The sequence below is a fragment of the Melozone crissalis genome, unplaced genomic scaffold (assembly GCF_028551555.1).
Source record: "Melozone crissalis strain CALT ecotype California unplaced genomic scaffold, PUWL_Pcris_2 ptg000046l_1, whole genome shotgun sequence".
Lineage (NCBI taxonomy): Eukaryota > Metazoa > Chordata > Aves > Passeriformes > Passerellidae > Melozone > Melozone crissalis.
The window spans coordinates 2,023,735-2,094,496 of record NW_026535824.1 but is presented as its reverse complement, the minus strand read 5'-3'; the positions used below and the strand labels follow the sequence as shown (position 1 = coordinate 2,094,496).

Sequence of the window (70,762 nt, the reverse complement as noted above, 5' to 3'; positions counted from 1 at the left end):
TGGCCATCCACATTCCTGGTGATCTGCATTGGGAAGGCAGCTGGACATTCTTTTGTTTTGCCCCTAATTTTCTTTGGATTCATCTTCATCCCTTTAAAACAGAGAAAATTGGGGTAAAACTCAATAAATTCATCAACGGCATCTAAAGCCTCACTTTTTACTTGTGTTTCAGAGCAATCTGGGATTCAGGGAGATAATTGGGAGAATTTGGGGGTATTTGATGTACCTGTTTCCCTTTCTTGGCACTGAAAGAGACCAGAGGGTTCAATCTGTCACCTCAATGCCACTGAAAACTACTCAATCCCACCCCAAAATTCCTGGATTCCACAGCTCTTTGGTGTGGAATGGGGTTGGAAGGGGATTGAGCAAAGTGGCCTTCAAATCAGGAGGCTTGACATGTACATTAGGTGGGGCAGAATGGGTGGGATGGGGTTTGGAGGTGGGAAATGGGGGAAATATGGCTTGGGAAGGGGGTCATGATGTCCATGAGGGGTGGGATGGGTTGGGTTTGTGACTGGGGAGGTGGGCTGGGGTCTGGAATGAGACCGCCAAAGTTTGGGGATGATGAAGGGAGGGGGAGCCCATTACTGAATGAGTTCTTGGATAATCCCCATTCCTGAAGAGATTTTGAGGTATCTCACATTTCTGAGGCAGTTTTGGGGCACTCCCCAGCTCTTGGGGGTTTCCTGAGAGCAGCTCCATGGAGCCCCATTGCCAGGGGTGGTTGCCTTGGGCACGAGCTCAGAGCTGTATCCAGAGTCCGTTGCCTCGGTGCTGGAGAGCAGAGAAATGATGAACGGCCCCAGACATCTCCAGTGTGTGTTTGGGGGCAGGGAGAGTTCTGCATGGGTGGGGTGGTCACTGCCCCACCCCAGCCACTGAAGCCTCTGGTGCAGCCCCAAAGTGGCTGCCAAGCCCCTGGCACCCCAAAAACCCCACCTGGGAGAGGGACCAGAGCAGGTCTGGCTGTGACACGGGTGTGACACTCACACGTCCCACGGCCCTGGAGCTCACAGCAGCTGAGATCCAAGACTGACTGTGGATCTCTGTCTCCCTCTCTCTCTTCTCCTGACTTTTTCTTCTCAAAATCTGGATAACTTGAAGTTGGACAGGTTAGAGTTTGCTCAGTCAGTGCTTTGTCAAGTGATTTACTGTAATTCAATGATTTTTAAGATTTCCCAAGTATCTCAATCTCTGAAGTTTGCAACTAAAAGTTTGTTCTCCACCTTCCTGAGATGTTTGTTGTTTTCTCCCCCTGGCCATCTGTCCTGCAGGCTGTGCCCCCTGTGCGTGCTGCTCCTCTGCCCTGGCCGGCTGCACTCGCCCATCTCGCTGTGCCCCAGCATTTCTCATCCAGCGTTTCTGTGCCCTCCCTGGGCTCCCTGCACCCAGCGCTGCCAGCTCCTGGCACACAGAGCCAGGGCAGGAGCCCACCCTGCCAAGGGGCTCTGGGCAGGGCGGGGGCTGCGATGACTTCTGAGCTCAGCAGCTGCTCCTGGCATGGTTCCATGGAGACTGAGCACAGCAACGCGGCTGAGCATTGTCCCTGCTGAGGGTCACACACTGCCGGGGCACATTCCCTGCCTGCAGCATTGCTGAGCATTGTCCCTGCTGAGGGTCACACACTGCCGGGGCACATTCCCTGCCTGCAGCATTGCTGAGCATTGTCCCTGCTGAGGGTCACACACTGCCGGGGCACGTTCCCTGCCTGCAGCATTGCTGAGCATTGTCCCTGCTGAGGGTCACACACTGCCAGGGCACATTCCCTGCCTGCAGGATTTGTTGCCGACCCAAGCACTGCACTGATGGCTCCAGCGTTGCTTTCCAACAAAAACAGGGGAAGGCAAACTGTGTGCAGCTCATTGTGGGAGTTTTGTCAAAGAGTGGCTTGAGGAGAGAGGACACAGCCGAATTAATTTGGTAAAGATGTCCTAACTAGGGAAGAGGCCTTTTTGCAGGCAGGGTGTCTGTTGGGAATGTAGCTGACTAGAGAATGGAAAAGTACAAGACCGTGGTTAATTCCAAATCTTGCACCTGCAAAGATAACGTGTCCTTGGGCCTAGCAGAGTATGATAAAGAAATAGACAACGAGACGTGAGAAGTAGAGAACGTAGGCCCAAAGGAATGTGGATGAGTTAATGGTATAGTTTAACCAATAGATTGCTTGGCTTACAGAATATTCATATGTTTATTATTTGTTGTATAAGTGTTTGATGCTTTTCTTCAATAAACTGGACCTGTGATGAACCATCTGGTGTCCTGGTCTCCTTCCTTCGACAGCTCATGGTATTTTACAGTGTCTAAAACTCGCTAAGTCATTGATCTTAGAGGTGAGATGCATTTGGAACTCATGGCATGGAGAAATAGTACAAGATGGAAAAGGGGAGCATATAAATAAATAGAGGAAAACATTTCAGATGGTTTCTTTCCATTTTCATTTCACTTCTGGAAAGCTGGTTCAGTTTTCCAGCAATCTTCTCCACAATCCTGTCTGCTCTTCACAAAAACCTTTCCTGGAGAACGAGGTCGAGCTCCTGTCACAAGATGTGCCACCAACTGCAGCTTCTCTTGGCTTTGCACACTGTGTGTGCAGCAGGACTCTTGGAGCAAAGCAGGAAGAAGGTTTGGAGAACTTGACATCTTTTCCTTTCTTTTCCTGGTGGACTGAGGAGTTGTGCCATTGATGAGGTTTTCATTGTTACTGTTCTAGGCTAAGAAAACAGGAGGTGGTACCAGGAATTGTTAGGGAATACAAGCCTGGCTGAATGCAGAGAAAGAATATCCAGAGCCTGCAGCCACAAATGGAGAGTTGTGTGATAATCATTCCAACGTGTCAGTGGAAATCTTGAAAATTATCTGGAATGTGAAAATGCTCTGACAGAGGGAGTTTGTTTCTGAGTTCAGTGTAAATGATTCCACATCTGGTGCTTGGCGCATAAATCAAGAGCACAATCAATTCATGAGAAGCACCAGAACAAGCTGGACCTTTCAGAGTAGCTGACTGAAACAATCTGAAAAGGAGAAATGCAGAGAATGACTTGGTGAACCTTGCCTGGAAGAAAAGTGATCTGTTTTTAATAACTACTAATCCACTCCCTTGGCTTTTGACTTTCTTAACAAGGCCATTTGCATCCCAGATTCCCCATGAGGTGAGAAGCGTGAGCTTGTGCAAGTGCCTGAAAGATGCCCTGTTCCTCTGCAGGGACACTCAGGCTGGAACAGGAGCTGGAGCCCTCTCTGGGGAAGCCTCCTCCAAGCTGGAATTTGTGCCGTGTTGGGAGAGGAGGAGGAGGGGGAGAAGGCTGGCGCTGTGTGGCAGGAGCAGGAGGTTTGGGCCACAGGACATTCCGTCTGTGCCGCTGCCCCGCAATGGGCGGCCGTGCCTGTGGCTCTGGGCCTGGCCCCGCATGCGCTGAGCTCCCTGGCCTGGGCTCAGGTTCCCGCTGGGCCTGGGCAGAGCCTGGGCTCAAACTGGGGGCAGCAGCAGTGCAAAACACCTCTGAGCATCTGCGTTTCCTGCTGCTGGGAAGGAGCAATGAAGTGAGTCGAGCAGTTCTGGTTTCTGTTTCTCCTGGTGGATTTTTTAATTTAATTCCACACCGCGGAGGCAACTTCTGTGATGGCCTCTGTCAGTTTATTCTATTTCAACAGTGCCAGCAACAGGGCTCTGTTTGAGCCCTGCAAATGTGGCCTGTGAAGCTTTAATTCCCCTCATCTTAGTGTTCAGGGGCTGGTGAGCATTCCAGTATCTGCTGATCTTTATGTCTGTGACAAAAATACTGACTTCACTGTCATGAAAGCACCATGGGTAGCACCAACTGAAAGAGGCACTTGCATTTTTATGGATAAAATTCAGGTTGCAAGCAGAAGAGGGCCAAGAGCAGCCATGATCTGCAATTCCCAAGGCAGAGGCACCAGCAGCCTCCTCCTGTCACCTCAGGGTGAGTCAAACAGAGCTGGAAACAGTGCTGGAACCCAATCCTTTCTTGCTCTGAGGTCTGGCTCAGGGCAGCACAGGCGGGCCCTGAGCAGTCAGGGCTGTGTGTGGGTGCTGGTTGCTGTGCTCCAGAATTGAGCTGGAAAAAGCCCTTGGGAGCCGAGGCAGGAGCAGGCGGGAAGGGGCCGGCACTGCTGCTGCTCCTGGCCGGGAGCCCCGGCTGGGCCAGGCCGGCGCCCCCTGCACTGCTGCTGCTGCTGCTGCCAGAGCCGGCGGGACTCGGGGACAGGGAACGGACACGGGGGGACAGCAAAGGTCTGGTGGCTGCAGGGATGGTGGCGCTGGGGCCAGCGCCAGCACAGAGCTTCAGCCCGCAATTAACCCCAAGGGAAACGCTGGGCAAAGGCTCCATTTCAGCCTTTCTGCACTCCCGGCTGTGAAAGGACTGAAATGAAAGGAGAGCAATCAGTGCCCAACACCTTCTCCTTTGGGAGGAGCCCCGCGTTTGGGGCTGTGAGGGGCCATGAGGGGATGTGAGGGGCTGTGAGGGGCCGTGAGGGGCCGCGAGGGGCCAAGGGGAACTGTGAGGGGTTGTGAGGGGCCATGAGGGGCTCTGAGGGGCCATGGGGAACTGTGAGGGGCTGTGAGGGGCCATGAGAGGCTCTGAGGGGCCATGAGGGGCCGTGAGGGGCCGTGAGGGGCTGTGAGGGGCCATGGGGAACTGTGAAGGGGTTGTGAGGGGCCATGAGGGGCTCTGAGGGGCCATGGGGAACTGTGAGGGGCTGTGAGGGGCCATGAGAGGCTCTGAGGGGCCATGAGGGGCCGTTGAGGGGCTGTGAGGGGCTGTGAGGGGCCATGGGGAACTGTGAAGGGGTTGTGAGGGGCCATGAGGGGCTGTGAGGTGTCACTCTTGAGTCGAGAATGTCACAGGAACAGGTAGGAGGCAGTTGTGTAGAGAGAGTGAAAGAAGGTTTTATTCAAGAGAACTGTGCGGTTTTTATAGAGAAACAGAAAGACGAAGTAGAACAACACCACCTGCAGATTGTTTATAGTTAACAAGTTTTCACATCCCTACCATACCCTAAAAATTCTCACATGCTGCTGTGAGAAACACTTGCTGTTTCTCTCTCTCTCTTCTAGGGCATCCACAGTGAGAGGCTGTGAGGGATCTTGGGGAACTGTGAGGGGCCATGAGCTGTGGGAGGCTGTGAGGGGCCATGAGGGGCCATGGGGAGCTGTGAGGGGCCATGGGGAGCTGTGAGGGAGCCATGAGGGGCTGTGAGGGGGCATGAGGGGCCATAAGGGTCTGTGAGGGGCCAGGCCCCTCATGGAACCAAGGATCCATTGTGACTGCAGAACCAAGGAAATCATTGTTGACAGTACAGAGCCTCATGGAACCAAGGGGCCTTTGTGGCCCAACAAGGCCTTGTGGAACCAAAGGCACCATGGTGACACTATGGAACCTCATGGTACCACAGATCCATTGTTACACAGCAGCCACAGAGGGGCCGCAGAACCAAGGAGATCATTGTGACACTGCACAACCTCATGGAATCAAGGCATCCATGTTACACTACTGAACCTCATGGAGCAAAGGGTCCATTGTGACACTGTGGAACCAAGGAGACTGTTGTTGGCAGTAGGAAAGCTCATGGAACCAAAAGTCCATTGTGACATTGTGGGGTGTCATGGAACCATGGAGACCATTAGGACACTTCAGGACCACTGGTACCAAGGGGCCATTGTGACACTGCAGGGCCTTGTATAACCAAGGGGTCCTTGTAGCATGGCAGGGCCTTATGGACTCAAGGGGATCAAAGTGACACTGTGGGGCTCCATAAGGGGCTTTGGAGCTCCATAAGGGGCTGTGGGGTTCCATGAGACCACGGGGCCATCCTGACCATGGAACCAAGGATACCATTGTTACACTACAGAAGAAAGGAGGCCACTGTGAACCAGCAGGGGAACCCACTGGGACTATTGTGACACTTCAAGGGCATTGTGGAACAGCAGGGCCTCGTGGAAGCGATGAGACCATTGTGACATCCCAGGGCCTCATGGGAGCAGGGGGCCACTGGGACACTGTGGGTCCCCATGGAAACAAGGGGCCAGTGTAACACATCCAGGCCTGGTGGAACCAAGGGGCCACTGTGATCCTGGAGAACCAAATAGAACCAAGGGGCCATTTGGAGACACTGTGACCTCATGGAAGCAAGGGGCCATTGTGGCATTGTGCAGTCCCATGGCAAGAAGGAAACCATTTGGACACTGCAAGGCCTCATGGAAAGCAAAGGGCCATTGTGCCACTGCAGAGCCAAGGAGACAATTGTTATATCACTGGGCCTCATGGAAAGCAAGATCTGTGGTGATCCTACAGGGCCTCATGGAACCAAGGGGCAATTTTGATGCTGCAGGGCCCCAAGGATCCAAGAACATGGAACAGGTCTGGGTGGCTGCGCCTCCTGGGGGCTGCTTGACTGGTCCAGCTGGCCTTGGCATGTTGAGAGTTGCTTCTTATCAACCCCTGAAACCCTGGAATTCTGTGCATTCCTTCCTGTGGGAAAGAACTGTCCTTCTCCAGGGGTTCAAGGCTGAAATTGGGATTCCTCCTCCAAATTTGATTATATCCAAGGATTATTCCCATATGAAACCTGCCAGAACAGACAGCTCTGGCTGGTGTTGGCCTCTTGGGGGCCACTCCTCATCTGCCTTCAAAACACTGGGGACCGGTTCTTTTCTTCCCATTGAAAAAAACACTTCCAAGTCCAGACATCCATGGCCAAAATTGAGAACCCGCCTCCAAAATTCCTTTTATCCAAAGGTAGCTCCCAGACAAAAGCTGCCAGGGCTGTCTAGATTCTCTTGGCTGCCCTGGTGGCCCTGGTGTTGCTGCAGGGCCTGAGTGCTCTCGGGGCCGGGCACAGCCCTGGGGGTGGCAGTGCCGGGGCTGCAGCAGGGACAGGCCATGGGCACGGCTGGGGCAGTGCTGACGCCTCAGGCCAGGCCCTGGGGGCTCCAGGCTCCTTGCCCAGGCTCTCTCAAGAACACGGCCAGGCCAATGCTCAGCACAGAAAAGCCCCGTGTGCAGCTCCAGGCTGGCCGTGGGCAGGCTGGGGGCAAACAGCATGGCTGGGGCTCTGCAAGGACCCTGGGGCAGATGGGAAGGAGCAGCAGAGCAGGGGCTGATCCATCCCCAGTGCGCTGCACAGCCCAGGGCAGCGTCCCAGAGCGTCCTCATGGAGCTGCCAACAACATCCCCCCTCTGCAGCCCTGGCCTCTCCCTCAGCTCACACAGGTGCCCCATCCTTGCAGGCACAGACACGGCAGCACTGGCTCAGCAGCCCCTGTTTGCATTGCACAGAGCAGAGGGAGCACCCCCATGCTGTTGGTGTGGGGACATGAACCTGAGGGAGCACAAATGCCATCAGCCCCATGGGCCAGCAAGGGCTGGGGGACACCGGGGAAACCACTCAGTTTTTTCTTGGCTTCTGCAGTCAGCCAGAAAGTTTGTTCCCATCCGCTGAGAGTTCCCTGTCCCAGTGCAGACGCTGTTGCTCAGAGCCAGGGCTGCCTAGCAGCCACCCCCAAAATGCCTTCAGCATTTCCTTGACTTCACCTTTGCTTTTTTCACTCTTCCTGCCGCAAGTTTCTTCCTATTGCCCAGCCCTGTCCCCTCCCCTGCAAACAGCCCATCCCTGTTTGCCCTTTCCTCTCTGGCCCCACTCCCCATTGCAGTTCCTGACTTGGCACCATGGGAACGTCCCTTGGGCAGCAGGATCATCCTACAAGTGCTGCAGGAATTGTCTGCAGGCTCCTGCAGTGCCTGGTGCTGCTCCCTTGCCAGAGGCACCCCAGGCCAGGGGGGCACATCTGGGCTGCTGTGTCTGCCTCTGGGGCTCCCTGTTCTGGGCAGTGAGGAGGAGCTGCAGAGGCTCTGCAGGACTGACAGGATGGGCTTTGGGGCTGGCAGGAGAAGCTGAGGGGCCTGGGCTGCTGGAGCTTCTGAAGAGGAGGCCCAGGGCTCCTCCTGCAACTGCTCCAAGGGTGGTGTCAGAGAATCCCAGAATCAGCAAGGGTGGAAAAGACCTTGGAGATCATCAAGTCCACCCTGTGTCCTGACACTGCCCTGTCTCCCTTGATCCTCTTCTTCTGCAGGATAAACAACCTCAGCTCCCTCAGCAACTCCTCAAAGCTCTTGTGCTCCAGACCCATCCTCAGCCTTGTTGTCCTTCTCTGGACACGCTCCAGCCCCTCTATGTCCTTCTTAATTGGGGGCTCCAGAACTGAACACAGCACTCAAGGTGCTGCCCAAGCAGTGCTGAGCACAGGGGAACAATCCCTGCCCTGCTCCTGCTGGCCACACCATTCCTGAGCCAGGCCAGGAGCCATTGGCCTTCTTGCCCACCCGGGCACACTGCTGGCTCATGTCCAGCCTGCTGTCCATCAGTCCCTGCAGGTCCCTTTCTGCCTGGCTGCTGTCCAGCCCCTCTGGCACCTTGTGGAAGGGAAGGGAAGGGAAGGGAAGGGAAGGGAAGGGAAGGGAAGGGAAGGGAAGGGAAGGGTCCAGATCCAATCCTTCCTGAAATGTGGGGTTTGCTGGCACTGCCAGTGCCTTGACCTGAAAATTTCCCTATTCTGGCACAGCCCAAGTGCAGCAATTTGCTGGCACAGAAATCCAAAACCCGGCAACTTCCTGCTACTTGGTCTGGCACCTCCCATGTCTTGTGTTTGCTGCCCCAGTACCCAGATTTGGAAATTTCCTGGTGCCCGCACAGCCCAAGTCCAGTGATTTGCTGGCACAGAAATCTAAAATTTGGAAATTTCAAGGTTCTGACTCCAGCACCATCCAGATCTAGTGTTTGCTGAGACCGCCAGTGCACAGATTTGGAAATTTCCCAATGCCTTCACAGCCCAGGTCCAGCAATTTGGTTTTAGCTAGCTTAGGAAGAGAAGTTCCTCGGACTGTGACTTTCCTTTTTCTTGGAACTGTTTAAACCTGCTCTGGGCTGAAAACCCAGACAAACACCGGCAGCTCACACCTGTGGCCCCCTGAGCTCTGGGACGCTGCATTCCAGCACCAGAGGGACTTAAAAGAGACCGAGTGAGCCAACTACAACCCACAACAAGGACTTTCTGAATTTTCCATCTCTTCAGCACTGTCCGAGGTTTTATTTAATATTATTCATTTTTCATGCTTGTGAATACTTTACTTGTTTAATAAACTGGGTTTTTTTTCACTTTTCTCGAGGGAAGTCTTTTCCTGAACTAGTAGGGGGAGGGGCTGCTTGAACTTCCTTTCTAGATGGATTCCTTTTGGAGGTTTCCTCCCAAAATTTGCCCTAAGCCAGCACAAACAGTCACAATGAAAACTTCACCAGTGGCATAATTTCCTGGTGGCAAATCTTGTGACAGAAGCTTGACCTTGTTCTCCATGAGAAATTCTTGGGAAGAGCAGACAGGAGAAGATTCCTGGAAAACTGAAACAGCTTTCCAGAAGTGAAATGAAAATGGAAGAAACAATCCAAGATGTTTTCCTCTATTTATTTCTATGCTCCCCTTTTCCATGTTGCATCCCAGTAATTCCAGATGTACCTCACCTCTAAGATCAGTGACTTAGGGATTTTTAGACACTCTAAAATACCATGAGCCACACACAGTTTTCCTTCTCCTGTTTTTACTGGAAAGCAACACTGGAGATGTAAGTGCAGTGCTGGGCTCAGGTAGGAATCCTACCCCAAGGGAAGGTGCCCCGAAAGTGTTTGACCCTCAGCAAGGACAATGCACAGCAGCAGGGGAGGGGATCGCTGTGCCAGTGCGCAGGAGTCAGGGCTCTGCATCCGGCCTCAAGGCTGCAAAGTTCCCGTGTTTGGGCAGACGGAGGGGCTGTCCCCGGGGCGCGCGGGGCTCGAACGTGAGGCTCGTGGGGCGAGCGGGGAACGGACACGGGGACGAACGGCCCCGGTGCCTCAGTTGCAGCAGCGGCAGCAGCAGCGGCAGCAGCAGCGGCGACAGCAGCAGCAGCAAACAGATAGTTTTCAACACTCTTTCCATTTCTCTTTTTCTTTCTCTTTCTCTCCCTTTCCCGCTGTCGGGCACCCTTCTCTCGTGGTCCCTTGCCCGGCGTCCCTCTCCTCTCCCCGCCTCCCTCTCCCCTGCCGGGCCAGGCCATGCCCCCGGCCCGCCCCCGGCCCCGGGCGGGGCTGCCCCGAGCCCGGCCCCGGCCGTCCCGCCGCGGTCTCGCCTCCGCCTGGCTCTGGCCGTACTGGCGGTGGCGCTGCTGGGCGGGCATCAGTGCCTGGGGCGGGGGCGGCATCGCCGCCCTTCAGCTCCGCCTGGCCCGAGCCCGGCTCCGGACCCGACGCAGGGTCCAGTCCCGGCCCCGGCCCCGGCCCCGGCCCCGGCCCCGGCTCCTCCCGGGGCCGGCGGAGGACACACGCGGCGCGGCCGCTCCCGCCACCTCCGCTGCGGCTTCCCCGGCCCGAGCTCCGCCGCTCGGCAGCGCGGCCGCCAGCCCCAAGCCGCCGCGGCCCGGGGCGGGTGGGGATGCCGGGCCCGGGGCGGGTGAGGGGCGCTCGGGGGTCGTTGCTGGCCCCGAGCCGAGCGCTGACAGCCGCGTCTCGCCCGCAGGTGAGGCGCACGAGGCCCTGACGGAGCGGTACCGGCTGGGATCGCTGCTGGGGCGCGGCGGCTTCGGCAGCGTCTTCGCGGCCACGCGGCTCTCGGACGGCGCCCCGGTGAGCGGCGGGGCCGGCGGCGGGCGCGGGAGGAGGGGGCGGAGGAGGAGGGAGGAGGAGGAGAAGGTCGGGGCGCGGCGGGACGGGTGGCGAGCTCAGCCCGCTGCTCTCCCTCGCTCGCAGGTGGCCATCAAACGCGTGCCGCGGGATCGCATCCGGCACTGGGGCGAGCTGGTGAGTGAGCGGGGCCAGCGGCAGCAGCCGGGCCGTGCCAGGCGGCGAGGAGCCGGGGCCCGGCAGGGTAGGAGCCGCTGGGAGCCCTGCGGGGAGAGCGGGCGTGGGCTGAGCGGGGCGTGCAGAGCATCCCGGGCTGGCTGAGGGCTCCCAGAGCCCCGGCACGGCCTCGGCCCCACTGACGGCACCGCGCTCCTCCCGCAGCCCGACGGCACCAGCGCCCCGCTGGAGATCGTGCTGCTGGCCAAGGTGTCCCGTGGCTGTGGTGGTGTTATTCAGCTCCTGGAGTGGCTTGAGCTCCCCGACAGCTTCCTGCTGGTGCTGGAGCGTCCGGAGCGGTGCCAGGAACTCTCGGGTTTCCTGGCGGAGCGGGGGTTCCTGCCGGAGGAGGAGGCGCGGGGGCTGTTCCGCCAGGTGCTGGAGGCCGTGCGGCACTGCACCAGCTGCGGGGTCCTGCACCGGGACATCAAGCCCGAGAACATTCTGCTCGACCTGGCCAGTGGGCAGCTGAAACTGATCGACTTTGGCTGTGGCGCCTTCCTCCAAGACACAGCCTACACCCAGTTTGCAGGTGAGCCCTCGCAGGGGATGCTCCTGGGCATCTTGTGGCCCAGCCTGGGTGCAGCACTGGGGCTTCCCCCTATTGCAGCCGGGATAGGATTGATGCTGGAGCCGAGTTGTTCTGGGTGGGGTGTGAGGGCGGCCAGCTCCCAGCCCTGCTGACAGCCTTCAGCACCCACTGTGGCCTGGGCTGGGGCTGGAGCTGGGGCAGCCAGCCCAACACAAAACCCCCATGGGGGTAGCAGAGAGGGAGGCCTGACCGTGTGCCCCGGATGGTTTGGTGTGCAGGCGAGGAAGGGCTGGACTGCTCCGCTCTCCTTGTTTGCCTTGGCTTATTAACATTTTTGGGGGCCATGGAGGTGGGGAGGAGAGTGAGTTTTCTCCACTACTGGGTGGGTTTCTTCTTTGTGTGTCATGGTTTGGCCTTCCCAGGGATTGTGCTGCCCTCTTCCAGCACCGGTGGCTTCTTTTCCAGCCCCGAGTTTGTGCACAAGTCCCAGGTGCTGGTGAGAGGGCAGCTCTCACTCCATGTGCCTCTGGGGCAACCCCCACATGGCCAGGGATGCTGGGGCCAGGCTCTGGGAGCAGCAGCATCCCCCTGCTGATCTCTGTCTGTGTTCCACAGGAACCCTGTCCTATAGCCCACCAGAGTGGATCCAGCACCAACGCTACCACGGCGAGGCAGCCACGATCTGGTCCCTGGGCCTCCTGCTGTGCCACCTGGTCATGGGGAAGCACCCGTTCAGGAGGGGCCAGGAGATCATCCGGGGGCGGATCTTGTTCCCACGATGGCTCTCTCAAGGTGGATCCTCATCTCTGGGCACGGGGGCAGTACCATTGCTGGGAGACAGGAGCAGGCTCATGGGCATCCCGCTCTGGCAGCTGCTGAGGAGGTGGCACATGTCCTGCTCTCCTGCTGTCCTCCAAACAGAACATCCATGGGGAAGTTTAGGCCCAGCTCTGGGCACACCCAGCATGGCCTGGGCATGGGAACAGGGGGGCAACTTCTCCAATTGACTGATGATTTCTGGTTTCTCTCCCCAGACTGCCAGGATATCATTAAGAGGTGTTTGTCCATGCAGCCCTCGGAGAGGCCATCCTTAGAAGATCTTTTCTGTCATTTTTGGGTGAAGGGTGTTCCTCTGCCCTAGAAGATGGGAGAGATCCACGTGCACATTTGGATCCAGGGGCCTGGCAGGTACCAGCTCCACGCATCTCTTGGCAATCAGTGGCAAAGCAAACCAGGCTGGTTTTGTCCTGCCTGTAGCTTTGAGCAGGGGTCAGCAGAAGGGAATATGCAGCTCTTGGGCTGGAGCTGAGCTGCAGACCTGGTGTGGCAAGCACTGGTGACCACCATCCCCCTGGTTTTGTTTGTCCTGTTCATGGATGGCTGGGGCCCTGGGCAGAGCCCTGACAGCCTGGTCTGGCCCCAGGGCAGGAGAAGGAGCCTCTGGAGAAGCTGTTCCAGGTGGGGCTGCTGCTGGAGACACCAAGGACAACCTCAAGGATGACAATCTCTTCCCAGCCTGGCCAGCTGAAGATGATGGACTTGGATTCTGGCACCTTCTTCAAAGCCAGGCTCCAGGCCCAATTTGCAGGTGAATCCACAGGCAGGGGGATGCTCCCTGATCTGGGCATGGCACGGCCTGGCTGGGCACCAAAGGTTCCCCCTTTGCTGGGGCAGATGTAATGAATTCTTCAGTCAGCTGCCCAGCTGCTTTTTGACTCTAGGAAGCTACTGAGGGCTGGATGTGCCGTGGCTGGCTGCAGGCTGGGCACATGTGCTGCCCTCCTGCTCTGCTGCCAAAGGCAGCAGGAATGGGCAGCTCTGGGCACAGCCAGCATGGCCTGGGCACCGCAGGCCTTTGCACAAGGGCACAGGAGCTCTCAGCTGACGGGCACTTTTTGCTTTCTCTCCTTGCAGCCGGGCTCTGCGGGTGCTGAGGCTGCTCTGGGCTCTGCCAGGGCTCTGCTGGGCTCAGCCCTGGGCCCAGCTGGGCTGGCTCTGCCCTGACATTGCTGTCACAGCTCTGCATCAGACGAGCCCGTTGGGAGCACAGTGCCTGAGCTTTCTGCTTTGGCAGGTGAGTGAGACTCTGCTGCAGGCCCAGAGATTGCAGCTGGGGACACACATCCAATTGGCAAGGACCCAAACTCTCCACAGTCCCAGCTGAATGCCTGGATCTCTTTTGTCTGTCCCATTCTTCCTTCTTTATTGGCTGGAATTATGCAATTGCACGTTCTTCCTCCTCTAGAAGTGCCACAAGTGGGCCAAAGCTGGCGAGTGGGCCGTGCTCCTGAGGCAGTGGAGTCTGGAGCTGGTGGATGGAAAATTGCCCTTCTGCACTGCCAAACCAGAGCAAAAAGCTGTAAGTGGGACTTTGTCAGGGATTTCTTAGAGACACAGTTTCAAAAGGAATGTGCAGCTCATTTCCAGGCTGAGAAGGAAGGTCATCTTCTAAAGGATTTGGGGTTTGACAGAGTTTCCACTCCCAGTCCTGCTTGGAGCTGGAAGGGCACAAAGCAATTTCCTTGTGCTTCAACCACAATTTCAAATACCAATGTTGGAAACAAAGCCCAAAATCTTTTAAAAGGCTGCTGAGGTCAGTAAGATGGATGCATGCCATCAGCACATTTACAATGTAAATAACTGACTTCTCTTTTTAAAAAGATCATTTACCTCTTAATGCACAGAATTTAACTTTGCCTTTATATTTTGGTTTTTTTCACTAACATTATGTTTTTTTCACTAACACTTGGATTTTACTCTTATCTTTTACCATTTACCTATTTTTCCCTTTGTCCTTTTTTTTCCTTTCAATAGAAAACATGTCCTACAAAAGGAACATCCTTTGCTCCTGGTTCCTGTGTGGAGCAGCTCCCTTCCTGCTGGCTGAGCTGGTCAGGCAGAGCCCGGCTTTTCCCCGTTGCTGGGCACAGACTGATGGAGCAGCACTGCTGAACACGGGCACACAGAGGGACCAGCAGCAGCTGCCTTTGGCCACCTGAGGCTCCAAGGCCCAAACTCTGAGCAGCCAGGGCTGGAAGAGACTGGCAGGATCTGATCCCTGACTCTAGGCCAGGGCTGCACAAATGACCCCACAGAAGCAGCAGCAGCAGCAGCAGATGGAGCTGATTTTGAGCACAGCCCCTGCCCTTCTTCCCTCCCGTGTGCAGCGGTGTCACAGCAGCCTGAGGCACCTGGGAGCCCCCAGTGCCAGCAGGGACTGGAGATGGCAGCCCGGGGCTCCTGGAGGCTTTGCAGGGAATGGAGCTGGGCACTCCCTGTCCATGGGGAGCTTCCAGATGGAAAAGGCTGCTGTGCCCAGGCAGCTGCAAGGGCACAGAAAGGAGGCTCTGGAGCACTGGATCTGTGCCAGTGCCACAGTCCTGAGCAGCAGCCACTGAGCCCTGGGGGAACAGAGGGCACAGCACGAGGGACAGAACCAGGCAAGGGCAGAGACTGGAGAGAGCCAGGCCCGGGAGCAGGAACAGCTGCTCCATTGCACTCTTGGAGAAAGCTCTTGGCTGGTTCAAAGCACTGAAAGGTGTGAAGGGCAGAGAGGAGGCCACAGCAAACAATGCTCCTGTTTGCACAGCCTCCCCTCTCCGTGTCCCAGAAGGAATTGCATGGACTGTGTTCTTCTCTCTGATTTGTCTCGTTCAGCATGAGCAGCTCAGCACCAGGAGCTGAAGGAGCTGAAGCCTCAGGCCACAGGAGCTGGGCAAGAGGGAACTTTTGGAGCAAAGTAATGCTGCTAAAATAGCCCCAGCTGGATGCAGTGGATATAATCATGGAATCACAGAATCCTTTCTGTTGGAAAATCCCTCTGAGCTCAGCCAGTGCAGCCGCTCACCCAGCAGTGTGAAGCCCAGCACTAAACCACGTCCCTGCAGTGCCAAGGCCTGGACACCAGCCCTGAGTGAGGCCTGGACAGCATGCCCTGAGCCAAAGGTGGCCTCTGGATGAACCTTCCAAGCAAAGGTTATCTTTGTATCTGCTCCCTGATGAAATATGCATGGTCATTAGCAGTGAGATAGATGCAGCCACTCGTTAGTGAAACATGTGTTGGAGATGAGGGGGAGACGACCATCCTTTAATGCATCGAACTCCGATTTTATTGATCAATCAATCACCTTAAATAACAAAGTTAACGAACTTCATGCATATTCTGTAATCCAATGTCATGATAGGCTAACAGAGAAATTTCTAACCACTCCCTTTGTTTTAGAATACCTACAATTGTTTATTAAAAACAGAAACCAAAACAGAAACCAAAAACTAAAACAGAAACCAGTGTTCCCAAAACGTTTACATCTGTTCTCAGGATGGCAGGCCTTCCCAGAGACGGTGTTCTACTTGTTATGGGAAGACAATCTGAGAACTCCATTGTTTATAGAATGATGCCTGAGAGAGTCTAATTGTTTATACAAATCAGAAGGCTGAGAGCTGTTAGAAACTGCTTTTACTTTTCCCCTATACTTTTCTCTCAATTGTATGTCTCATGGCCTTTTCTTTAAGTCATTCTTGAAAAACTCTCCAACAAACATGTCTTGACCTTTGTGTATTTAGAAGCCAGACAAGGCCATGAAATCTGACATCTGGCCTTGTTTGGGGCTGTATGGTCAAAGTCAGCTCCCTTGGTTCCTCCTTGAGCCCTGGCCAGGCTTTGGGAGGAACCCAAGAGGAGGATGAAACCAGATGTTGCCACACTAGCAGTGCTGTCAGTTTGTTCCTTCAGCACTGTCAGAGCTGGGCCCTCTCCCAGCGGGGTTGGAGCCTCACCTGGGGCTGGAGGCACCTGCAGGAATTCCCAGTGCCCAGGAGTGGCTCTGCAGCCCTTGGCTGTGACAGCTTCCCCAGCTGCTGTGTGGGTCTGGGGGATGGTAAAGCCTGAGGGTAAATGCTGCTGGATCTTTGTTAATCTCTGCAGGCAATCTTTGTTGGGGATGGTTGGGTGCATTGCTGAGCTGCTCCTTTTGTGATTCTTTGCTGCTCTGAACTGCAGGAAATGACACTGATTCCTTCAGTTGGAGTCTGTGCCTTTGGTGCTGCCCCTGCCCACTGGTAAAACAAAACTGGCACAGTCTGGCCAGATCCCAAAAAAATGTCACTTGTTCAGTGTAAATGTGAGGAATCAGTGCCATCAGAAATTCCCAGCTGGGAAGCCCTTCCCTGGAGTTCCCTGGCTCTGGAGTGGGCTGAGGTCGGAGCCCCGTGGGAGCAGTGGGGCAGTCGGGTAAAAGAAGCTGCACCCCTGGATGTCTTCAAATGCATCCAAAAATTGTATATGGAAAAGGAAAAGACCTTGTGGATTTGGGCAGACAAAGATGAATTTGTTGAGAGTACATAGGAAACAGCACCTTCAGAAGGAACAATGATTGTTGGAATGCTCCCACAAGGAGCAACAGAAGAAGGTTTTCAGCTTGAGCTCAGATGCCCTTGTGCAAGTGAAATATCAATATAACAAATAACTATATACATATTTATAGTATAATAAGACCTTCATGTTTATATTTATAGCTTTTAATGTATATATATCTATATCTACATGTCTATATCTGTATTTATATATAAATATGTACATATAATAATAATGTGAAATAGTGCTGACAATACTAATTTTGTATCTTTGGCTGCTCAGGGATGTAACACGAAATACCCTACAGAACAGGATTGGCCAGGACCCTAATGTCAGTGGTCAACTTTGTGAGATTGTATACAATGGAAAAAGGAGGAAGGGAGGAAATTGGCTATTTTTACAGGGTGTGCTGATACTGTGATGCAGAGTGCTTTGTCTGTTCCTGTGAAAAATACAGCGATTTTGTCTGCAGGGTTTTTCATGTACCAGAGTATGCACAAGCTGCAGGATTGGTTGAAAGGGTGAAGGGGTTGTTAAAAGAGCAGTTGGAAAGATGAGGAGAAGGGAACCTTTGCCCATGGAGAACCCATCTCCCAGATGTGCTCCATGCCCTTCACAATGGCCCATGGGGGAAATGAAACCCCCTGGCTGTGCACGGCTGCCCCCAATTTGCAAATCCAGTCATGGGCAGTGAGACTTGGGCTGCCTGGGAAATTGTTCTGGCTGTGATGGCCCCTGGCAGGGCCGGCCCAGAGGCTGCAGGGCTGGGCCTTCATGCATTGGAGTTCATTAGGAGAAATTCAAAGCAAATGAGAGCTGTCAATACTGAAACAGGAATTCAGATTCCTCCAGGACACTTTGCTTTGGTAACTGCTCCCTTGGAGCTTGGCCTTGAAAAGTGTTCCTGTCATGGCAGGAGGAATTGATGCAGAATATCCAGGAGAAATTACAGTAATTCTGTAAACAATAATGAACAAGATGGGATTATTCAACCCTGTGACAGGGTAGCACAATTATTGATATTGCAACTCTAAGAGCAATTGATAAAAAAGGAGATCCAGCTCCAGTCACCACCGTTTTTGGAGATAAAGGGTTTGGATCCAGCAGCCCTAATAATGGAGCCAGAGTGTGGGTCGGAGGCCAAATGGCCCTCCCGAGGCAGCTGAAGGAGCAGCTCCTAGGAAAGACAACTCTGAGTCCTGAAACCTGGGCAGGAACAATGGGAATGTGTCCCTGCAGCCAAGGATTCTGTGTGAGAACAAGTAAATCTGACAGGATATTGTTTTACACATCCTGCCAGACCAGATCTCCCTGTTTGCCCCAAGGGCCCCTGTGGAAAATGCTCTGATCCACGGGGCTCCATGTGAAGGCTGCTGTGACACTGAGGGACTTGCACAGGAATTCCATCCAGGAGCCTGGGTGCCCCTCAGGGACTGGGACCCGGCCCCTTCCAGCCAGAGGGGAAAGGGCCCCCCAAGCCTTGTTAGCCACAGACAGCATGGGAAAGCTGAACAGCAAAGGGCCTGGGGGCATTATTCTGGAATTAAAAAGGTGCCAGCTCCATGCAAAACAGAATTCTTGTTCCTAATTCGAATGATTGAGAAAAAAGAATGAAGAACGGTGTCACTAAAGTACTACTGATGTCTGTAAGGTGTACCTTGATAGTCAGCCAGAATCTTTGTCTGCCACAAACACCTCTAGTGTTTCACCAAGGGATTGGTCATCAAAATGTAATGATGGGTTTTGATGGATTGCTGAGCTTCTTTTGTAATTCTCTGCTAATGATGATGTGCTTTGCTGAGCTTATCCTTTTGTAAATCTTTGCAGCTGTGCATGATATAAATGACACAATTCCTTCAGTTGGTGTCTGTGTCTTTGGTAGTGAGCCTGCCCACTGGTGAAACAGGGCGCCCTCTTGCCTAGGTGTTCCCTGGGAAGGCAAAAGCCCTCCCTCCAAAATTCCCCCCTTCCTCCCTGTTCCCCCCTTCATACACTGAGCATGATGTGCTCTGGTCTGGGCTATGCCCGGGTCAGTTGGGGTCCCCTGTCCTGGCTGTGTCCCCTGCCCAGCTCCCCCACAGCCGCAGCCCCTCCCCAGCGTGGCTGGACGAGGGGCAGGACAGGCCTTGGCTGTGCTGCAGCTCAGCAAGAACAAAACCATCTCTGTGTGCTCAGCCCTGTGCTCAGCACCCGGCCCAGCAGTGTCTCAGTGCCAGGGCTGTGCCCTCAGTCCCTGCCAGGGGTTTCCATGGCAACTGCCAGGCCAGGTGACCCAGGTGTCCCCCCCAGTGCCAGTTGCCATGGAAACAGTGCCCAGCCCTGCCCCTTTCTGTCTGGCTGACCTGGCCTTTGGCCCTGGCAGTGCCGTTGGCTGCTGGTTCCTGGTGCCTGAGCGGCCAGCGCGGCACAGGGCATGTGGCCATGGCACAGCCCCCAGCAAGGGATCCCCTCTGGCTCTGGGCACTGACACCAGCCCTGAGCAAGGGGCCAGGGCAGCTTTCCATGGCCACTAACCATCACAACGGGGCTGGGCATTGGTTGCCATGGCACCAAACCAAGGACCGGGCCCCATGGCCATTGGCATGGCACCTGGTGGCACCAACAAGTGTCACTGCAATTGTACCTGGAACAGCCCTGGCACCGCTTTGTCCTGAGGGTTGCAATGGCAGCTGAGGGCAGCAACAGCTGGGGCTCTGCAAGGGCCCTGGGGGAGATGGGAAGGAGCAGCAGAGCAGGGGCTGATCCATCCCCAGTGCGCTGCACAGCCCAGGGCAGCGTCCCAGAGCGTCCACATGGAGCTGCCAACAACATCCCCCCTCTGCAGCCCTGGCCTCTCCCCAGCTCACACAAGTGCCCCATCCTTGCAGGCACAGACACGGCAGCACTGGCTCAGCAGCCCCTGTTTGCATTGCACACAGCAGCGGGAGCACCCCCATGCTGTTGGTGTGGGGACATGAACCTGAGGGAGCACAAATGCCATCAGCCCCTGGGGCCAGCAAGGGCTGGGGAACACCAGGGAAACCACTCAGCTTTGTCCTGGCCTCTGCAGTCAGCCAGAAAGTTTGTTCCCATCAGCTGGGAGTTTCCTGTCCCACTGCAGACGCTGTTGCTCAGAGCCAGGGCTGCCTAGCAGCCACCCCCAAACTGCCCTCAGCATTTCCTCTGCTTCACCTTTGATTTCTTTACTCTTCCTGATACAAATTTCTTCTAATTGCCCTCCTCAGGGGACCCAGAGCTGGACACAGCACTCGAGGTGCTGCCCAAGCAGTGCTGAGCACAGGGGAACAATCCCTGCCCTGCTCCTGCTGGCCACACCATTCCTGAGCCAGGCCAGGAGCCATTGGCCTTCTTGGCCACCTGGGCACACTGCTGCCTCATGCCCAGCCTGCTGTCCATCAGTCCCTGCAGGTCCCTTTCTGCCTGGCTGCTCTCCAGCCGCTCTGTCCCCAGGCTGTATTGCTGCAGGGGTTGTTGTGGCCAAAGTGCAGGACCCGGCACTTGGACTTGTAAAACCTCACCTTGTTGGATTTGGGTCCTGGATCCAGCCTGTCCAGGGCCCTGTGCAGAGCCTTCCTACCTCCATCCTCCATCAGATCCACACTCACACCCAGTTTGGTGTCATCTGCAGATTTGCTGATGTTGGAGACAATCCCGTCATCCAGACCATTCCATGCAGACATTGAAATCCACGCTGGCTGGCTCTGACCCCTGGGCCATCCTGTGGGTGCCCTGGGATGGCACTCAAGGTGATCTGTTCCATAACTTTGCTGAGCACCCAGGTCAGGCTGACCGGCCTGGAGTTCCCCAGCTCCTCCTTCCAGCCCTTCTTGAGGATGGGCTCACACTGGCACCTCTAGTGCTCTGGGACCTCCCTGCTGAGCCAGCACTGATGGTAAATGATGGAGAGCAGCTTGGGGAGCTCATCCACCAGCTCCCTCATCCCCCTGAGATGGATCCCATCCAATCCCATTCACCTGTGAGCATCTGAGTGGCTCAACAGGTCACCAGCTGCTTCCTCCTGGATTCCAGGGGGGCTGTTCTGGTCCCTGTGCCCATCTAGCAGCTCAGGAGAGCACTTGTCCTGAGGACAGCCTGTCCTAATATTGAAAATTGAGAGAAACAAGATGTTAAGTAGCTCTGCCTTCTCCTTATCTTTAGTTACTATATTCCCCACTGCATCCAATAAAGAGTAGAGGTTCTCCTTATCCCATGTTTTGCTATTAATTTAATTGTGGAAACATTGTCTATTTTTTTTCACAGAAGTGGTCAGGTTAAACTCTAATTGAGTTTTCACCTCTTGACTTTTTTTCTGCACGACTTTACAACATCCTTAAACATTTCCTAAGCTGCTTGACCTTCTGTCCAAAGTTGATGCACCTCTTGTTACCCTTGAGTTCCCACAAAATCTCCACGGCCAGCCAGGCCAGTCATTTTCCTCACTAGCTCATCTTTTGCCACACTGGGACAGGCTGCTCCTTCCCCCTTAAGATTACTTTCTTGAAATGTGTCCATCCTTCCTGGACCCCTTTGTTTGTAAGGGATATTTTCCTTAAAAAGAAATCAGTGCCTGATTCATTACTCCCCAAATCTGCATCCTAAATAAGCCAAAGTCTGCCCTTCATAATTGTTAATAAATTGTTTCCTGTTCAACTGTGGTCTGTTGGCCATGAAGGGAAAATTTCTGTGCCTCTGAGTCTCACCAGTTCCTGACCCCCAAAGGACACAAACCCGATGAGTTGTGTTTCCCACTCCAGTGGCTGCACTTGCACTTCCCTCCATAGCCAGAGCAGAGCTCCCTTGTCCCAGAAAGTTCTTGGCAATGCAGGGATGAAGGAAACAGGACAGGCTCTGGGGATCAGGGGCAGGGCACAGCCAGGGATTTGGAGGCTGTTGTGAGCCGAGGGCAGGACTCAGACCTTGGCCTTGGTGAACCTCATCCAATTGTCCTGGGCCCATGGCTCCAGCCTGGCCAGATCCCTCTGCAGAGCTTCCTGCCCCCCCAGCACAGCCACACTCCCACCCAGCTTGGGCTCACCTGGGAACTGACTGAGGGTACCCTCAATGGCCTCATCCAGATCAGCAATAAAGAGATTTCGCTGACCTGGCCCCAATCCTGAGCCCTGGGGACACCCCTGGATGTGACCCCATTCCTCAGCTGCTCTGACTGCCAGGGGTTGGATGAGAGAAATGGTGGTGTTGGGGTAGGAACAAAGTGTGATTGACTGTCAGCCATGAAGGGTCTTGATTTTCATATCTGCTCAAACTGCATTAGGAGGTGCTGGGGATCAATATCAACTGGGGATTGCTGATATCAATCTATAAAGAAGAAAATAAAACAGGACAAAAGAGTTCTCTCTGCATTGTTTTCAATATGGTATATTCACTTTGAATAGCCTTCTGAAATCTGTCTAATTAACCACAGAAGATCTGAAAACTTAGATTATTCCCATGGGATTTTCTTGTTTTGGGTGTTTTGAACAAATGTTTATGAGCTTTTCTTACTTAATTCCTGAAGTCAAGAGGTGCTGGGGACCCATATCAACTGGATACCAATCTATAAACAAGATACCAATCTATAAACAAGAAAAGAAAACTGGACAAAACCAGTTCTCTCTGTTTAGTTTTCAATATACCATATTCACTTTAAATACACCTCTGAAATCTGACTAATTAACCACAGAACAATTGAAAACTTCAATATTTCCCACGGGGTTTTCTTGTTGAAATGTTTTAAACAAATGTTTAATAGCCTTTTTCACTGAATTCCTCAACTGAGTAGCTCAAGAAAGAAGAGGCCTCTGGAGTAGTAAAATTCATCAGCACCCTCCAAGTGGCTGAGGATCCATCTCCATCAGAGCAGCAATGAACAGAAATGGGCACAGCTTTGTGGCTGCCCCAGCTTTGGCATGGGCCCTGGGCCTGGAGCAAGAGCAGCTCTTGAGGGCCCCAAGGCCACGGCTCTTGTGCTGCCCTGGGTAGATGGGATGGCAGCAGGGGCTGCAGAGCTCTCAGCACCTCAGGCCGAGGGGAGCAGGGCAGCCAGGGAGCCTCCTTTGGCCTTGGCCAAGCACCTTCCCTCATGGCTGGAGCCGAGTCCTGTGGCTGCTGCTGTGCCCTTGCCAGGGGCTGAGGCCCTGGGGCAGTGCCCAGAGCAGCCTGGCTTGAGCAGAGCTGTGGGGCCAGAGCTGGCTGGGCTGGGCTGGGGAGAGGCCCTTGGTGCTGCCCAGAGCTCAGGGCAGCTGGCAGAGCTTGCAGGGAGCTGGGCTGGGCTCAGACAGCCTGGCCTAGAAAACATCAGTGTCCATCTCAGCCTGACTGAGCGTGCAGGGGCAGGACTCAGGCCAGGCCTTGTGAGGTAGGGCCAGAGCCTGTGCAAGGCATTGCAAACAGGCAAGTGGCCCAGAGAGGAGGTTGCTCTGTGCCCTTGATGGCAGGGATGGAGGAGGGAGGGGGTCCAGAACATTTGTCAGCACCAGCCTCTGTGCCCAAGCCTTTGCAGCCCTGGCTGCTGAGCCCAGCTTCTGCCTGGGCTGAGTTTGGCTGTGGCCCAGCTCCATCCTCCTGCAGGGTCAGGGCCTATTCCCAGTCATGGCCAGCCCTGGCTGCCTCTCTGCTGGCCCAGAGGCCGGCAGAGCCCAGCACAGGGCTGTCTGTGCAGTCCCACAGGTGCCAGGGGCTCTGCAGGAGCTGGCAGAGGCTGCCCAGCAGGGAGGCCATGGGGCACAGAGCCCCAAGGCTGCTGTGGGCACCACGGCACAGGGGCCGTTCCCAGCCGCAATGCTCCTGGCCTGGGCTGGGCCTGCACAGGGGCTGGGCCACCATGGCTGGGCCAGCACAGGCCCAGCCGCTGCTGGGGCTGACAGCAAGGCCAGGCTCACACAAGACATTGCTGAGCATGGCCTGTCCTGACCAGACCTGACTGTGCCAAAGGCAGAGCTCAGCTGCCCTTGGGGGCTGCAGCAACAGTCCAGAGCCCAAAGAGCCTCCATGGCTGTGCTGGAGACCAAGGCTGCAGGAGGGAAATGCAGGGCTGCTGCAGGATGGGGAGGGCATTGAATTCCAGCACACACCTCAGCTCTCTGATGATCCCAGCACCATGCTGGGCCCTGTTTCAGACTGGAGCAGAGCAGATGTTGATGGGACAGGAGCCCTGCAGGGCTGTCAGGGACCTGCAGCTTGCAAGGTGCTCTGCTCTCCCTCAGGTGCTTTCGGAGAGATCCAATCCTAGCTGGGCACCTCAGGGCACAAGTGGCACTGCCTGGTCCCCCCCCCCCCCCCTGGCCGTCTTGCCTGGCGGGGCGGGGAGGGAGGAGTGAGTGGGGCTGGGGCACTTTCGCTTTTGGCTTGCTGGCCTGCTTGCTTGCCTGCTTGCTTGCTTGCTTCTGCCTTAGCCCTAGCTGATAGCTGCCTTTTTTTTTCCCCCTTTGCTGCTTTCTGCGCTGTTTTTTTTCTTTTCTTTCGTCCTCTCTTTCTTACCTGCCCCTGAAGATACTGGACCGGCTCCGGACCTGACCTGGGACGTCCGGCGGGATCTCCGGAGTCAGCGAGAGAAGCTCAGAGCCCTCCACAACACTGACTGGTTTCTTTTCTTTTCTTGTGTTGGGGAGTGTTCTTTTGTTACTTGTCAATAAAGAGGTTTTGTTTTCCACTTTGCTCCTCCGAGAAATTCCTTCCCGAACCCGGTATTGGGGGAGGGGTGGTTGGAGGTTTGTCTTTTGGGGGGGCTCCCTTTTGGAGATTTCCCCTAATTTGTCCTAACCAGGACAATCTTTTTGGTGCGTTGGCCAGGAAACAGAGGCCAAAGCCAGTGGAAAAAAACCTATAACAATAATATTTTGGTTTTGGTTGTTTTGTGGGCATATTGGTAATTCATAATGTCATTTGGGGTGAAAGCTTGCCGGTATTTCTGGTCCCTTGGGGTTTTTGAAGCTTTAATACCTTTGTGGTCCCTAGGGTTATTTCCTTACCCAGAAATAGCTCTGGTGTTGTCCCTAATAAGTAACCTTTGTAAGCGGGGGGCACTAACCAGAATAGTCATTGGGCTGGTCGTATGTGTGCTGATTTGTCGGAGGTTTATGAAAGACTTTGTTTCAGGAATGTATGGATTGCTGTCATGGCTGTGTACTCAGTTTGTTTGGGGAGAAGAAGGGGAAGGGGCTTCTCAGCTTTTGTCTTCCTTCTTCTCCTCCAAATTGTTGACATCTCTATTAGGAAATATTGAATTTCCCCTGAGTTTAAAAGAAACCATCTTTCTGGCATTTAATTTATTAAGCCTTTTCTATACTGTCTGGAGTGTATATAAAATGAAAGCCGAGATTTCTAGAGGGGTTAGAGAGACTCCTGATTCAGGAGTAAAACAAAGCAGGAAAAATCTTGACTGGAGTGGGAAATGGGAGGATATGGGCCAGACTTTAAAGGAATTTTCTGATCCTATAGACTGGGACTTTCCATCTGATCAAATTCAGAACCCAGTCGAGGTGGCAAAGTATTTGAGGGAGAAGTGCCATGGTAATACTAAGGAGGAAAGGATTACTGCAGCGAGCTGGGTCTTGGCGCTTGTTTACCGTACTCTGCTAGATACTGTGGAGCAGCAGATAGCAGAAAGGGAACAGGGAGATAAGTTAGTTACTATCCCAGTGACCCAGGCTGCAGCTAACATCCCAGGCTCCAGGCTAGCAGCTGAATCAGACAATAGGCCTCAACCCATGGCTGTCGCAGCTAATACAAGAGGTGGAAAGTGTAAAGGCAAGACCGATCGAAAGGTGGAAGATGATGATGATGATGCAGGAGAAGGACCCTCACCAAAATCAGAGGCCACATCAAAGGGCACAGATTCTGGAGCTAATATTGACTCCTTTTCTCTGAAGGACCTCAGAGGCCTAAGAAAGGATTACAGACGACAACCTGACGAATCTATAATTAGTTGGTTAGTCCGCCTTTGGGATGCTGCAGGGGAGGTTACGATTTTGGATGGTATTGAAGCGAGGCATTTGGGATCCCTGTCACATGATCCTGTCATCGATCAAGGTATGATGAGCAGGGCTAGCCCTCACAGCTTCTGGGAACGGGTCCTGGATAGTGTAGCACAAAGATACTTATGTGCAGATGATCTCTATATACAGCAGACACGGTGGAAGACCATAGAACAGGGGATCCAACGCCTGAGAGAGATGGCGGTGGCAGAGCTCATTTTCTCAGATGATATAACAACTAGGAATCCGGACCTGGTACCATGCACACCCGTAATGTGGAGGAAACTTGTGCGACTTGGGCCACCTGAATACGCTTCTGTCCTAGCAATAATGAAGCGGGATGATACATATGAGACTGTGCTCGATATGGCGAAGAAGCTTCGAGTGTATGCAGATGCTGTGCATGGACCAACTCATGCCAGAATTGCAGCAGTGGAAACCCGACTGCAGAAACTAGAGGACAAAATAGAGGAGAATCATAAGAAACTCCGGGAAGAGATTAAGGAGGACCTTATTCAAATCTCAGCTGTGCAAATTAGAGGCCCTGGTATCCAACGCTGGTGCTCCTTTGATGGGGAGAGAAGGTACACCCCATGGGCTGAGTTATGGGTCTTTCTGCGTGAGTCTGGAGAAGACATGAGGAGATGGGATGGAAAACCCACCGCTGCTTTGGCACAACGGGTGCGTGATTTGAAGAAAAGAGGAAGTATCACCAAAAAGAGAGCAGCTCCGGTTGCTCATAGCTGAGATGTTGAGTATGACGATGACATGTCCGATCCCCTTGAAGGAACTTCTAAGGCATACGCCCAAGGAAAGAAGGACAGTCTGGCTTAGAGGGGCCCTGCCTCTAGCCAGGAAGAGGCACGGGAAAACCGGGTTTTTTGGAAGGTGTGGATCAGATGGCCTGGCACATCAGAGCCACAAGACTATGAAGCATTGGTTGACAATGGATCACAGTGTACCTTAATGCCATCGGAACACATGGGGACAGAACCTGTTTCCATTGCTGGAGTGACGGGGGGATCACAACAGTTGACTTTATTGGAAGCTGAGGTGAGCTTGACTGGGAAGGAGTGGCAGGAACATCCGATTGTGACTGGTCCAGAGGCTCCGTGTATTTTGGGCATAGACTTCCTCCGGAATGGCTATTACAAAGATCCTAAGGGATTCAGGTGGGCTTTTGGAATAGCTGCAGTGGAGATAGAGGCTATTAAACAATTGAATACCTTGTCTGGACTATCAGAGAACCCATCTGCAGTAGGACTCTTGAAGGTAGAGGAGCAACGAGTACCAATTGCCACCTCAACAGTGCACCGCAGGCAATACCGGATGAATCGAGATGCTGTGATCCCCATCCACAAGATGATCCGAGAGCTGGAGAGCCAAGGGGTGGTCAGTAAAACCCACTCACCCTTTAACAGCCCTATCTGGCCCGTGCGAAAATCTGACGGAGAATGGAGATTGACTGTGGACTATCGTGCCTTGAATGAAGTGACTCCACCACTGAGTGCGGCTGTACCGGACATACTGGAACATGGCATCGAGTGGGTATACCATATCCCCTATCATGCACCTGCTGCAGGGAAAGTGGAAAGGTATAATGGATTGTTAAAAACCACCTTAAAAGCATTGGGTGGGGGGTCTTTAAAAAACTGGGAGCAGCATTTGGCAAAGGCTACCTGGTTAGTTAACACTCGAGGTTCCACCAACCGAGCGGGTCCTGCTCAGTCTGAGCTCCTTAATATAGTAGATGGGGATAAAGCCCCAGTGGCCCATGTCAGAGGTTTGTTGGGAAAGACAGTATGGATCAACCCTGCCTCGAGTACAGACAAACCCATCCGTGGGATTGTTTTTCCTCAAGGACCAGGTTATACATGGTGGATAATGCAGAAAGATGGAACAACATGGTGTGTACCTCAGGGAGACCCGATTGTGGGGTGAGACTCATATATGAATGTCATTGTTTGTTGAATGTGAGACAGAAGGAAACTGTAAGTGTCAAAGGTCTGAGCAAGCAAGAGAGGAATGCGTAAGTGTCAAAGGTGTGAGTAAGTGAAATGAAAGTTTTTTATTGTATGTTCACGATATGGGATAAGGGGTGGAGTGTCATGGGGTGACAGCCTTTATCCCAGTATCGTGTATTGGTCTGGCAGCTCTGTTTTTTCTCTCTCTCTCTCTCTCTCTCTCTCTCTCTCTCTCCCCCCCACCCCCCGGCCGTCTTGCCGCGGTGGGGCGGGGAGGGAGGAGTGAGGGGGACTGGGGCACATTCGCTTTCGGCTGTTTGACTTTGCTTGCTGCTTGCTTGCTGGCTGGCCTGCTTGCTTGGCTTGACGCTTTGCTTGCTTGCTACTGCCTTAGCCCTAGCTGATAGCTGCCTTTTTTCCCTTTGCTGCTTTCTGCTTTCTGCGCTGTTTTTTTTCCTTCTCTTTCGTCCTCTCTTTCTTACCCTACCCTGAAGATACTGGACCGGCTCCGGACCTGACCTGGGACGTCCGGGATCCCCGGAGTCTGCGAGAGAAGCTCGGCGCCCTCCACAACACTGACTGGTTTCTCTCCTTTTCTTGTGTTGGGGAGTGTTCTTTTGTTATTTGTCAATAAACAGGTTTTGTTTTCCACTTTGCTCCTCCAAGAAATTCCTTCCCAAACCCGGTATTGGGGGGAGGGGTGGTTGGAGGTTTATTTTTTTGGGGGGACACCCTTTTGGAGATTTCCCCTAATTTGTCCTAAACCAGGACAAGCACATAATTCCTGCCTCTTCCTGAGATTTCATTGCTGGGTGAGGAGCTCAGCAGTGCTGAAAGCTGAGGCCTGTCCTTTGTGATCCATTTGGGATGGCAGTGGAAGTGCCCTGAGTGCACATTCAGAGGCACCTTCAGGGCTTCTCATGCCATGACACCAAAACTAAATGTGCAAGGTGACTTCCTAGAATGGCATGTAGTCCTTTGAAATATCTGCAGGCAGTGGTCTGAAACTGCTTTGTGAGCCTGCTCCTTGGGATCATCAGTGAGGGGCTGAGGGCTGGCCTGAGCCCGGTGCTGTGTCCCAGTGGGAGCAGCCCCACAGCCTCACGTGCAGAGCAGGCACTGCCAGAGGCGCTGGAGATCTCACCTGCCCTGCAGCCACCATTGTAAAGGAGCTGTAAACCTAAGATGGTGCTGACTTTCCCCTTGGACCCCTTGGTTTAGTCACTATGGGGAATTTCTTTCCTGAAGCCTGTGGTATTTCCTCCTGGCAGCTGTGATGGGGATGCTCGGGGAGTGTGGGGCTTTGGGTGCAGCTGCCCAGAAAGGGGCTGAGCTCGGGGCCATCTTGGGCCCATGGCCCCCAGCAGCAGCAGCAGCCCCAGGGCCCAAAGCCCCGTGCCCCCTGCCCAGCACAGGCTGCCCTGCAGCTGTCACCCGAGCGGGGCCCAGGGGCCAGTGGCCGCTGGCAGCAGCAGGAATGCGGGCAGGGTGAGGATGCCCTGGCCTGGCTTTTGTCTCTGGAACAATGCAGGCACAGGGCAGTGCAGAGCAGGCTGGGAAGCAGAGCCCAGGGCCTTTGGAGGCTGCAAGGCTTAAAGATCAGCCCCTGCAGCAGCCCAGATGTAGCTGGCCCAGTTGCCAAGGCTGTGGGGGCCTTGAGAGCATGCAGGTGGATTTTGGATGGCTGTGGCCTGCTGGTGGCTCTGGGCCCAGGAGTGCCTGTGGCTGCAGCAGGAAGGGTGGCTGAAGGTTTTCTGCCTGCTTTGGTGGCCTGGCTGCAGAGGCCAATGCTGTGAGAGCCCCCTGTGTGAGAGGTGGTGAGAGCTGAGCTCTTGGGGACAGCGCTGTGGTGCAGGCCAGGAAGAGCAGCAGTGCCCAGTGCCAGGAGTGGTGTCAGTGGGAGCCCCTGTGCACAGGGACCCCCAGCCCCAGGGTGGCCGTGCCAGCACCCCCAGGGACCCCCAGCCCCGGGAACGTGGAACAAGTGGAACTCACAATTGTGCAAAGGCTGCCTGTTCCCAAAGGAATGGCCAAGAGAAGTCAGGTTTTAAAAAGAAACAGTATTTATTTGCCAAAGATTGGCAAATCTAGGATTTACAGAACATGTGTCATTATACAATTGTTATAACAACAACAACAACAATATACAGAACATATTTACATGGGATCCGATGGGCTAACAATCCTCAAAATGTATTTACAGAGAACTTCAAAAGTAGTGAACGTATTTACAGAAATCTTCTAAAGTTTCAAACGTATTTACAGAAATCTTCAAAACTTTCAAATGTATTTACAAAGGCGTGGCATCAGTGCCATCATGTGCATGAGTCCTGGAAGAAAGGAAGCAGCCGAGCTGGACTCAGCTGGCAGCACTGGGCCCAGCAGGGCTGGGAGCTGGGCCCCAGGGGCTGGGCTGGGGCTTGCAGGGCTGGCGTGGCCCCAGGCAAGCGCAGGGCAGGCTGGGGCTGGTGCTTGTGGCAGCACAATCCAGGCCCCCTGCGGGCACCGTGTCCCTGAGCGGGGCCATCCAGCCCAGCCCCAGCCTGGCGTCAGGGGACCCAGTGTGTGTGTGGGCAGGATGTGGGAAGCATCTGCCTGTCTTACCTGTGGGGCTGCATCTTCATCCAAGGACCATGGGCTCCTCCTCGTCTTTCTCATCAAATTCCATATCCTCGAAGTTGTCCTCCTCATTCACCTCTATCTCTTCGATGTTGTCCTCCTCGTCTACTTCCATGTCTTCAACAGTGGAGGACATGGAAGTAGAGGAGGAGTCCACCTCCATCATCTCTTCCTCATCCAGGCCCAGGTCCACTTCCATGTCCTCCACAGTGTCTCTGTCAGTCTGTAAGGGGCAGCACAATCTCCCAGTGGGCTTCCTGTCCCACACCATCCATTCCCACATGGCTGCAGCCTGCCCAGGCCAGGTGCCCCCTGCCTGGCATGGCACTGTACCTCCATTGGCACATCAGAGCACACCGTGCTGGGATTGGCGCTCCAGAGCAGGCGGCAGGAAAAGCCCAGGCAGCAGCAGCAGCTCTGTGCTGAGGGTCAGAGTGCAGGGTGAGCAGCAACTGACCCTTGGCAGCCGCTGAAGTGTCTGCTGTGCTCGTTTCCAGGTCCTGGATGTTCCACCTGGAACCCTCTGGGTGCTGTGATGTCACTGAAGTTTCAGGGCCACTCCGCCGTGGGAGATGGGCATGGCAGAATGATCAAATCCGTGAATGGTTTGGCTTGGAAGGGACCCTGAAGATGATGTGGTTCCAAGCTTATCAACCTCCCAGCACACCAGGTGGATGTGGCCCCTGTCCCACCTGGCCTTGGATGTTGCTGGGAATGGGGCATCCACAGCCTCTGTGCACTGGTCCCTGTGTCAGGGTCAAGCACCCTGAGAGTAAAGAACTTCTTCCCATCATCAAATATCTTCCACCTCTTGCAGTTTGATCCCATTTTTCCTTATCCTTTCTCTAAAGTTCCTGACGAATTGTGCTCCTCCACTTCCCTTTGGGTCAGGTTGTTCCTGCAGGGTCATACCTGTGGCTGGACCTGCAGACAGGAGAGAGAGAAGCCAAGTTCCGAGTCAGGAAAAATGCGGAATGTGGCTTGAGAACTGAGAGAATAAGGAAAAAGAAAAGACATGCAAGGCTTTTTGTTGCATGGGCTGTGGAATTCATGCCTTTTATTAGAGGGCCGTTCCCTGGTGCACTCAGTTCCTGTGTTGCAGCCTGCCCACAGAAACCTCTGTGAGGGACCTGCACTAGCAGAGGTGGGAGCCGGATTGCTTGGATGGCTAATGGATGAGGCAAGAGAGGGATCGTTGTGTGGAAATCCAAATAGTGTGGATTGCGCTGAAGAGGGTCCAGGAATGGAGACAAAATGGGACTGGGCACACAATATGGGGGTGAACAGCGCAGGATCATTACAGTAAGCCAGGACCAAATTGATACAAGAGAGTTGGAACATTCCGAGCCAGTACATATAAGAAAAGTGCAGCAGTTGAACTGGGTGATGCCAGCAAAATGTGCTGCATCAACATGAGCCTTCAAATGCCCATGGGCGACACCATTGCATTCAGAGCGGTGACTTTTTTTATCTTGGTCACTTTGCCCTGAGGTATTACAGTTCCAGTGGAAGGCCCCTGGGCCCTCACATCTCCCCCTTTTTGTTATCTATAAAGAAGTCTTCTGCCATAGACTTTTGGAGATATTTAGCAAAAAAGGATAAAATAACCAACACAATGAATACAAAATACAAAGCCCACAAAACGGTCTTAACTAAAGATGAAAGCCATCCTCGCAAACCCCTGTGTTTGGAAAGTCCAGTGAACCAGTCGTTGTTGCCTTCCATCTGGATCTTGTTTCCTTGATATTTTAGCAGCTGGATGCCCTGGTATACTGACTCGCTATGTGACAACAGGTAGAAAAAACACATGCCTTCAAATGCCTGACAAGCATGGTTATGGACAAGAAATTGTGGCTTGTCTGTGCAAGCAACCAGCTGAAAGCATGCGGCTCAGTGAGGAGCATCCAGATTCCTGCTGCAGCATCAACCAATGGCAGCATCCTCTGACTTTGATAATTTGTTATCTGGAGGCTTTGATGGCCTAAAAGTAAACAGATAAAGCGAGTAGAAAGTGAAACGTAAGTTGTGTTCCCACTAAACTTTCTCTTCTGTAAGGCAAGGGTGTGAACACAGCTTATTACAACAATCATAGAGCAATGCTAAAATATAATTTTTACAAATGTTAAGACATATATCCTGGTAAGTGGTGTCTGAGCTATCTTGATCTTGGTGTGTGTGGTCAACGCTGCTTAGGAGATCTTCTGTCCTTCTCCTTCTTCTTTTCCAGGCTGCTGCTGTCTCTCTTAGGCTTTCATTCTGTTCTTCTGATGGTGGCTCTGGTGTTTGCCTCACAGTTCCCAGAAAGAGTTTTTATGTATTTTGCTGGGATCCATCTTAGGAATGTTGCTGTAGAGACAAGGGCATCTTTTCTTTCCCAAGTAATTAATGGAAAAGGGCCCATAATTTGTTTAGATTCAGGTTCTTTGCTCAACACAGGTGGCTGATGTTGGAATTGGGCTGCAGTTGAATTAGTAAACTGCCTGATGACTGGGGGAGTTGTCTCCATAAATGGGTTGTTCAAAAAGTTGAATACGTAAAAGGCCTTGGCCAGTCTCTCAATGGAAGATAATATCTGGATTACCCCTCTCAGTTGATCAAGGATCCTTTTGATTGATCAGTGGGCCCTCTCCGCTGTGGACTTTCCAGTGGTGGAGTGTGGTATGCCAGTGATATGTTTTATACCCCAGTGGTCAGAAACTTGTTGGAATCAGTGCAAGGTATAAGCAAGAGCATTATCAAACTTAATTTCCTGTAGAACTGCGAAGGTGGAAAAAAACTAAAAAGTAATGTTTTGTAGCATCTTCTGATTTTTCACCAGCATGGGCAGAGATGAAAATCGCACTGTAAAAGGTGTCGATTGAGACGTGGATGTACTTTAGTCTGCCAAAAGGGGCCTAGTGTGTGATGTCTGATTGCCAGATGTGGAGACTCTCTAGTCCTCTTGGATTGACTCCAGCTCTGACAGAAGCAAGGCCATGTTCCTGACAATTGGGGCAGGTGGCTACAAGGGATCTTGACGGGTCTTGGGTGTTTTTGAACATCCTGAGCAGGGCAGGAATATTTTGGTGGTAGAATTTTTGGCTGATCCTAGCCTGTGTAAAAATGATCTAAGGCGTATTGCAGTGGTTCAGATGTTTGAAGTAGGCAATTGAGGTGCTCTTGAGTGAGAAGTAAATATATATTCACAAGGTCTGTACCTGCAAGGGAGCACAGATGCTCTCTAGCTTTCCTGATTAGTTGTGCAATAACTTTCTGTTTGTTTGTTATCATTTTACTAGGTTGGTGTTCTCTGAAAACGCATTCAATTTCTTTGAGGGGATCTGAGATAGTTGAGTGCCCCTGAAAGAATAATGCATGGAATTTTGGACTTAGACCAAAGATTGCCAGGGAGAAAGGAAAATTAGGGTGGTATCTGTGTGCCTGTTTAGTTTGAATCACCCAGGATGCCTTATGTACAGTTGCTTAAGCCTCCGGTGTCAGTGATCACTGGAATCGAGTCCTTCACTGCCTTTAAGGAGCAGGAGCAGCGGCGTGAGGTCTTCTGTGGTGATTCCCAGCAGTGAATGTACCCAACTGATGCTTCCACAGAGCATTTGGGGTTCTGGCAGAGTCTTTGGGTTGTCCTTGATGTGCAGTGCTTGTGGTGTGATGGTTCTCTCTGCAGTTTTTAGGCCAAGACACTTCGAAGGGGCTGTCCTTCAAACTTTATCTGCTGCAACCTTAAAACCTTTCTCCTGTACCGCAGTGATGACATCTTGTACTGCAACATCCAAAATGATTTGAGCTCCTGCACAAACGACTGTGTCGTCCATGTAATGAAAAATTATAGCATTAGGATGTTCATTTAATGGTCCATATAATGAAAAGCGATTACCATTAGGGCGAGAGAATTTGGACATCAAGCAATTGACAAATATTTGGTCTACTCTTCAGTCGTTGAGGCAATACAGTCCACTGGTACCTCTGTAAAGGTGCTTGTCGATTTAGTGATGGAAAAGGCAACCCAGGAGGGTGTCATTGGGCTGCATGGGGGTGTCAAAAAAGTAGTCATTAAGATCTATATCAACCATCTGCCAATAACAGTGTAATCATAGGTACAATTGGATTAAACCTCCCTGAACTAGCCTTCCTTCAGATCTTACCCATGCAATCTTCAAAGCAATGCTCTTCCTATGCTCAGGCTCCATCAATCACAGCCTAAATGTCGAACAAGATATCCGAAAAATAGGAGGACTACAAAAACTGCTACCCACAACTACAGCATGGTGCACCATCGGCAATCTCAAGGTAACATGGAGGCTGAGGGCAGGCTGGACTGGAGGGAAGCACTGTCCTCGATGACCTCATTGATTTTCCTGAGGTCCTGCAGGAGCCGCCTCTTGTCCTTGCCAGGCTTTCATATGATAATGACAGGCACATTGCAGGGGCTAGTAGATGGTACAATGTGGCCCACAGACAGCTGCTCCTGCAAGAGGGACTGCAGGGCCTTTAACTTTCTGCCTGGGAGGGACCACTTATCCACCCATATGGGGTCGTTGGTCTTCCAGGTTGACTGAAGGGTGGCACGCAGCTCAGTGGCCCTGTCTAGAAATCCTGAGGTGTTGATAGGATCTCTAGCCTTGTCCCCCTTTGGGACAAGAGGTCTCTTTTTCTCAAATTGTTATTGGTGCCCGGGTGACAAAAGATCTTACTGTAGAAACTGTGCCCTCAGGACCTTCCCTGCAGAGGTTACTGTGACTCCAGAAGCTGGTAGTGACTCCCTGGTAGCTAATAATTACCCCAGCAGCTGGAACCAGGAGCCATTGTTTTAGCCTATCAGAGCAGGAAATTACGGTGACATCAGCTCTTGTACCTAATAGTCCTGAAAGACACCTCTTTCTCCCATTACATGATAAAGCACACTTTAGAATGGGTCTGTTTCTGCCTGTTGTCTGTGCCCACATCACGATTGGATCAGCTGGTGTGGTGATCATGTCCCGTAGGAGGATGGCTCTTACTGTAACTGTTCCTTTTGGAATGAAAAGGGGAGGGTCTAAGCATAGAGCCTGGACAGTTATCTCCTGCAAAGACATCAAGGCGAGTACCTCAGGTAGTATACTGAGTGTCTCCATCCCTTCCCTGGTGTTGGTTAAAATCAAAATGTCTCTGGCCTGTTCTTCAGGCCTGTATTTGCCTGTTGGAATATGGTGAACATAAATATCGAGGATTGGAATTGAAAAGGCTCTTACCAGCTGCCTTTGGGTTCCAGGGCAGAGCTGTCTTCTGTCGAGTTTTCCGCAGTGATCGAGCTGTCCCGCTGGATCTGAGGAGGTTGCTGTGCTGGTTCTCCACGATGTTGGGGAGAGTGGGGTGGAACGGCCACGCGTTTGGTGTCATTGCGCAGGGCCTTTCTGTGTCTGTGTGGGGTTTCCCGCAGGCCACCGGTTTTGCTGGTGTTTAAAAGCATGTAGACGAGGGGGGCAGTGAGGACAGTAGCTGTGACAGCTAGAAGGTCCCTGGTAATAGCCTTTATTTATAAATTTTGTTGAAAATGCCCCATCTCCCTACACTTAAAGCCAGGTCCTTTTTCATGTGTATGTCAGCGAATAACTTGGGAGGGTACTAGCACCTCAACTATAGCCTGACTGGTAGCCTTAGCTAGGCTGGCATCACAGTGTAAGGATGCCCTAAGTGTGCATGCCTCGACCATTTGTGCAGTGGTAGGCTTTGGGTTAAGGGGTAGAGAAGGTAAAATGTCTTTACAGGTGTTATTAGCATTTGTTTCAGCAAGTTTAGTAAGAAGCACCTTCCTGGCTTTTGGATGTTCACCTTGCTTCTCTATTGCTTGTGGAAGGTGGTCAATAAATTTTAGAAAGGATTGCCCAGGTCCCTGCAGAATGTCTGTGAAATCTAGAGTAAGTGTTGTTCCATTGGCTGTCTGCTTGAGAGCTGTGTTTGCAGCACTTATATCTCTTCTAACAGAGCTCTGGGAAAGTCTATTGAATGAGGTTTAGTGAAATCTTCCTCCCTGGCTAGATGGACTAGTGTTAGGTGTGCCCACCTGTCTTCCCTAGCATAGTCTTTTAATAGTTGTTCTGTTAGTTTTTTCCCCATTCCTTCCCACAGAATAATTTTAGTGGGACAAAGTAGGATGTTCATAAAATGGAGCAGATCGTGAGGCACCATAACATGTGCAGTGAAGGTGGCATTTAACAAATTATAAAAATACAGTGACCCCCTCCCATGGTCTTTCGCTTCTTTACAAGGGTGTTTCATCTCCCCGTGTGTGACAGCTTCCCATTGGGAGTTAGCCCCACTCTGGTACTGCACCGGTACTGCTTGTATTTCAGCTACCAATTCCCAGTCCCCCTCTTCAGCCGCCAGCTTCCGCATCCTCTGCCAAGAATCCTCAGGCTCATGCTGAAGGTCAGATGAACCTTCCCTCTCCTCTCCAGAAGAGGGAACTTGTTCTTTGGCAGAGGAGCTGGGCCTTGGTGTGACTGGCCAGGCCCGGTGTTGTGGGCCTTTGGTAGCCAAGATGGCGGCTTTCCGGTAACGGCCCCTCACACTTCCAGCTCCCACAGTGTGGGATCCACAAGGGGCTGAGTTGGAGGGGGTAGGCCAGCGGGAGTAGGCAAGGAAGCGCTGGATCCCAATGCAGGGGTGGTACCTGACACAGAGCTGGGACCCAACACAGGGGCATGACACGATGAGAGAGCTGGGGGTGGGAGGGAGTTTGACATTGACGACCCCTTCCAGAGGAGGGACTCCATTTTATGGGCTATCTGAGGGGGATCCAGTGAGGAGAGGTACTGGAGAATGGGTTAGGGTAAAATCCAGGCCTGTGTGACCTGGGCAGGGGGTAGAGAAGGAGGGAAGATGTCAGACAGCAGGTGGCTTGTCTGTGCTTTACAGCAGTTCCTGTCTCTCACCCTTATCTTGGTATCAGTGGGTTCAGGAATGCCAGGGGCAGAACTCAAAATATGATTTGAGTATTAGAACATTGAACCCTTGAGAAAACTGTATAAATCATGTAAAAAATTAGGTAAAATTTTGCGACTCTTATCCCTCCCTGAGTTTTCAAAAGAAAGAGCCTTTCCCGAACGTAGTCCCAAAAAGCTACATGACGAATTGAATCAACAGCAATATCTGGGAACTCCTTTAAAAGCCAATGAACAAATGACTTCCAAGTTCCCTTAATAAAACTCTTGCCCCATGAAAGGAGAACCTCTCTAACTGGAACATATATGTCCCTCTCAACTTTGGATAATTTGTTACCCAGAGCTGCCCCTGATGTAAAGGGTGGCCCACTCACAGGACTAAAAAATTAACCAAGGATCCTGAAGTGCAGGCTGCCATCCCCCAGCTCACTGCTCTGGTTGCTCTGGATGCAGGTGTTAAAAATGTCCCCTGGGCTTCAGCAGCTGAGCCAGCCCTCATCCCTCATGCTGCCATAGGGTGCCGACGCTGCAATCAGCAAGCCCTGATAAAACTGATAAAACATTGCATTCAAAGGGATGCCTCACTTTAATTTATTATTTTTGTCATGAGGTATTATAGTTCCAGTAAGAGGCCCCTGGGCCTGCAAAACCCTGCGTCCTCCTGAGATATCATTGCTAATGAGGAGCTAAGCAGTGCTGAAAGCTGAGGCCTGTCCTTTGTGATCCCTTTGGGATGGCAGTGGAAGTGCCCTGAGTGCACATTCAGAGGCGCCTTCATGGCTTCTCATGCCATGACACCAAAACTAAATGTGCAAGGTGGCTTCCTAGAATGACATGTAGTCCTTTGAAATATCTGCAGGAAGTGGTCTGAAACTGCTTTGTGAGCCTGCTCCTTGGGATCATCAGTGAGAGGCTCAGGGCTGGCCTGAGCCCGGTGCTGTGTCCCAGTGGGAGCAGCCCCACAGCCTCATGTGCAGAGCAGGCACTGCCAGAGGCGCTGGAGATCTCACCTGCCCTGCAGCCACCATTGTAAAGGAGCTGTAAACCTAGGATGGTGCTGACTTTCCCCTTGGACCCCTTGGTTTAGTCACTATGGGGAATTTCTTTCCTGAAGCCTGTGGTATTTCCTCCTGGCAGCTGTGATGGGGATGCTCGGGGAGTGTGGGGCTTTGGGGGCAGCTGGCCGGGCAGGGGCTGAGCTCGGGGCCCTGTTGGGCCCATGGCCCCCAGCAGCAGCAGCAGCAGCAGCAGGCCCAGGGCCCAAAGCCCCGTGGCCCCTGCCCAGCACAGGCTGCCCTGTCCCTGCAGCTGTCACCAAAGTGGGGCCCGGGGTCCAGTGGCCAGTGGAAGCAGCAGGAATGCGGGCAGGGTGAGGATGCCCTTCCTTGGCTTTTGGTTCTGGAACAAGGCGGGCTCAGGGCAGTGCAGAGCAGGCTGGGAAGCAGAGCCCAGGGCCTTTGGAGGCCGCAAGGCTTAAAGATCAGCCCCTGCAGCAGCCCAGATGTAGCTGGCCCAGTTGCCAAGGCTGTGGGGGCCTTGCGAGTGTGCAGGTGGATTTTGCATGGCTGTGGCCTGCTGGCGGCTCTGGGCCCAGGAGTGCCTGTGGCTGCAGCAGGAAGGGTGGCTGAAGGTTTGCTGCCTGATTTGGTGGCCTGGCTGCCGGGGCCAGTGCTGGGAGAGCCCCCTGTGTGAGAGCTGGTGAGAGCTGAGCTCTTGGGGACAGTGCTGTGCCCCAGGCCAGGAAGAGCAGCAGTGCCCAGTGCCAGGAGTGGTGTCAGTGGGAGCCCCTGTGCACAGGGACCCCCAGCCCCGGGGTGGCCGGGCCAGCATCCCCAGGCACCCCCAGCCCCGGGAACGCGGAACAAGTGGAACCTACAAGTGCGCAAAGGCTGCCTGTGCCCAAAGGAATGACCAAGAGAAGTGAGGTTTTAAAAAGAAACAGTATTTATTTGCCAAAGATCAGCAAATCTAGGATTTACAGAACATGTGTCATAACAATTGTTATAACAACAACAATGACAATGTACAGAACATATTTACATGGGATCTGAGGGGCTAACAATCTTCAAAACGTATTTACAGGAAACTTCTAACGTAGTCAACATATTTACAGGAACTTCACAACTTTCAAACGTATTTACAAAGGTATCAGATCTGCGCCATCATGTGCATGAGTCCTGGAAGAAAGGAAGCAGCAGAGCTGGACTCAGCTGGCAGCACCGGGCCCAGCAGGGCTGGGAGCTGGGCCCCAGGGGCTGGGCCGGGGCTGGCAGGGCTGGCGTGGCCCCAGGCAAGCGCAGGGCAGGCCGGGGCTGGTGCTTGTGGCAGCACAAGCCAGGCCCCCTGCGGGCACCGTGTCCCTGAGCGGGGCCATCCAGCCCAGCCCCAGCCTGGCGTCAGGGGACCCAGTGTGTGTGTGGGCAGGATGTGGGAAGCATCTGCCTGTCTTACCTGTGGGGCTGCATCTTCATCCAAGGACCATGGGCTCCTCCTCATCTTTCTCATCAACTTCCATATCCTCGATGTTGCCCTCCACATCTACGTCCATCACCTCAATGGTCTCCTCCTCGTCTACTTCCATGTCCTCCACAGTGGAGGACATGGAAGTAGAGGAGGAGTCCACCTCCATCATCTCTTCCTCATCCAGGCCCAGGTCCACTTCCATCTCCTCCACAGTGTCTCTGTCAGTCTGTAAGGGGCAGCACAATCTCCCAGTGGGCTTCCTGTCCCACACCATCCATTCCCACATGGCTGCAGCCTGCCCAAGCTGGATGCCCTCTGCCTGGCATGGCACTGTACCTCCACGGGCACAGCAGAGCACATTGTGCTGTCATTGGCGCTCCAGATCTGGCTGCAGGAAAAGCCCAGGCAGCAGCAGCACCTCAGCGCTGAGGGTCAGAGTGCAGGGTGAGCAGCAACTGACCCTTGGCAGCCGCTGAAGTGTCTGCTGTGCTCATTTCCAGGTCCTGGATATTCCACCTGGAACCCTCTGGGTGCTGTGATGTCACTGAAGTTTCAGGGCCACTCCGCCGTGGGAGATGGGCATGGCAGAATGATCAAATCCGTGAATGGTTTGGCTTGGAAGGGACCCTGAAGATGATCTGGTTCCAAGCTGAGCAACGTCTCAGGTTGCTGCGGCCCCTGTCCCACCTGGCCTTGGATGTTGCTGGGGATGGGGCATCCACAGCCTCTCTGCACTGGTCCCTGTGTCAGGGTCAAGCACCCTGAGAGTAAAGAACTTCCCATCATTAAATCTGATCCACTTCCTTCAGTTTGATCCCATTCCTCCGTTTCCTCCCCCTGCATATCCTGACAAAGTATCCTCTCCCACTTCCCTGTGGGTCAGGCTGTTCCTGCAGGGTTACGCATGTAGCTTAACTTGGAGACAGGAGAGAGAAAAGCCACGTACCCAGTCAGAGAAAATGGGGAAAGTGGCTTGAGAACTGAGCGAAGACGGAAAAAGTAGAGACGTGCAAGCATTGGTTTGGATTGTGTGGTATGTGGGATTCGTGCCTTTCATTAGAGGCCACGTTCCCTTGTGCACTCAGTTCTTGTGTTGCAGCCTGTCCACAGCCAGCCTGTGTGAGGGACCTGCACTCCCAGAGCTGGGAGCACGCTTGTTTAACTGCTTGTTAACAAGGTGAGTGTGGGATTTTTGTGGAACTCTAACCAATGTGGATTGCAATTAGAAGGGTCCTGGGAGGGAGACCAAAATGGGGCTGGGCACACAATATGGGGGTGAACAGTGCAGGATCATTACAGTAAGCCAGGAGCAAAACGGTAAAGAGAGTTGGAACAGTCTAGGGGAACACATATATGGAAAATACAGCAGTTGAACTGGGTGATATGGAGAAAACGTGCTGCATCAACATGAACCGGCAAATGCCCATGGGCGACACCATTGCATTCAGAGCCGTGTCTCTCTTTTACCATGGTCACTTTGCCCTGAGGTATTACAGCTCCAATGGTAGGCCCCGGGGCCCTCACAACTCCCCCCTTTTTGTTGCCTATAAAAAAGGCTTCTGCCATAGAATTTTGCAGGCATTTAGCAAAAATGGATAAAATAACCAACACAATGAATACAATAAACCAAGTCCACAAAACGGTCTTAACTAAAGATGGAAGCCAGCCTTTCATCCCCCAATATTTGAAAAGTCCAGTGAACCAGTCGTTGTTGCCTTCCATCTGGATCTTTTTTCCTTGATCTTTTAGCAGCTGGATGCCCTGGTATACTGACTCCCTATATGATAGCAGGTAGAAAAAACACATGCCATCAAAAGCCTGACAGGCATGGTTATGGACAAGAAATTGTGGCTTGTCTGTGCAAGCAACCAGCTGAAAGCATGCGGCTCAGTGAAGAGCATCCAGATTCCTGCTGCAGCAGCAACCAATGGCAGCATCCTCTGACTTTGATAATTTGTTATCTGGAGGCTTTGATGGCCTAAAAGTAAACAGATAAAGCGAGTAGAAAGTGAAACGTAAGTTGTGTTCCCACTAAACTTTCTCTTCTGTAAGGCAAGGGTGTGAACACAGCTTATTACAACAATCATAGAGCAATGCTAAAATATAGTTTTTACAAATGTTAAGACATAGATCCTAGTTAGTGGTGTCTGAGCTATCTTGGTCTTGGTGTGTGTGGTCAACGCGTCTTAGGAGATCTTCTTCTGTCCTTCTCCTTCTTCTTTTCCAGGCTGCTGCTGTCTCTCTTAGGCTTTCATTCTGTTCTTCTGATGGTAGCTTTGGTGTTTGCCTCACAGTTCCCAGAAAGAGTTTTTATATATTTTGCTGGGATCAATCGTAGGAGTGTTACTGTAAAGAAAAGGGCATCTTCGCTTCCCCAAATAATTAATGGAAAAGGGCCCATAATTTGTTTAGATTCAGGGTCTTTGCTCAGCACAGGTTGCTGGTGTTGTAATTGGGCTGCAGTTGAATTAGTAAACTGCCTGATGACTGGGGGAGTTGGCTCCATAAATGGGTTGTCCAAAAAGTTGAATACGTAAAAGGCCCTTGCCAGTCTCTCAATGGAAGATAATATCTGGACTCCCCAGCTCAGCTGATCAAGGATCCTTTTGATGGATCAGTGGGCCCTCTCAGCTATGGACTGTCCTGTGGCAGAGTGTGGTATGCCTGTGACATGTTTTATACCCCAGTGGTCAGAAGCTTGTTGGAATCAGTGCAAGGTATAAGCAAGAGCATTAGCAGTTTTAATTTCCTGTGGGATTGCTAAGGTGGAAAAAACGAAAAAGTAATGTTTTATAGCATCTTCTGATTTTTTAACAGCATGGGCAGAGGCAAAAATCACACTGGAAAAGACATTGATTTAGAAGTGGATGAATTTTAGTGTGCCCAAAGGGCTTAGTGTGTGGTGTCTGATTGCCAGATGTGGAGACTCTCTAATCCTTTTGGACTGACTCCTGCTCTGACAGAAGCAAGGCCATGTTCCTGACAATTTGGGCAGGTGGCTACAATGGACCTTGCCTGGTCTCAGGTAATTTTGAACATCCTGAGCAGCGCAGGAATATTTTGGTGGTAGAATTTTTGGCTGATCCTAGTCTGTGTAAATTTGATTTGAGGCGTATTGCACTGGCTCAGATGTTTGAAGTAGGCAATTGAGGTGCTCTGGAGTGAGAAGTAAGTAAATATTCACAAGGTCTATTCCTGCAAGAGTGCACAGACGCACTCTCGGTTTCCTGCAATAGTTCTGCAATAACTTTCTGTTGGATTGTAATCGTTTTAGTAGGTTGGTGTGCTCTGAAAACGCATTCAAATATTATCAGGATCTGAGATAGTATAGTCCCACTGAAAGAATAATGCATGGAATTTTGGACTTACACCAAGGATTGCCAGGGAGAAAGGAAAATTAGGGTGGTATCTGTGTACCTGTTTAGTTTGAATCACCCAGGATACCTTTTGTACAGCTGCTTTGGCCTCTGGTGTCAGTGATCACAGGAATCGAGTCCTTCACGGCCTTTAAGGAGAAGCAGGAATAGTGGCGTGAGATCTTCTGTGGTGATTCCCAGCAGTGAACGTACACAACTGATGCTTCCACAGAGCTGGTGGAGTCTCTGCAGAGTCTTTGGCTTGTCCTTGATGTGCAGTGTTTGGGGTGTGATGGTTTTCTTTGTGCTTTTTAGGCCTTGCTACTTCCAGGGCGCTGTCTTTGGACTTTATCTGCTATAATCTTAAAACTTTTCTGCTGTACAACCGTGATGACATCTTGTACTGCAACATCCAAAACTATTTGAGCTTCTGCACAAACAACTGTATTGTCCATGTAATGAAAAATTATAGCATTAGACTGTCTTTTCCAGTGGGGCAAGAGAATTTGGGCTCCAAGGTATTGATCAGTATTTGGGTTCTTCTTCATTCTTTGAGGCAATATGGTCTACTCGTACCTCTGTAAAAGGTGCTTGTCCACTTATGGATTAAAAGGCGAGCAAGGGGTTTTCATTGGGGTGCAAGGGGGTGTCAAAAAAGCAGTAATTTAGATGTATAACAACCATCTGCCAAACTCGATGTAACATGGAGGCTGAGGGCTGGCTGGACTGGAGGGCACCAATGTCCTCAATGACCTCGTTGATTTTCCTGAGGACCTCAGGAGCTGCCACTTTTCTTTGCCAGGCTTCCGTATTTCAAGCAAAGGCGCATTGCAGGGGCTAGTAGATGGTACAAAAAAAAATGTGTCCCACAGACAGCTGCTCCTGTACGAGGGATTGCAGGGCCTTTAACTTTCTGCCTGGGAGGGGCCACTGATCCACCCATATGGGGTTGTGGAACTTCCAGGTTGACTGAAGGGTGGCACGCAGCTCAGTGGCCCTGTCTAGAAATCCTGAGGTGTTGATAGGATCTCTAGCCTTGTCCCCCTTTGGGACAAGAAATCTTTTCCTCAAATTGTTATTGGTGCCCGGGTGTACCACTGTGCCCTCAGGACCTTCCATGCAGATGGTACCTTGACTCCAGAAGCTGGTAGTGGCTGCCCTGGTACCTAATAACTACCCCAGCAGCTGGAACCAGGGGCCATTGTTTTAGCCAATCAGAGTGGGAAATTATGGTGATGTCATCTCCTGTATCTAATAGTCCTGAAAGACAACTCTTTCTCGCTTTAAATGACCAAGCACACTTTAGAACAGGTCTATTTCTGCATGTTGTCTGTGCCCACATCACCATTGGATGAGATGGTGTGGTGATCATGTCCCGTAGGAGGATGGGTCTGGCTGTAACTGTTCCTTTTGGAATGAAAAGGGGAGAGTCTAAGCATAACTCCTGGACAGTTATCTCCTGCAAAGATATCAAGGTGACTACCTCAGGTAGTATACTGAGTGTCTCCATCCCTTCCCTGGTGTTGGTTAAAATCAAAATGTCTCTGGGCCGTTCTTCAGGCCTGTGTTTGCCTGTTGGAATATGATGAACATAAATATCAGGGATTAGAAATGAAAAGGCCCCTACCAGCTGTCTTTCGGCTTCAGGGCAGAACAGTCTTTTGTCGCGTTTTCTGCAGTGATCGAGGTGTCCTGCTGGATCTGAGAAGGTCGCTTTGCTGATTCTCCACAGTGTTGGGGAGAGTAGGGCGGAACAGCCTCGCGTTTGGTGTCATTGCACAGGCCCTTTCTGTGTCTGTGTGGGTTTTCCCGCAGGCCACCGGTTTTGCCGGTGTTTAAAAGCATGTAGACAAGGGGGGCAGTGAGGACAGTGGCTGTAACAGCTAGAAGGTCCCTGGTAATAGCCTTTATTTTTATAATTCTGTTGAAAATGCCCCATCTCCCTAGACTTAAAGCCAGGTCCTTTTTCATGTGTATGCCAGAGAATAACTTGGGAGGCTACTAGTAACTCTACCACACCCTGACTGGTAGCCTTAGCTAGGCTGGCGTGACAGAGTAAGGATGCCCTAAGTGTGCATGCCTCGACCATTTGCGCAATGCTAGGCTTTGTGGTGACTGGTAGAGAAGGTAAAATGTCTTTACAAGTCTTGTTAGCATTTGTTTCAGCAAGTTTAGTAAGGAGTACCTTCCTGGCTTTTGGATTTTCACCTTGCTTCTCTATTGCTTGTGGAAGGTGGTCAATAAAGTTTAGAAAGGATTGCCCAGGTCCCTGCAGAATGTCTGTGAAATCTAGAATAGGTGTTGTTCCATTGTGTGTCTGCATGAGAGCTGTCTTTGAAGCACTTCTATCTCTTCTAACAGAGCTCTGGGAAGGTCTATTGAATGAGGTTTTGTGAAATCTTCCTCACTGGCTAGATGGACTAGTGTTAGGTGTGCCCACCTGTCTTCCCTAGTATAGTCTTTTAATAATTGTTTTATTAGTTTTTTCCCCATTCCTTCCCACAGAATAATTTCAGTGGGAGAAAGTAGGATGTGCATAAAATGGAGCAGATCGTGAGGCACCATAACATGTGCAGTGAAGATGGCATTTAACAAATTATTAAAATATGGTGACCCCCTCCCATGGTCTTTCGCTGCTTTACAAAGGTCTTTCATCTCCCGTGTGTGACAGCTTCCCATTGGGGGTTAGCCCCACTCTGGTACTGCACCGGTGCTGCTTGTATTTTAGCTACCAATTCCCAGTCCCCCTCTTCAGCCGCCAGCTTCCGCATCCTCTGCCAAGAATCCTCAGGCTCATGCTGAACGTCAGATGAACCTTCCCTCTCCTCTCCAGAAGAGGGAACTTGTTCTTTGGCAGAGGAGCTGGGCCTTGGTGTGACTGGCCAGGCCCGGTGTTGTGGGCCTTTGGTAGCCAAGATGGCGGCCTTCCGGTAACAGCCCCTCACATTTCCCGCTCCAACAGTGTGGGATCCACAAGGGGCTGAGTTGGAGGGGGTAGGCCAGCGGGAGTAGGCAAGGAAGCGCTGGATCCCAATGCAGGGGTGGTTCCTGACACCGAGCTGGGACCCAACACAGGGGCTGGACCCGATGAGAGAGCTGGGGGTGGGAGGGAGTTTGACATTGACGACCCCCTCCAGAGGAGGGACTCCATTTTGTGAGCTCTCTGAGGGGGATCCAGGGAGGAGAGGTACTGGAGAATAGGTTAGGGTAGAATCCAGTCCTGTGTGATCACTACAGAGGTGGGAAGGGGGTAGAGAAGGAGGGGAGATGTCAGACAGAAGGTGGCGCTCTGTGCTCTACAGCAGTTTCCATCTCTCATCCTAATGGTGTCAGACGGTTCAGGAATGCGGGGGGAAGAACTGGAAGACTGGATTGAATATAAGAACTTTGAACCCTTGAGAAAACTCCATATATCATATGAAAAGTTGGGAAAAAATTTTGTGACTCTTATCACTCCCTGAATTTTCTAAAAATAGAGACTTTCTCTGACTCAGTCCCAGAATGCTATAAGACAAAAAGAATACACAGAAATGTCTGGGAACTCCGTAAACAGCCAATGAACAAATGACTTCCAACTTCCTGTAGTAAAAGTCTTCCACTCTGCAAGGATAGACTACCTAACTGGAACATATATGTCCCTCTCAGCTTTGGATAATTTGTTACTCAGAGCTGCCCCTGATGTAAAGGGTGGCCCACCCACAGGACTAAAAAATCACCCAAGGATCCTGCACTGCAGGTGCCTGTCCCCACATATCCTGCTCTGGTGGTGCTGGATGCAGATGTTTCAAAATATCCCCTGGGCTTCACCAGCTGAGAGGGCCCTGTTGCTGCTTCAGGGTGTCAACGCTGCATTTAGTATACCCAGGTAAAACTGATAAAACATTACATTCAAAGGGATGCCTCACTTTATTGTAATTTATCATTTTTGTCGTGCAGTATTATAATTCCTGTAATAGGCCCCTGGGCCTCCAAAACCTTGCGTGCTACTGAGATATCATTGTAGTGAGGAGCTCAGCAGTGCTGAAAGCTGATGCCTGTCCTTTGTGTTCCCTTTGGGATGGCAGTGAAAGTGCCATGAGTGCACATTCAGAGGCACCTTCATGGCTTCTCATGCCACAACACCAAAACTAAATATGCAAGGTGGCTTCCTTCAATGACATGTGGTCCTTTGAAATATCTGCAGGCAGTGGTCTGGAAATGCTTTCTGAGCCTGCTCCTTGGGATCATCTGTAAGGGGCTGAGGGCTGGCCTAATCCTGGTGCTGTGTCCCAGTGGGAGCAGCCCCACAGGCTCCCGTGAAGAGCAGGCACTGCCAGAGGCGCTGGAGATCTCACCTGCCCTGCAGCTACCTTTGTCAAGGTGCTGTAAACCTCAGCTGGTGCTGACTTTCCCCTTGGACCCTGTGGTGTAGTCACTATGGGAAATTGCGTTCCTGAATCCCGTGGGATTTCCCCTGGCAGCTGTGATGGGGATGCTCGGGGAGTGTGGGGCTTTGGGGGCAGCTGCCCGGGCAGGGGCTGAGCTCGGGGCCCTGTTAGGCCCATGGCCCCCAGCGGCAGCAGCAGCAGCCCCAGGGCCCGAAGACCCGTGCCCCCTGCCCAGCACAGGCTGCCCTGTCTCTGCAGCTGTCACCCGAGTGGGGCCCAGGGAGACGAGTGGCCGCTGGAAGCAGCAGGAATGGGGGCAGGGTGAGGATGCCCTGGCTTGGCTTTTGTTTCTGGAACAATGTGGGCTCAGGGCAGTGCAGAGCAGGCTGGGAAGAAGAGCCCAAAGCCTTTGGAGGCTGCAAGGCTTAAAGATCAGCCCCTGCAGCAGCCCAGATGTAGCTGGCCCAGTTGCCAAGGCTGTGGGGGCCTTGAGAGTGTGCAGGTGAATTTTGGATGGCTGTGGCCTGCTGGCGGCTCTGGGCCCAGGAGTCCCTGTGGCGTCAGCAGGAAGGGTGGCTGAAGGTTTGCTGCCTGCTTTGGTGGCCTGGCTGCAGGGGCCAGTGCTGTGAGAGCCCCCTGTGTGAGAGCTGGTGAGAGCTGAGCTCTTGGGGACAGCGCTGTGCCCCAGGCCAGGAAGAGCAGCAGTGCCCAGTGCCAGGAGTGGTGTCAGTGGGAGCCCCTGTGCACAGGGACCCCCAGCCCCGGGGTGGCCGTGCCAGCACCCCCAGGGACCTCCAGCCGCAGGAACGTGGAACAAGTGGAACACACAATTGTGCAAAGGCTGCCTGTGCTCAAAGGAATGGCCAAGAGAAGTCAGGTTTTAAAAAGAAACAGTATTTATTTGCCGAAGATTGGCAAATCTAGGATTTACAGAACATGCGTCGTTATAACAATTGTTATAACAACAAGAACAACAATGTACAGAACATATTGACATGGGATCCAATGGACTAACAATCTTCAAAACGTGCAGCGGTTCCGCGGCCGCTAATCCTGTGCCTGGCTAGCTGAGCGGGCGGCCAACAGCCCCACTACAGCGGGGGGTGTCAGTCCCGGTGGCAAGGCCCCAGGACTGGCAGCTTCAGGCACCCCTCGGTGGTGAAAGCCTCGGGCTGTGCCTGCAGGACGAGGTCTCGGAGGATAGCTGCGAGGCAGGGCGGAGTAAGCAAGAGCCGGACACTCTCTGGGGTAGAAACTGGTTTAATGTCCCGAGGGACGACCAGCAGGGATGACGAACTGGGGAGGACCAGCAGGGAGTGCCGAAGAAAATGAGCAGAACATGAGATTATAAAGGGGGGTGGTAACTGGGGGTGAACCAATCTGGGGAGGTCAGGGGAAGGGTTTAACACAACAGACTGGTGAAAAGAACCAATGGATACAGTGTAAAGGAGGGGCCCCGGGACCTCAGCCAATCACTACTCCCATTGTAGGGAACCTTCTAGAAGACAGGGAGTGGTGGGGAGTGATTGACTGGGTCCAGGGAGGAGAGAAAATTATACATATTTGGGAATATGGGGCGGGGGAAGTTACATGACAGGGGGCAACCATGGTAACGAAATAATAGACAGAGACTAGGGAGGGGAAAACTGGGAGGACAGAACCATCATAACAAATGGGGGAGAAACGGAACAAACCAACACACCACAACAAAAACGTATTTACAGAAAACTTCGAACGTAGTGAACATATTTACAGGAAACTCGGAACGTAGTGAACATATTTACAAGGAACTTCTAAACTTCGATCGTATTTACAAAGGCATCAGATCTGTGCCATCATGTGCATGAGTCCTGGAAGAAAGGAAGCAGCAGAGCTGGACTCAGCTGGCAGCACCGGGCCCAGCAGGGCTGGGAGCTGGGCCCCAGGGGCTGGGCCGGGGCTGGCAGGGCTGGCATGGCCCCAGGCAAGCGCAGGGCAGGCCGGGGCTGGTGCTTGTGGCAGCACAATCCAGGCCCCCTGCGGGCACCGTGTCCCTGAGCGGGGCCATCCAGCCCAGCCCCAGCCTGGCGTCAGGGGACCCAGTGTGTGTGTGGGCAGGATGTGGGAAGCATCTGCCTGTCTTACCTGTGGGGCTGCATCTTCATCCAAGGACCATGGGCTCGTTTTCATCCTCCTCATCTACTTCCATGTCCTTGATGTTATCCTCCTCATCGACCTCCATCTTTTAGATGTTGTCGTCCTCCTCTACTTCCATGTCCTCAACCAGGTTGGACATGGAAGTAGAGGAGGAGTCTACCTCCATCATTTCTTCCTTATCCAGCCCCTGGTCCACTTCCATTTCCTTCACAGTGTCTCTGTCATTCTGCAAGGGGCAGCACAATCTCCCAATGGGCTTTCTGTCCCACACCATCCATTCCCACATGGCTGCAGCCTGCCCAAGCCGGGTGCCCCCTTCCTGGAATGGCACTGTACCTCCATGGGCACAGCAGAGCATGTCCTGCTGGGATTAGCGCTCCAGATCTGGCTGCAGGAAAAGCCCAGGCAGCAGCAGCACCTCAGCGCTGAGGGTCAGAGCGCAGGACGGGCAGCAACTGACCCTTGGCAACCAGTGAAGTGTCTGCTGTGCTCGTTTCCAGGTCCTGGACGTTCCACCTGGAACCCTCTGGGAGCTATGATGTCACTGAAGTTTCAGGGCCGCTGCTCAGTGGGAGATGGTGATGTCAGATTGATCAAATCCTTGAATGGTTTGGCTTGGAAGGGACCCTCAAGATGATGTGGTTCCAAGCTGAGCAAGCTCCCAGCACGCTAGGTTGCTGTGGCCCCTGTCCCACCTGGCCTTGGATGTTGCTGGGGATGGGGCATCCACAGCCTCTCTGCACTGGTCCCTCTGTCGGGGACAAGCACCCTGAGAGTAAAGAACTTCTTCCCATCATCAAATCTCTTCCATCTCTTGCAGTTTGATCCCATTCCTCCTTGTCCTGTCACTAAAGTTCCTGACCAAGAGTCCTCTCCCACTTCTCTGTAGTCCCTTCCCTCACTGGAAAGGTGCTGAGGTCTCCTATGATTCTCTGTACAATGTTCATAAGCTGAAATCTGCAAGTTGAAGCTTTTAGGCCCTCTGCAGTTATATAGTGGCGCTGGTGTGGTTCCTCAAAGGCAACACGAAATTCTGAGGTATCAATTCATCAGCTGTTTTTATTGTGGTGGGATCTGAGAATTTGGGTCAGCAGAGCCCTTTATTGTCAGGGGGTGGTGTCTGTGAGCCTGACACAGAATCCAGCACTCAGACTAATCTTTTCTTGAGTATGGTAGGTTTTTTCATTCCTTTCCTCCTGCCCTTAGCCATTGCTAGAATGTCACCGTGAAAATAGAATTGAGGCCGTTTTTCACTCATTACATGTTCTTGTTTGTTTTGTTTCTTCTGCAAGGCTGGGCAAGGTTGATCTCGATGCAAATTCATTCACATCTGAGGAGCTTAAAAAGGCCTTGGCTAAAATGAAGGAAAGTGAGAAGGCAGAAAGGAAGGTGAGTTTCCCATTTCTAAAGCAATGCACATTGCAGGGATCTGAAAACACCCTGTTACACTCTGCTGAAACACAATGGTTAAAATGATTGCTTGGAAAACACTATGCAAACTAATTTTGTAGTGAATATGGACCTAAAATACCTTTATTAACCTGTTAGTGATATTGTTCCCTGACTTTTCTGTATGACTCGAAGATTCTGTGAGTGGTTTGGGTTGGATACGACCTTAAAGGTGATCCAGTCCCACCCCTGCCATGGGCAGGGACACCTTCCACTATCTCAGGTTGCTCCAAGCCCCATTCAAGCTGGCCTTCGACATTTCCAGGGATCCAGGGGCAGCCACAGCTGCTCTGAACAATGTAATTTATCTGTTTCACTGCAGCTCAATTCACAAAAATGTCTGCAGACCCCAAAGGGAACTGGATTGCAGCTGATGGTATTTACAGAGGGTATTTCCCTTTACTCTCCTTGCTTTGGATTTCCAACCTTGTGCTCTGGATAGCAAGACCCAAGTGGCCATGGGGAAGCAGGGGCTGACATTTCCTTACACAAGCTCCAAGTTGTCCATTTAGTTACAAAACAACCCACTATCTGAAGTAAACAGGTGGGAAGATGTGTGACTCATCAGGTACATCAGAGCCTCTTTCCCTTCTCCCCTTCAGCAGTATTTCTTTAACCCTCGCTCCTCCTGCTGCCTTGGTCTTGGCTCACTCAAACAAAAACTGAAAGAGGAGTCAAGGCTCTAAAGTTCTGGTGTCACAGAAAGGCTTTTTCTTCCCTTATGTGGCAGCACGGCATGATTTCATTTGCTGGAGATTATTTCCATAGTAGCATTGCTGATTGATTGCAGGGCTGCTGAAAAGGGCTGCTGGAAATGAGGGTCATTGAAATGCAAAAATTAGTGATACTCTATTAGGGGAAAATAAGCCATATTTTAAAACCCCCTGTTAGAATAGCTTTTGTCCCAGCAACTAGGCTAAAAGCAGCTACATCTAATGAACCTAAAGTATTCCATTTGCAGTCACTCCTGCAGAGAGCAAATCCATCCCTGAAGGCTCAGTGTCAGAGGAAATGGAGTTACACTGAGCCCCTCTGTGCTCCGGCAGAGGCAGCTCGGGGAGGGATGGGTTGGGTGTGGTACCTCTGGTAATTTACCATTCCATTGACACAGCTTTCACCTCCATTGCTCACTTGGTTTTCCTTCAGCCCTCTCTGATCCCTCATGGGGAGCAGGACAATGCAAACCCTCCAGCTGAGGCTCACTCCGCATACAAACACATCTTGGCACTTGTGACAAATGCCTTCCAAAAGGGGCTTTCTGCCTTTCTCCTGTCCTTGGAGCAGCCCAGCTCCAGCATGGCCTCTCTGCTGCTTCTGTCCCCTGCAGCAGCAGGCTCTGTCCCCAGTGCCACCAGTGCTGATGTTCCTGCACCTCTGGGGCTCTCTGAGATCTCTGACAGAGCCTTTCCTCCTCACCACATGTTTTATGTCAGCTCTCTGTTCAGGGCAGCCCTTGGGGTGCTGTTACTGCGAGGCAGATGAGCTCAGGACAGGCTGTGTGCTGGCCAAGCCCCATGGCACAGCACGTCAGCTGCCCCCAGCTTATCACTGCTCCTTCTGCCTCCCTTTCTGACAGCTTCTGTCCTCACACCTCTCCCTAGGAGATAGACCCTTCCAGGAATTTGCTCAACGCTTGGAAAGGCAAAAGCATCTTTGTCTGTGTCTGAGAACTCATTGGAGTCACTGGGCACTTTGGGCTGGATGGGACCTCTGGAGCTCTCCAGCCTCATGTCCAGTTCCAGAGAGGTTCAGCTGTAAGATCAGGGAGGTGCCTCAGGGCTTTTTGCAGCCAGGTTTTGAGAAGATCCACTTGCAGGCAAGCAGAGAACAGCAGTACTGCTGCCTGTGGGCTTGATGTTGAATTGGATGGAAATGGGATGTAGAAATAGTGCACAAATGCTGTAGAGATGTAGAAGTGGTGCACAGAGCTCTACTGTTCTCTCATGTTGTGGGTATATCACAGCTAACTGGGTTCCTGGGCTTCTCAGAAGGACCCTGCCCCTGCACCTCTGATGTAGAGCAATAAATCCATTGGCACAGACAGCCCGGTTCCCTTTGTGAATGTTGGGGCTGGCATTCCTTTCTGTGTCTGTCTTGTCTCTCTTCATCTCCTATCTTGTTATCTCACATCTGGTTTTTCCTCCTTTTGTTTCCAAGGCCCAAGAGGAAGAGGTGAGGAAGAAGTTCTGGCCCATAGATCAGCTGAAGGAGGAGTTTGAAAAGCTGAACATGAAGATAGAAACAGATTATGAAATTATGGTTAAATTAATCAGCAAATTCAACAGCTCTGCCTCCACGCTGGATGAGAAAGTCGCGGCGCTTTATGATCTCGAATATTATGTTCACCAGGTAACAAGAATGCCTCAGTAACTACCGTGTAAAATCCAGGGGATACGGTGTCATAAACGGGGCTTTATTTTTCTTATCAGTATCAGGTAATACAAATTGCTTAATTACCATAATCCTGGGACAATACCAGACAGCAGAGGACTAGTGCAGGCTTATTTTATATCCAGGTTGGAATTAATCATCGCTTGGGCCAGGAGCCAGCAGTATCCTGGTGGTTGCCTGATTTGTTGTCTGTTCTCAGGCTGGTTTTCTTATCTTCTCTTTTTCCTTTTTTATCTCCTTAATGTTTCAAAATGGTGTTTTAGCTGCCATTTTTGGGTAAGTAGAGTGGTGGTTGCTCCAAAAATAATTACTTTCTCTCTGCTTCCATGGAAAGCTGCCGTGGTTGATGGTAGGTGCCTTTATATCAGTTCACAGAGAACGTCTTTGTACCAGGAAAGGTGACAGCCACCCAAAACCCCCTGTTTTGCATTGGTGTGAGTAAGCAGTGGCAAGCAGAGCCTCGCTGTGCTAATTAGCTCTGTGTGAGGGTGAACATATTTCCTGGCATCTCGCTTCCTGGGGTTTGTGCTCACACTTTTCCCCCCTCTCTCTGATCTCTCTTGCTCTGCTTTCAGCTCACACATTCCTACCTCCCCTTGGATGCAGCTGCAGGCACAGAGCTCTGCTCCCCTGGGCTTGGTGCCTGCCTTGGTGCCACCCCTGGGAGGGTGTCTGGGCATCCAGCCTCTGCTCTGCCGTGTGGGAAGGGACTTGGCTTCTCCCTCCCCAGTGACTGGGGAGAGTCTGGAGTGCACTGGGAGAGTTTCCAATGGCACTTTGTCATTTCAGAGGGTGAATAGGACAACTCTTGGGAGGTGCCAGTGCAAGCCCTTTCACTGGAACAGCACTTGTTGAACCAAATGTGGTATTTGGAGGCAGGCAGCTGAAGTGTTGCTGCTGTGAGAGAGAGAGTCCATGTGCCAGCTGATACAAGTGTTATTTCCAGGGCTCTTTGTCTTGAATTTCCACTCTGAATTGTCATTGTGGGCATGCAGAGGCTTCCTTGCTGTTTGTTCTCCCTGCTTTTGTGTCACTGACAGCATCTGTGTGACTCAGAGAATAACTGTGAACAATGGGCACCCAAAGAGCTTCATATTTGTACTCAGGGCTAATCTTGCCTGATTAAGGGTGCCAGAGCATCAGGCCATTGTGCTAAAAAGCAACCCCCAAATGCCCTGGCAATTTTGAATTCCAGCATAGCAATCTGGACTATTCCAGCAGAAAATCCCTGCAGCACAGGATGGGGCAAACAATTTCAGAATGGCAGAGGAGCAGGGACTGGAGCATCAAAGGGAAACACATGCAGCATCAAAGGGGTCAGAGAGGGGGAATGGCAGGAGGCTGGCAGGAGCACAGGGGCTCCTTTGTGCGCCGATCACAGCGCTGCTCTGTGCCCGCGCTGTCGGGGCAGATGGCTGGGCAGCACCTTCTCGTCAGGCAGGAAGCTGAGAAGAAATATGACTTGTCTCTAAGCCAGCATGGCTTTTCCTCCTCTTTCTTCTTCCAGTCACTTGAATGCGTCCAGAGCATTATCTCTGCTTGGGACTGACTTTAGCAGCAGTGGCTTAATGTAATTACTGAACAGCAGCCAAAGGACGCTGATGCTGCATAACCCTGGAAGGGCTGAACTGCCAGGACTCCTCTGCAGCGAGTCACAGCCCTGCTGTGGGAGCAGGGGATCCTTGCAGATGTGGGTGGCCAAGGACTTGTGTAGGGCCACTTTGCAAGTCCCACCTTCCCCAGCCTCCATCAGAGCAGTACCATGCCGTGCCGTGGCTTTTCCGAACTGTTCAGCTCCCGGCCATCCTGCTGCTGTCTCCGGGACACAGGATGCCCTGTGGAGTGGAAAATGCCATGCCCTGGAGGGCGTGCAAGCAAAGGCTGCTCCCTGCTCTGTGCCATGGTCACCCTGGAGCAGTGGGTGCGGGGCAGCTCGTGCCTCGGAGCGTGCCGTGGGAGCCATGGCTGGTGCCCAGCCCGGGGAGATGCTCTCTCCTGCCTTTGAAGAGTCAGCCCAAGGGCTCTGACTTTGCTCAGCTTTTGGTTGCCAGCTCTAGTTTGCTTCTCCTCAGCCACGATTCAGCTTGGCATGTTCGGGAGCCCGTCTTGGAGAAGGAGTAGGAAGGTTTGGCTTGCTGGGTTATCTGTAACGCATAAAACCCAAATGCAAATGTGAAGAGGGCAGAGCGTAACTCATAAACAGCATTCACGGTGCTTGCACAGCAGTGTGTGGAGCCAAGGCCCGTTCTCAGGCATTGCAGGCTCTTTCTCTCAATTATTTACTCTGCTTATCTTCCCCTCTCTTCTGCTCTGACATGCTACACCATCTCTCTCTGCTAATTTCCTCTCCATCGTGTGCAGTTGACATGCTGCTTTCCCTCGCTCTTGTTTTCTAACATTTTCTCTCTCACCTTCCCTCCCTATTTTCTTTCTCCTCCAATTCAAACCTGCTCCCTGAATAACTGCTGTCATATTTGCTCTTCTCCCATCCCTCCCCTCGCCTGCTTTGCCTGTGTACTTTACTCAAGAGCTCTTTTGATCTTTGGTTTTTCTTCTGTTCTGATTTCAGTGGACTGAAGTGAGGTAGAAGCTGCTGCCTTGCAGCATACACTGCTCCCCAGAGAGGTTAATACCTTCAAGTTGTTAAGTTTGGGGATTTTGTTAGTTTTAGAACTGGAGCTCTCACAACAGACTCTGGTTAAAAAAGATAAGCACATCTTCAGAATAAGCTTTACAGCACAACAGCACAATTTACATTCTGCTGTTGTGGTGTCTCACTGACGCTGGGGCAGCACAAAGGACTCTGGTGCTGCTGAGGTTACAGCAGGGGATGGTTTTACCACTCCAGCTGCTGGATGCAAATTCCTGCCTGTCCATATATTCCCTCTCATGCAGAAGTCAATGTCTGATTCCAGCACTAAACCAGTTTTTACAGAGGCTGAGTAATAAAAGGACCCACTGGCAGCTGAAATTGGGTTGCTGCATAGATTTCGTTGTAGATAAAGATGGGTCTGCAGAAAAGTGAGAGCTCTGGCAGGCCTGGTTTATAGGGACAGTTAAAAGAACAGCATCTGAAAGGATACAAAAGCTGCTGCAAATCCTGAATCAGCCCCAGCAGACCTGCAGAGAGCAGCTTTGCAGAGGGACAGGTGGGTATTGTCCCACTGGGGAGCAGAGATGAGCGGGAGCTCCCCAGGTCCTGCTTTGGTTGGTAATGGCAGACTGTAGGACACAAAGCTTCTTCTTCTCCTGGGTACCTGAAATATCTGACTTAGGGCCAATTTTGATGAAGGTACATGGTTGAGATACATATAACACTGAGCATGAAGTCATTGAAGAAGGGTCCCACATGCCCTGCATGGCTTGTGGTCCTGTTCCACCTCATCAGGGGGTCGGCTTGCCCTGCTGATAACTCATTTTTATATTCTGTTTCCATCAGCCAACGATTGCTGTTGTGTCCCTGTCTTTCAGAGAGATATGTTGAATTTCTAAACCTGATTTTTCTGTGCAGGCAGAAACTGATTTTTCTGTGCAGGCAGTTCTGAGCATTCATCAGATCCTCTTTTAAACTGAAAAAAAAAATCATTGAATACCAAAATGCATTGATTTGACTTTGGACTGAATTTTGTACTTGAAGTAGTTTGTGCTGTTTCTCTAAATTTTGTCTGTGAGCACTCAGAGCCTTTTCTGATCTCCTCTCCAAGAGCAGATGCCCGCTGGGACTGTGCCTGGCTAGCCCCTGATCCACTTAGAGCCAGAGGCTGATGAATTCCCACTAATGTGCAAAGTTTTCCCTACTGGCAGTTAATCCATTATTGTCTGCTTAGAAAAGTCATTGTGGGGCTGCTCCCTGGGGAAGCTCCTGGATGACCCCTCCAAGCTGGGACTGGCTTTTTCCTTCCTTGTCCATGGGAAGTTGTTGATGGAACTCATGGAGAACTCCCAGAACTGCCCATGCTACTCGCTCCCATGCCCCCTTTGCACCCTGTTGGTGCTGACAGGCTCCTAAACATCCCTGACTCCTGGTGCTACAATTACAGCATCAATTAATTAACTTCATTTGCAAAACATGCAATTCCCTGGATCCCTAGTAAAGCCTTGCTCAGGGGAGAGCAAAGAGCTGGAGTTTTTTGACATCAGCAGATATATCGAGTTTTTGACACCACCTGAATTGCCAAAATACATGTCAAGAGCAGTTTTGATAGCTATAATCAAAGTATTTGAGTTTCCAGTGATGCCTTCTGAGTGTGACAATGTCCTCCCACGAGGACACTGTGCCTGGGCAGCTGTGACATCTCTGCTCGTGGCCAGGGCTGTGCTATGCTCAGCCACAGCCATTCCCTCAGAATTTTTAATCCCTTGTAAAACTCCCTGCTGGTCAGAGCAGGAGGGAAGGGATGCTGTGGGCGTGAAGGGAGGTGTTCTCCAGGGGCTGGGGCTTTGTGCTGATGGAAGCTGCTCTCTCCCAGGTGGACAATGTCAAGGATTTCCTGTCCATGGGTGGGCTCCGGCTGGTGATCGAGGGGTTGAACAGCAGCGAGGCCTCGCTGAAGGAACACGCTGCCTTTGTCCTGGGAGCTGCCCTGTCCAGGTGAGACCTGCCCTCACCTGGGCTCTGTGCCTCTCTCCACCTCCCTTGGTTTATTTCTGATAGCAGAGACCAAAAGCTGTGTTGTGACACACCACAAAACTGTCTTGTCTGCTTCCTTGCCCTTGCAACATCTGTTTCCCCTTCTCCTCAGTGTGTCCTTATCTTGCTCATTGGACACATCCAGAAGTAATGTGGTGTCAAATCTATGATTGTTTCTTGGTTTCCCTGGGCTCCCTGTTTCTACAAAGTCCAAGGAAGGAATAATTCTCCTTCTGTCCCACTGACAGCTCTCTCTGGGGGAAGATGTAACAGAGGGTACAGTTACAAGCACCCCAGTGAGCACCTTTGTCCTTCCTCATCCTTGCTCCTGGGCTGCCTCAGGATGGCAAGGGGCTGATTTGAGCAGCTCCTGTGGTCTTTAGAGAGAGATTTGGGCCCCATGAACACGTGCCTCTGACATCAAAGGCGTGTTGATTAGATGTGGGGTCAGGAATAAGGGTCAGCAGCCAGAATCCAGAGGAGACTGACCTGCAGAATATTTGAGGTTCAGGGGAAGGAGCCTGCTCTTCCTTATGCTGGGGCATCCTGTGTAGTGCTGGCTACAGGAGGTATCCTGTGGGCTCCATGGGTTTTCCTGGTGCCCCTTTTTTGATTTATGGGTTTTGGGGCTTTGCAGGGGATGTGTTGCTCATTCAGAGGTGCAGAGGCTTTAGAAATGCATTGGATGGACTCAAATTCAGGATCAGAAGTGCAGAGTGAAAATTGAATGTCAGGACTGTTTTATCTGCATATTTCTACACCTAAAAATACAGTCACCTTCTCCAGCATCATAAATTATTTATGGCCTAGTCTAACACATGGTGCATGCACAGACCTGCATTTACTTGGCAATCTCATATGCAATGCAGTTGGCCCTCAGCGTGTGTGGAGTGATGGGCCTCGTGGACAGGAGCAGGTACCCAGGTTTATACCAGTGAAGGATCCAGCTTCTAGTCTGAAACAGAGCCTGATTTAGGGATGACAGGAAGATACACGAGAAACAAAACCTGCTCTTCATATTCTGGTGTATCTTTGTCTCTGAAACAATACCAGAGTGGTTTGCTCAGGTTCTTTATGTAGACTCTTTCTGCATACAGAGAAGATCATGCAGAGGATCTGGAAACATTTGCAGGTAACTTATGAAATGACAGGGGCTGCTAAAGAGCTTCTTTCCAGATGTACCTGCCATGACATGGCCAGGACTCCAAAAATTCATTGTCTCATGGTACCTGACAGTGTAGCAGTGGCCATGAGAGTCACACTTTTGTGTAGTGCTTCTTACTCAAGTGCAAAAATCTTCTTTGGAGAGAGCCTCTCATCTGATAGGACAACATTAAACTGCTGCTTTGCAAACTTGTGGACCTGTTTTCTTTGAAGGACATTCTGGCAGATGGTAATTTGGAGTGGTTTGGATGATACATGGTCTGAGAGCTCTGCTCCAAAATGTGAGGGATATTATGCCTTGGTTTGAGTTTGCTTTTTCTCCCCTTGCTGTGCTTAAGCTTTCTCAGTAGACACCTATATGCCAACTTGTCTGCTGTGTGCTCACTTGTTTGATTCATTTGTTCATACATTTTCTCAGCTTACTCCATGCTCTAGTTAAACTGTTGGGGGCATTTCAGGTACTTCACACAGCATTTTCTGTTTTTCTGAGGGCTTATTTTTTATTTCCTTCCCTCATGGTTGTTCCTGAGAGCCTTAGAGAGGTGGTAGGGCTTTCCAGTAAATTCCCAGAGGTGTCACAGCTCGCTGGGCTGCAGGGACATGATCTGCTCTGTGCGTGTGTGCCTGGGGCTGGTGTCAGATCCTCTGCTGGATGCTGAGCCTGGGAAGAGGCAATGGTCTGCTGCTCACCAAATGGGTCTGTGGCCACCTCCCAGGTCTCTTCAGCCAGGCTGGCTCAGGCCAGTGGTTTCAAGCCAGGCAAACATTCCCAGAGGGAAATCTGGGCATGATGAGAGCAGCTCCAGAGCCTGGCACAGGAGGTCAGTAACTCCTGGCACAGCTCAGTCTGGAAGAGGGAGTTTGGCCTTGTCTGTAGACAAGTGTTTAACACAGGAGGAAACCACTGGAGACAGAGTGATTCCAGACATGCCTGGGACACATCCAGAACTTTTCAGCTCTCAGAAATACCCAGATCTTCTCCAGATTTGCACTGTCCTTAACTCTGCTCAGGTAGTCAAGCAGGTAAGGGATGGAACAAACAGCTGCAGCCCCCAGATCCTGCCTGCACATGGCCCTGCCAGGACCTGGCTCAGAGCTCTGGCTGTGCTGGAAGCCCATTGGAACAAAAAGGTTTTCCAGGAGATCAGCACCTTGTGCCAACAGGCCAGGGGGCTGGCCAAGACTTGGATCAGCAAAGGCAGCAGGAGGAGAAGGCACAACAGGGCCAGCTCAGGATTTCCCCTTCCTGATATTATCGCTCCTATTTATTTGGCTCAAAGCAGACTTGAAAAGCAGCCATAGCACAGCATGACTGGGACATGAACATGCACTGCATGTGCAGCCAGGGTTGTCCTGCAGAGCAGCTCCTGCAGCCCTCAGGGCTCTTGGCCAGCCCAGGGCATGTGCCACCTGCCAGGGGCAGCTCCCAGCCTGCCTGGCAGCTCCCCATGGACGCTGTAGGGGAGAAGTTGGAGGTGGAAGGAGCCACCCCCATCAGGGCAGATTCCTCCTGCTGTGGAGATGGTGCTGCATGGCCAGGGCTGCTCTCAGCTTTCTCCTAAAGGGAAGGGAAAGGGGCTGTCAGCTTTGGCTGTGTCACTGAGACTCCTGCACTGTCACCCTGGGCATCAGCAGATGGGCCTCAGATCTCCCTCAGACAGGTCCTCCTCAGCCTCCTCTCCCCACAGACAGCAGCAGCAGCACCTTGGCTTGCAGCATCTCTGTTTGTCTGGCCTGCCCTTAAGGCCCTGCTGCCAGGGAGATGCCCCTGGGAAGTGCCCTGTGCTGGGAGCGGTCTGCAGGGCAGAGCTGAGCCCCAAGGGCTGGGCTGGGCCCTGGCAGCACAGGCAGGGACATGGCTTGGAGAGAGAGAAACAGCTCCCAGTAGGCACAACTCCAGGCAGCAGAGAGCCAGACCAGCCCTTGGTATCCCATCCTGTTAAGCTGCATAGGGAAAGAGAGAAGGGTTTGGAAAAAATTATTTTTAAACTGGAGAATTCCAAAAGTCCATTGTATTTTTCAAGAATGGTTTAAGTGTGATCATGCTGAAATAGAGAGAGGTTAAATGAACAAAGGGCACCTCTGTGGGACCAGCAGGTCTGACTGCACTGGGGCACAGCAAGCCTGTTTTCCCTCTGGGCTCCCCAGTGTTCAGCCTGAGAGCAATGCTGAAGATAAAGCAGTAACTCAGAAAGAGCAGAAATCCAAAATCAAAAATAAAGAAATTAAGAAAAGTTCCTTCAAAACAAGATAAGTATTTTGAGAGGATTCCTAAACAAAGAGCATAGGATGGACTCAAGGAAATCTTCCAAGCTTGTCAAAGTCTTCTTTCAACAGTTCACTATGCCCACAGTTAAGGAATGTCCAACAGCAGCTCCATCAGGCACTTCCTCCAGCTGGCATTGGAAGACACGCGGCAGCTGCAGCTCCTGCACTTCTGCCTCTTGCTGGGCATCTCCCTGGCTGCCCTCCTGGGCAACGGCCTCATCATCAGCGCCGTAGCCTGCGGCCACCACCTGCACACACCCATGTTCTTCTTCCTGCTCAACCTGGCCCTCGCTGACCTGGTCTCCATCTTCTCCACTGTCCCCAAAGCCATGCACAATTCCCTCTGGGACACCAGGAACATCTCCTACACAGGATGTTCTGCTCAGCTCTTTTTCTTTCTGTTCTTTACTGGAGCAGAGTTTTCCCTCCTGACCATCATGTGCTATGACCGCTATGTGTCCATCTGCAAACCGCTGCACTACGGGACCCTCCTTGGCAGCAGAGCTTGTGCCCACATGGCAGCAGCTGTCTGGGCCAGTGGCTTTGTCTATTCACTGCTGCACACGGCCAATACATTTTCCCTGCCCCTGTGCCATGGCAACGCCCTGGGCCAGTTCTTCTGTGAAATTCCCCCAATCCTCAAGCTCTCCTGTTCCAAATCCTACCTCAGGGAACTGGGATTTCGTGCTGTTAGTGTTTGTTTAGCATTTTGTTGTTTTGTGTTCATTGTTTTCTCCTACGTGTAGATCTTGAGGGCTGTGCTGAGGATCCCCTCTGAGCAGGGACGGCACAAAGTCTTTTCCACCTGCCTCCCTCACCTGGCCGTGGTCTCACTGTTCCTCAGCACTGGATCATTTGCCTGAGCAGAGCTGTGGGGCCAGAGCTGGCTGGGCTGGGCTGGGGAGAGGCCCTTGGTGCTGCCCAGAGCTCAGGGCAGCTGGCAGAGCTTGCAGGGAGCTGGGATGGGCTCAGACAGCCTGGCCCAGAAACCATCAGTGTCCTTCTCAGCCTGGCTGAGCGTGCAGGGGCAGGACTCAGGCCAGGTCTTGTGGGGCAGGGCCAGCGCCTGTGCAAGGCATTGCAAACAGGCAAGTGGCCCAGAGAGGAGGTTGTTCTGTGCCCTGGGTGGCATGGACAGAGCAGGGAGGGGGCCCAGGACATTTGTCAGTGCCAGCCTCTGTGCCCAGCCCTTGGCAGCCATGGCTGCTGAGCCTAGCTTTGGCCTGGGCTGACTTTGGCTGTGGCCCAGCTCCATCCTCCTGTGGGGTCAGGGCCTGTTCCCGGCCATGGCCAGCCCTGGCCGGCCTCTCTGCTGGCCCAGAGGCTGGCAGAGCCCGGGGCAGGGCTGTCTGTGCAGCCCCACAGGTGCCACGGGCTTTGCAGGAGCTGGCAGAGGCTGCCCAGCAGGGAGGCCATGGGGCACAGAGCCCCAAGGCTGCTGTGGGCACCACGGCACAGGAACCATTCCCAGTCACAATGCTCCTGGCCTGGGCTGGGCCTGCACAGGGGCTGGGCCACCATGGCTGGGCCAGCACAGGCCCAGACGCTGCTGGGGCTGACAGCAAGGCCAGGCACACACAAGCAATTGCTGAGCATGGCCTGCGCTGGCCAGACCTGACTGTGCCAAAGGCAGAGCTCAGCTGCCCTTGGGGGCTGCAGCAACAGTCCAGAGCCCAAAGAGCCTCCATGGCTGTGCTGGAGACCAAGGCTGCAGCAGGGAAATGCAGGACTGCTGAGGGATGGGGAGGGCATTGAATTCCAGCACACACCTCAGCTCTCTGATGATCCCAGCACCATGCTGGGCCCTGTTTCAGACTGGAGCAGAGCAGATGTTGATGGGACAGGAGCCCTGCGGGGCTGTCAGGGACCTGCAGCTTGCAAGGTGCTCTGCTCTCCCTCAGGTGCTCTCTGAGAGTTCCAATCCCAGCTGGGAACATCAGGGCAGAAGTGGCACTGCCTGTTCATGGGCACACAACTGATGCCTGCCTGAAAAGGGGCACAGGTGTTAATCCCTATTTATTTTATAATATGGAAGCACATTTTTATTATCTGCGTCATTGAGTACTTTTAAGACATGACAAAGTTTTCCCACCAGGAACAGCAACTTCCTCGAAGTTTACTGATGGCAGGAAAAGAAATGCTGATCTTCCCTTCTACTTGCATCACCAATATTCTGTTTATCATCTCCCTTTGCCTTCAGATGTTTTCAGCTCTCCTGCTTAAATGGCCATATCTGAGTATATATCTTTACTAGACCAGCTGGATCTTTCTCCTTCCCACTGCTCCCAGGTTTCTTCCTCTAGATGCTCTCTGGTCATTCAAGTGCCTTTCAACTGAGAGGACCTTGGCTCTGCACAGGAGAGCTCTTCATCCCCTTTCTCTCTTTTCCTCCATCTGGGAATGTAGAGGGCCCCTGACTTCAGCGTGTGACTCGTGTGTGCAAAGAGTAAATCTGGGCAGAATCGGGGCAGGGAGGGTTTGGGGGGACCTTTGGATCTGTGCTGGGCACAGAAGGTGTTTTCCATTGCTCTGAGACTGTCTGCTGTGCAAAGTGGATTTATCATCCAGCAGAAGAATGACTCTTGCATTGATGGAGCTGTGCCTTCCCCTGGCTTTGTTGGCTGACAAGAAATGAACATCCCTCTGTGTCTCGGGCAGCTCCTTCTCCAAGGAAAGCAGGTGGGAGTTGGAGCCAAGGAGCTGAAAGCTGCAGGTGCATCCTGGGCTGGAGGGAGCTCAGATTTGCACAAGGCTGCTCTGAGTGCCAGGGCTTGGATGGGGAAAATGGTGGGGTGGGGGTAGGGACAGAGTCTGATTGATTGTCAGCCATGAAGGGTATTGATTTTCATCTCTATTCAAACTGCATGAGGAGGTACCTGGAGTCAGTGTCAACTGGAAATTGCACATAATTATTTATGAACAGGAGAAAAATGAAACAAGACCTAAAATATCTTTTTTCACTGTCTTTTTAAATAGAATCTAATCAGTTTGAATACACTTTGAAATCTGCCTGATTAACCACAAATTATTTGAACACCTAAATTATTCCCTGAGGCTTGGCTTGTTAAGGCGTTCTGAATGTTAATGAGCCCTGGGAGACTGAATTCCTGAACTGAAGAGCTCAAGGCTGAACAAGCCTCTGGAGCAGGAAAATTCAGCAGCAGCCTCCAAGGTGCTGAGGATGTCAGCAGCCCCCACTGAGGCCATCTCTGCCCAGAGACCGTGGGGGAATGGGCAGACAAGGAGAGCATCCCTGGGGCTGGGACAGCACAGCTCAGAGGTACCAGGGGCTCCAGCTGGGAAATGGAGTGTGGAACGTGGCTGGGAAAGCCCTGCCTGGGCTGTGCCAAGCAGGACAGACCAGCCCTGACCCCCATTCCCCAAACAACTCTCTCAAGGAGACATTTAAAAGGAATTACAATTATTTGTGTACTCTGAGTTGGATGTACTGGAGAAATACCACCAAGAGATTCTCAGGAGCTCAAAACAATCAAACAGTCATTTTTGGCATCTTTAGAAAGTCAGAGAAACTTTGGCAAAATGTTTAATATGACATTGTAGGGGTTTTGGTTTTTTAATTTAGGATTTTTCTAATTTTGACATTTTTTAATTAATATATTTATGAGGGTGGATTTTAGTGTTAGTTAATAATTTATGAATTTATTTTGTTGAGAGATAGATTTAGGAGAACAGTAAAGTAGGTCTAAAATTTTAAAAGGGTATAAAGAAAATTTTATTAAAAGTAACTAAAAGAAAAAAAGTGGTAAGTATTAAAATAAACATTGTAGAGTCCTTTTTTTTTCTTTACAACTTTTTCTTTTTACTGACAATGTAAAGAAAAAAACCTTAAAATTTCTAGTTAGCTTGCTATTTCCAGAATAGTCTTTTTTCAGCTTGTTAAGGTTATGGAGATTTTTTACAAGAGGAAAAAAAAGATTTTTTTGTTGTTCTTATTTTTGTCATGGATAACAGTTGTCTGGGTAACTTTGTTATTGTGTAGTTGTTTTTATTGCTACAAGCTTTTTTACAGCTTGTTGATGGGCCATGAAAACTTATGGGGTATTGTTTTAAAGATGAGTTCTTCAAAGGTAAAAGTTTTTATTATTTCCTTATTAAATTATTTTTATCTCTGGGAATAGTGATCTTCTCTTGGGGGTACTGGATTACTTTTTTTTCAGCCCGAACTTTTTATGAAATCACAGTTATCTTATCATTTGTTCATTTTAATATGGAGGTTTTTGTTTGATATTATTTGGAATAATTTTTTTAAGTTTTATGTGTTACAAAGAAAAGGAGTTTTTAAAATTATAGTTTATAAGAGGATTTTAGTTTTAAGATTAAGGTATTTTTTCTTCTTTTTTATTGGGTATTTAATTTGTTCTTTGCTGACTTTGATGGTGTAATGGTTTCTTTTAAATGTTTGTATTTTGTTTTTTTCTTTTACTTGAGAGAGGATTGAAGTTTTGAAAGGGTTTACACCTGATCTGCTGGTAACTTGCAGTGGAAGTTGTGGTTGGATTGTATTAGGACTGGTTTTCTGGCTGCTTTTTGTGGTTTTTGTGTTTAAGTTTTTAGTTGTATGGTTATTTTGTATGGGTTGTAGGTTGTAATGGTTTTGGTGTTAGTTGTGTTGGGGGGAGGGGACTTGATGGTAAGATTTTAATGCTGTGTGACTAGCTTTGTTCTGGTTAGGGTTTTGTAGCCTCTTTTGTTTTCCTGTTTGGTAGTTGCTGGGGTTTGGTTTGGTCAGAATGGGGCCAATGGAGGGGGGCAGCCTGGGGAGGGGGGAAGGGGCTCAGCCCACAGCAGGGTTGCTTGGTTTGGTTTGGTTTGGTTTGGTTTGGTTTGGTTTGGTTTGGTTGAGATGGGGGCCAGGGCCAGGGCTTGCTGCTTCTTTGTTGACTGGAAAAGAAAGAGGAGGTTCCTGGGATTTTTTGTCTTTTACATTTGTGTTTAACAGAGGCATGTTCAGTATCTTAGTGGTTTAACAGATTGTCAGTTACACAAAAAGTTTTGTATTACTTTTTAAAATTCTTCTCCTGTCAAACTACGACAGATAATCAGTCAACAAAAAACACTTCTGAAAGCATTGACTTGGCCCATTCAACTTCACAAACTCTAAGCCTGTTCAATTTTAAGTTACTCAACATTTGCAGGAGCACAGAAACAGAAGAAGACACAGAAAGAGAGAAAGGCAAAAAAGATCCAGAGAAGCACATACACAGGTACCAGCTCCTGGATTCCAGTACTGGTAAGATGGAAATTCCAAGAGGAGGTAGGGTCAAGATGTGTGCTTGACTTGTGGTCAGCCTTAAATTCCCCTTGATCTTCCTGGGCCCTTCCCCCTGGTGGGACTTGGGCTCATTTGGTCCCTCAGGAGCTGGGCTGGGGCTGCAGAGGTGGCTGTGGAGCATTGCCTGTGCTGTGCCAGGGACTGGCAGACACTGCTGGGCTGGCATAGAGGCTCTGGGGGTACTGGGGTCACAGGGCAGGGCGAGGCTGGACCTGCCCCTTCCTCCCCTACACATGAAATGTTTCAAGCCAACAGTCTCCTCCAGTCTATCAGAATAGGGAATGCTGGAGGTGAAATCCCAATTCTGGCCATGGGTACCTAGAGGTGCAGGACAGTTCTTTTCCATAGGAAGGAAAGCACAAAGCCTAATGTTTGAAAAGCAGGTGAGAGACTGACTAGGCCAAGGCCAGCCAGACTTGTCAGGAATGGCAGATTTTGTCTGGGAGCAGTCTTTGGATTATGGGAATTTTGGAGGTGGAAGCCCAGTCTTGGCCATAGGCACCTGGAGAAGCAGGACAGTTCTTTTCCATGGGAAGGAAAGCATGGAGCCTTCCCCAGTGGTTTGAGGAGAGATGGGAAGTGACCCTTGTGAAACCACTGCAAGACTTCTGGCAATATTCCTATTGGAACAATCACTGGATATAAGGAAATTCGGAGGTGAAATCCCAATTCTGGTCATGGGTGCTTGGAGGAGGAGAGATCATTTCCATAGGAAGGAAAACATGGAGCCCCAGTGTTTCAGCAGCAGAAGAGAAGAGACCCTCAACATGCCAAGGTCAGCTGGACCAGTCAGATGGTCCCTGGGAGGCCAAACCAGCCAGAGCTGTTCTGTGTTCCCTTGCTTTTATGGGGCCCCACAGTGCCATAATGGTGACTTGTTTCCAAGGGGTCCAGCAGTGTAACAATGGTCCCTAGGTTTCATAAGGCCCTGCAGTATCACAATGGTCTCCATGATTCCATGAGTCCCCTCAGTGTCACAATGGCTCCCTGGTTCCATGAGGCTGTGAAAGTGTCTTAATGGTCTCCCCATGGTTTCATGAGGCCCTGCAATGTCATAATGGACCTTTGACTCCATGGAGTCTCGCAGTGTCACAATGGCCCCTTGATCCCATGACACCCCAAAGTGTCACAATGGTCTCCATGGTGCCATGAGGCCCCGCAGTGTCACAATGGACCCTTGGTTTGATGGGGCCACACAGTGTCACAATGATCTCTACACTCCATGGAGCCACACAGTGTCAGTACAGTCCCCTTGGTTCCATGAGGCCCAGCAATGTCACAGTGCTCCCCATGATTCCATGAGGCCCTACAGTGTCACAGTGGTCCCTTGGTCTCACAGGGCCCCAGTGTGACAATGCTCCCTTGATTCCATGGCCCTGTGCTGCTGCATTCCCCCCTCCCCTTCTCAGGCTGCCCTGCCAGCTGAGAAATGCTCCTTGGGCCTCGGCCTTGGCCAACAGCCCCTGGGCTCAGCTCCTCTGCAGCTCATCACAAACACTGTCTGCTCCAGGCACTGCTGCTGCCCAACCAGCTCCTGGTTCCTTTAGCAGCAGCCCTGGGAACTGTTTTTGTTCCCTCAGTGGCACAACATCCCTGTTCTCACACTGCCAAAGAAAGCTGTTGGTGCCAAGTGCGGCCAGGATGAGCCATTGCTGGGACTGAAGCCCCTCTCTTGGAGCCCTACAAACAGCGCTCCAAAAGGAGCCCTTGGAGCTCTCCTGGGCCATGACTCCCTCTGAGTGGGGCCTCTCCCAGCCGGGAACTCTCCCGTTCTCTGCACTCGGGGATCCCCAACCACGACGGAGCCTGGGCCAATCCCCCCACTCCTCCAGGCTCAGCTCTTCACCCGCTGGGGAGATGCCAAAGGATCCACAGGGAGCATTGCCTGCCCTCAGGGGAATTGCTCACAGGTGTCTTGCACTGACTCCTTGTGTCTGTGTGCACACAGGAGTGCCTGTGCTGGGGAAATGTGGCAGAAATGCTGCTCTCTGAGGAGTTTGAGTGCCTTGGATAGCTGAGTCAGTCAGATATCCAGATATCAGTAAGTAAGGTTAAGTCACAAGGTCTAAGCTAAATTAAATGCTGCTAAGAGTTGTTCTTTTTCTAAATTGCCACATTTTATTTAAGTTATTGGTTAAGTTAAATATTGTTAAGTGTTATTCCTCTGTTAAATTGCGAAGTCATAGTTATAAGTAAGGTTAAAAAGTGTTAAGTACTGTTGTTTTGCTAAACTTTGTTGTTTAAGGTATTGGTCACATTTAAGGTGTAATTTAAGTCCTGTTAAGTGTGAGGCCTGTTAAGCCTTTAGGCCATATTCCTTTTATCCTTACCCTCACTTGTGTCACACACACACGCAGGGACATTTCTCAGTTAATTTCTGGTTTGATTCCTGGATTCTGTTTGGTTTTGTTGTTGCTTTGTTTCCCTGGTGTGCCTGAAGTGTCCAGTCAGGAGCAGAGTGACTCTTGCCAAGGAACTTTGTGCTGCTGTCCCGTAATATTAAATCTGGTTTTTGTTGATCCCTTGCTGGGGATTCTTTCAGCGCTCTCAAGCCCTTGTTGGTAGCAGGGTGAAGGAGCCCTGGCCCAGGCTCTGGCCCTGGGGGACACGGGGACGCTGCCGGGGGGTCCCTGTCCCCCTGTGCCACCCCCAGGGCCCTGTCCCCCCATCCCCGTATCAGGCTCTGGGGTTGATCTCGTGGAACATCCTCTGGGGGATGCTGCGGGGCCGGGGGCAGGGGGACCTGGGGGGACAGGGGACCCCGCTGTGCACAAGCAGGGTTGGACTGCTGTGGGGGGAGCTGTGAGGGGGGCCGGGGCAGAGTGACCTCCCCTGTGACCTCACACAGCCCCTGTGATGTCACACAGCCCCTGTGATGTCACACAGCTGCCTCTGTGATGTCACACTGCCCTTGGGATGTCACACTGCCCTTTGATGTCACAATGCCCCTGTGATGTCACACTGCCCCTTTGATATCACACAGCCATCTCTGTGACGTCACACTGCCCCTGTGATGTCACACTGCTCCTGTGATGTCACACTGACCCTGTGATGTCACAGGGCCAACTCTATGTCACCCTGTGATTTCATACAGCAATGCTGTGACATCACAGAAGACTGATGTCACAAAGTCACCCTGTGATGTCACAATCTGTTCTGTGATGTCATAGCCTCCTCTATGATGTTACACAGCCACCAGGTGATGTCACAACCCACTCTCTGATGCCTCAGAGCCACCCTCTATGATGGCACACTCTGCTCTATGGCCTCACACTCTGGTCTGTGATGTCACAGCCAGCTCTGTGATGTCACCACCAGCTCTGTGATGTCACAGAACCCTCAAGAACCCTCAAGAACTCAATTCCATTGAAACACTGAAGTTTCTTGTACTTTGAAGACATCCCTGTCAGGGACACGACTGAGAAAGTGTCCCCAGGCCCCAGGCACAGCAGAGAACTGGAGGAAGTGACAACAGCTGGGGAAAAAGAGAAGCCAAGTCTTGCTGCCCTGGGCCACAGCAGCAGGGTCTGTGCCACCAAGGGCTGTGAGTAGACACCTTGTCCTGAGGCCCTGGGGCCTCCTGGCACAGCCCCAGCCAGGCTGGGCACTGTCAGCCCCTTGTCCTGCCCTCAGCATCCTCCCCTAGCCCACATCCCAGTGGCCTCAATTAATGCTTTGAGACACTTCAATGTGTTGAAGGTACTTTGGATTTTCCTTCCCACTCTGAGTGTCTGAGAGGTTTCTGTGTCATCCTGGCCACCAATTCTCTCCTCCAAGGAGTCCATGAGGAGCCTGTGTTGGAGAGGGACCTCATGGGAGCCATGAATGCCTGGAGACACTCTGGGTGTTTCCTCTGCCTTTGACTCCTGGCAAGGTTTGTGCAATCTCCTCCCAGGTCCTGATGTTCAAGGGCTCAGCTCCAAATGCACAGTGAGGCTCATGAGGATCAAGCAAGTCCTGACAAACCCTGACTCTGCCTTGATTTCCCTCTGCTCCAGTGT

The 70,762-nt window shown here is 51.8% G+C and overlaps 1 pseudogene; it reads left to right on the top strand.

The window, feature by feature from the left end:
- Positions 1-10,551: 10,551 nt before the first annotated feature.
- On the top strand, positions 10,552-48,722 carry LOC128943452 (serine/threonine-protein kinase pim-1-like; annotated as a pseudogene).
- Positions 48,723-70,762: the final 22,040 nt, after the last annotated feature.